This window comes from Sphaerodactylus townsendi, linkage group LG13 (genome assembly GCF_021028975.2).
Source record: "Sphaerodactylus townsendi isolate TG3544 linkage group LG13, MPM_Stown_v2.3, whole genome shotgun sequence".
NCBI classification, from domain to species: Eukaryota; Metazoa; Chordata; class Lepidosauria; order Squamata; family Sphaerodactylidae; genus Sphaerodactylus; species Sphaerodactylus townsendi.
The window spans coordinates 36,054,466-36,126,554 of NC_059437.1; the positions used below are offsets into that span (position 1 = coordinate 36,054,466).

At 45.1% G+C, this 72,089-nt stretch overlaps 1 long non-coding RNA gene across 1 annotated transcript; it reads right to left on the minus strand.

Annotated features, from left to right (window-relative positions):
- Nucleotides 1-18,104: 18,104 nt before the first annotated feature.
- LOC125443159 lies at nt 18,105-36,591 on the minus strand. The gene is made up of 3 exons (XR_007246076.1): nt 36,364-36,591; nt 19,322-19,413; nt 18,105-18,150 (listed from the first exon to the last, which is right to left on the minus strand). It is a non-coding gene; the product is annotated as an uncharacterized LOC125443159 (long non-coding RNA).
- Between the last annotated feature and the right edge of the window lie 35,498 nt (nt 36,592-72,089).

Genomic DNA, 72,089 nt, shown 5'->3' on the forward strand with positions numbered 1-72,089 from the left:
GGCCTTTTCACTGATGTTGCTTCAAATATAATACATTTATCTAGTGCTAATTTTATCTTTTCAGTGCCAGACTGAAATTGTCCTATTGCCCGGAACCTTGGATGGCAAATATTGCAGACAAGCGTATTGTTTTAACTGCTTCTTACAGTAGTAAATAGTAGATCTTCTGTATTATTTTTAAAATTGGGTTTATTGCTTTAATACAGTGTTTATGTATGCTTTGTTGGAAATTAAACTTGTATGAGTCTTGGTGGAAAGATGGAAGAGACAGATCAATAAATAAGCTCTATCTAGAGAAGCTAGTCCCTACCTATCCATTCTGGTATCTCAACATATTTTAGTGGCCAAAACCCAGAACTGAGCATGGAGGGTATGCAGGTTTGAGTCCCAATGGTGGAATCACCAGAAATCAGGAGCAGGATTAATTCCTCATCTAAAGTAACCCCTTTACTTTCCCCCATGGTAGTGAATGGTTGATACTCACAACTTCTTGCCTGATGCTGGATGGTTCTTGCGGTAGGCATAGATCCTGCAGGGGGTGCCTAGTCCTGTACACATGTTATAAAGAATGCATCTACATCCAGCTTGTACATGTGTACATCTGTTTATTTGAAAAAAGCTAATATGTGTACACTTTACAAATGAAACCAGGAACCAGTATCTGGATAAATGTGGGGTTTTGTTCCATATGATTACCCATACATGTGTTGAAAGTAATATAAGAATTACTCAATGCATGCACAAAAATAATTGAAACCCTGTTCACATAGGATAAATGCATGCACAATCTGCCGATATGTGTTTGCATCTGTCTAAAGAGAGAACTAATGAACATTCACTTTACAAATTAAATCAAACGTGGGATTTAACTCACACCTTCACCTGCACATGTGCTGAATGTAGGTTTTTAAACAGAGGCTGGATAGCCATCTGGAGTGCTTTGATTGTATATTCATGCATGGCAAGGGACTGGACTTGATGTTCCTTGTGGTCTTTTCCAACTCTTTGATTCTATATAACATGAGAATTATCTGAACATATGATAAAAATCAAGGGTACACCATACACAGATTGAACGTGTGTTCACTGCAACTTGTGAACAGGGTTACTGTGTCTTGGAGCTGAGATGCATATAAGCCAGGGGTCTGCAACCTGCGGCTCTCCAGATGTGCATGGACTACAAATAGGAATTGTAGTCCATTGATAGGAATTGTAGTCCATGAACATCTGGAGAGCTGCAGGTTGCAGATCCCTGATATAGGCGCATGGCGGGTCTTTGCTGTAGACAGGCTCTCCTTGCCTAATCTTTGTACCTGTAAAAGTGGCAGCTTTTATATTAGCTACAATAACTATTATTATGCAAATTCTATAATGTAGCTAGATTCCTCTTGAACTTTCCAAACTTTCACATCGTTGTTTGGAACAGCAGCCCATATAGCAGATGCTTCAGGACACATCGAAAAAATGCCAAATCTCAGAACCTCTCAGTTATTAATTGAAAAACTCCATTGTCTTTCTAACAAGGGCTGTTCTGCATGCACTGTTTCTACAATAATGGATCCAACCCACTGGGGGGTTCAGAGATGATTGTGCTTAATTACCATCTGCAAATTCAAAATCATTATTTGCTGCTTCCTTGCATAAACACAAAAGGGCACAGTCTTCTTTTCTAGTGATGGGTAAAAAAAAGACAAAACTATTGTGCCTTCCACAGCATGATCCAAGCCTGCTACCCAAAACAGGCAGATTGGAGATTCACCAAGTAAGGATCCCATCCAGCTCCACTGGCTCAGAACATGACTTTGAATGCGAATGAGAGATGTAGCCCACAGCTCCAAGGAAGAGGGTTTTTTTTTTTAAAAAAAATATTGAAGTGACAACAGGCAGTTCTTCCTGGTCTTGATTCAACGTCTTGTCAACAATTGCAGACTGTGATCAGGGTTATTGTAAGTGCTCCATGCTAAAAGTAAACAAAATCAGCAGTTTATCCTGACCCAATTCAAATTCTGCATCAAGAACACTGATTTCTGCAAGCTACCGACATTATGGAAATCAAGCAATTTCCATGTTTTCTCTTATTTACATGATTCATACTGCAGTTTTAAAATACTTTGTATAATTGACATGCAGCAGGGGGATCAGTTATTGGGATGGTATATGGGGTTCTCAACCTCCAGGTGGGGCCTGGAATTCTGGTATTATAACTGGTTTTCCTGGAGACAAAGGCAGATTGGGAAGGTGAAGTAGATGGCATTATACCCAGCTGAGGTCTCTCCCCTCCCTGAACTTCATCCTCCTAGGCATAAAAATTCTGGTTCTTACCTTTAAAGCCCTTAATGATTTATGGAGGAGAAGTCAATCTATGGCTACCAATCTTGATCCTCCTTGATCTCAGATTGCAAATGCCTTAGCAGACTAGGTGCTCAGGAGCAGCAGCAGCAGCAGCAGCAGAAGGCCATTGCTTTCACATCCTGCATGTCAGCTCCCAAAGGCACCTGGCGGGCCACTGCGAGTAGCAGAGTGCTGGACTAGATGGACTCTGGTCTGATCCAGCAGGCTAGTTCTTATGTTCTTAATGGGTAAGGGCCCAGGGACTGTCTCTTTTTTATACTATCCAGCCCATCAGTTAAGGTTTGCTTCTCTGTGCCCTTCCTTCAGAGGTTAGGTGGGGGGTCCTTAGAGACAGGGCATTTTCTGTGGTAGCACTTTGCCTTTGGAACTCCCTCCCCCTTGAAGCTTTCATGGCACACACTTTGCTTTCTTTTTACCCTAGCTTTTAATTAGAAGTTTTAGCTTACCAACTTTTTAATTTTCTGCTCCTGTTTTGTAAATAGCTTTTATGCTATCCAAATGGCTGGTTTTTATTATGTAATGTTTTATTAATTACTAGCAGGGCCCGGCCATGCATTGCTGTGGCTTATTGTGGTGAAATGGGAAAGGAACAGTAGCAGCAGATCAATTGCAGAGGCCAGCAGTATGTTCTCATGCAAACACACAGCCTGATACTGTGCGATGCCATTGATGTGTGTGCCCACATTCCTTGCGGGGGGTGGGGGTGGGGGTGGAAAGGCATCCCTCCCACACATCTAGGCTGGCTGGTCATGATCCTTTACCTGGGAGCAAGTTTGGTTGGTGGCAATGGGTGTCTCTTCTGAGGAAACCCTCTGAGGGGCGTGATGCAGCCATTCAAAGTATGTCACGGTTGCTGTACCGAGCTTACTCCTGAGTAATGCGTGCCTGGTTTTCTTAACTGTAACCACAGTATTCAGGGAATCTAGGGTGCCTGGCCCCTCCCTCCCGTCCCTTGCATGTCGCCCCTCACTCTCTTCCCTCCCTCCCTCCCCTTTCCCTCTGCTAGATTGGGTGGGTCATATCAAGATGCTGGGCCCCCTGCCTCCCCTCCCTTGCATGCCACCCCTTCCCCTCCCTCCCTTCCCTTTCCCTCCGCTAGGGTAGGTGGGTCATATCAAGATGCTGGGCCCCCTGCCTCCCCTCCCTTGCATGCCACCCCTCACTCTCTCCCACTTCTCTTCCCTTGCATGCCTCCCCCTCCCCCTCCCCCTCCCCCCCCCCTCGTGTGTATATGTGTGTATGTGTTTCACTTCCACTCGAATTACTGCCTATGTACTGTTTCCACTGCTCACATCTGGCCATCTGAGCGAACATTCTGAGGGCACGAACATTCTAAGGGTGACAGTTACACACAGGCAGCTGCATGTCCTTAACCATGGAGAACCAGGAAAAAAGGCGTTTTACCTGGGCCAGGTGTGAAATTTCAGGTATGTGAACATCTAAAAGCCTGGCTGACTATAGTGGCTGGGAATTTTCAGAGGAATTGGCCCAGCAGTTACTGAGGTATACTGTCATCAACAAAAACACTGTTAGTTTTATCTCTCTCTCTCTCTCTCTCTCTCTCTCTCTCTCTAGATAGATAGATAGATAGATAGATAGATAGATAGATAGATAGATAGATAGATAGATAGATAGATAGATAGATAGATAGATAGATAGATAGATAGATAGATAGATAGATAGATAAGGGCTCTGAAGAGGCAGCCTGGAAGTAGCCTAAATAATTACTGTAGCTGGTTGTGCATATTTCGTGACTGCCCCAATGAATCTGTACCAGTCATTCAAAATGTACTTCCCCAAGTCTTACCCCAGAACAGTGCTGCTCATGGGCAAATGTGATGCTCTGTGTCTCTATTCAAAACGGTGTAAGTGTATTTAGACTTGTAGCCTGACAGGTATCTACCAGACAAGCTGCCCCATGGAGAAAATAAAGAAGGAAAACTGTTAGGAGTTCTTCTTTAGCAGAAGAATCTATTTGAGCTTCAAAAACTGGTTGACAGCTGACACCTCTGCGGCAGGGCAAGAGGTCACGACCACGTCTTGCTTTGCAGCAGTGCAGAGATGTACACAGTCTTCTTGCTTGTCTCAACATTATTTTGGCTTTCTTCAAAATATTTCAGGCGTTTTTGTCTTATATAGATCTGTATCGAGTATCAGCTTGTCATACTGCAATATAAAGTTCATCTATTGCAGAGAAGGTTGTGGTTTTACATAAACTGCATTTATCTTTAGGTCAGTGCAAAGAACTTGCTCGATTGGGATCTTGGAACCTAAAATCACTAGGTTGGCCCAAAGCCTGTAAAGTGACATCAACTGAACAGTTATTATTACACATTCACACAACCTATGAGGTAAAAAAATTGTGTAATTTGAGAAGCTGGAATGTGGTGGTATTGTGAGATATGAGGGATTCTAATTGCTGCTTGAGGGAAGTAACTAAAGGCCTCTTTGCCATTCCTGGAATAAATGAAAGTACACACACTTTTTGTGTGGGAAAAAGTTGGCCATCTCTGGCAAATGGGGAGGTTGTAGGCCAGGCCCAGCCTTATAAAGGCTGCCTAGGCCCACCTCCCCACCAACATCAGGGCGCCCAGCGTTACTGCTTGCTGCCCTAGGGCCCGGAAAAAACCTTGCGAGCACTTGGAAGCTCGCAAGGCCACCAGGGAAGGTGGCAGCCACCAAGGAGGCTGTCCCTTCCCCATCAGCAATGGCGGCCGTGGTAAATCACGGCCGCTTCTTTGCTGTGTCTCCTCTCAGAGGTACAATCCACCACATGAAGCATATCCAGCTTTATCTACAGAATCTCAAATCTTTGTAGATTCTTCTGTAGAGAAAGCAACAGGTTAGGCTACATGTTAATGCTCACAAAATTGTGCTTTATTGAGACAAGCTGTTGGTCTATCAAGGTCAGCTATTGCCTATTCTGATTGGGGGCAGTTTTCTGGGTACTCAGGCAGATGTCTGTCACATCACCTGATGCACTTTTTAATTGAAGCCAGGACCTTCTACATGCAAAGTACAGCGTGGCCTTTTTTCCTTACAAATTCGCTAATTTATGAGGCAGAAGCATAGGTAATTAGGGTGCTATAAACCCTAAGCTGTAAAAATGTGCCCCTATTGTCTTTTTTACAGTTTTGTTCAAGAGATACCCTCCAGATTCACCAGATTCCAGATTTGATTTCAGCCTAGGGAACTGTGACCCATTTCCCCACAAGAAACTTTGCTAGTTTCCCCAAAACAACAACAACAACAACAACAACAACAACAACAACAACAACAACAACAACAACAACAACAACAACAACAACAACAACAACAGTAATCCCACTAGTAGTCGGTGCTCTAGGAGGAATCCCAAGAAATCTTGAAAAACATCTGGAAAGCCTATACTTGGACAGAACATCAGTCCACATGTGCAGAAAGCAGAACTTCTAGGAACTGCACATATTCTACGCAAATACCTCTAATATCCTAGGTCCTTGGGAAGAACTCGATATTCAGAGATGAATTCCAGACTCGATATTCAGAGATGAATTCCAGATGTGTATAATAATAATAATAATAATAATAATAATAATAATAATAATAATAATAATAATAATAATAACAATAACAACAACAACAACAACAATAACAATAACAATAACAATAATAATAATAATAATAATAATAATAATAATAACAACAACAGCAACAACGTAACCCAGCAAGCAACAACAACAGCAACAACAACAGCAACAACAACAACTGTAAGCAATAACAATAGCAATAACAATAACAATAACAATAACAATAACAATAATAATAACAATAATAATAACAATAATAATAATAATAATAATAATAATAATAATAATAATAATAATGTAACAATAGCAACCAACAGCAGCATAGCAATACTTAATGGCTTGTACTAATAATGTAATAATAATATGTGTAATAATAATAATGTATGTATGTGTAATATGTAATAATAATAATAATAATAATTCTCTAAAATTTTTGTAGATGTTTCACTTGAGCAGGAACCATTACATTTGCCTGAAAATATCCATCAGTTTGATGGCAATTGGCCTAAGTGTGACCAATGACACCATCAGCATTTTCAGAGCAGTGCACACTCTCAAAACAGATATAAGGAGCATCTTTTTCACTTCAGAGTTATTAAGACTTGGAAATTTTCAACTGATGCAGCTTTTCTCACCATGGTTGATAAGCAACATCAGAGATTTCCTGTTATACAGCTGCTAAAAGTGCCAGCCTTATTTGTATCTGATCTTTCTAAAGACAACTGAGGAAATACAGAAATGAAGAAGTGTTGAAGAAGAGTTGGTTTTTATACCTTGCTTTTCTCTGCCTTTTTAAGGAGTCTCAAAGTGGCTAACAATTGCCTTCCCTTTTCCTCCCCACAACAGACACCTTGTGAAGTCGGTTGGTGTGAGAGAGTTCTCAGAGAACTGTGACTAACTCAAGGACCCCAGCAGGCTTCATAAGTAGGAGTGTGGAAGCAAACTCCGTTCACCAGATCAGGATCTGTTACTCTTAACCACTACACCATACTGTGTACAATAAATGAACCACTCAAAAGCCAATCCTATTTTGTTGGTTGGGGTCAAGGATAGTTTCTGGATACGAAAAAGATAGAAGGTTGCAGATTTGGAAGATAATTTGCAGAGTCTGGTCCCTCTAGACTCTGGAGTTGTTACCAGACCTTTTAGAAGTGGCCACTATCGGCATGGTTTCCCTGTGCTTAACTTCTGACGGATTCTGGAGAATTTTCTGAATTTCACAGTGGGAGAATCATTGATTCTAGGCAAGGTAATAATAGCCAACCAATCAGCCCCTGTGCAAAAACTATGCAATTGTCCCCTGGACCGGCTGGGAAAAACAGGATACGCTACTGAATTCAATTTGAAATGCGTAGATTGGACTGAAAGGTTCTGTTTGTTTCCGTTCAAGTGAACGCATCTGTTTCCTAACCTCACAATGGAGAAGGGTGTACAGACAAGCCCTCTTTTATCTGTCTGGCTCACTTAATGGAGAGGACTTATTTGCAGCCCCATTATCTTTGTGCTTGGTGCAATTGCTGATAATTGACACGAAGATCCATTCTGCATCTCCTGGTTCTGCCAGGGATGGTGCAAGCACGACTTCATCGCTTTAATTAGTTTTCGCTCTCGGTACTTAACGTGGGGCCTGCTTCCCTGGTGCTCTGCGTATTCTCATTGTGCAGTCTGCTCGCACCAGCTCCACACTACAAAAAGCAGGCAGCAGGCAGGCTTGGAGCTTCCACGTAGGAGGAACCTGTTTGACAGAAGAAAGGGAAGCTTGTAGCAATGAAATTCTAACACCGCAATTCCTAGGGGTGCACCGTTCAGTTTTTATTCTGCGAAACCATTCTGATTGGCAAAGAAACTTCCTGGGAATTTCCTAGGGCATGCCAACTCCCTTCCCCTGGGCCAATGGTTGCCAGATCCAGAATGAGAAAATAAGCAGCACTTAATTTGCCTGTTCTGGAAGTGCACTTTGCATATATATTTAAATGCCATCCATGTGGTCTTTGCTCAGAACTGATCTTTCTCCCTAAATGTTTTTGTGTGTGCATTTTTAATCTCTCCATATGCTAACCCCTCAGAAGACACAGATGGAGAAAATGAAACCTTTTAAGTATACCAGGAACTTGTGAGAGTCTATGCAACAGGATGTGGTGATAGACACTGGTTTTCATGGCTTTAAAAGTGATTTGGATAAATGCATGCAGGATAGTTACTGAATGACAGGTCTGTTAGCACTGATCAAATGAAATGTTGCTGTCCAGCAGACTTTTGAATAGAAGGCACTAGGCATTATCAACCAGGGAGGGCTGTTGCCTTCATGCCCTCCTTAAGAGCTTCCTGGGTTTCCTGGCTGGCAAAAAGGATACTGGTCTAGGTGGATCTTGATCTACTCCAATGAGGTTCTTGGGTGTTAAAGTCCTTTTAATTGGACACAAGCTAAGCTCTTTTCCAGCCGTGCTTTCCGGAAGGGATGAAAGCATGCTGTTGTGTTCCAACTGTAGAAACATCACTCCTTGCATATTCCTGGTTAGCTTTAGCAAGGTTGCTGCTCCCTGTCCACTCCAGACAGAGGACTGAACCCAACCCACTGTGACCACTGGATGTGTCCCATTCTCCCCCTTTTCACAGCTTCTGTTCCAGTTGGCTTTCGTCCATGCAGGTGCCAAGACCCTCAGCATAGGTTGTCAAAGAGGACCCCCTTCCTCCCTTTCTGGCCAACAGAAAAGCTGATCAGATCCAAACCATTGTTTTTCTTTATCTGAACTATTTGAAGCATTAGTGGAAATTCTGTCTGGTTTGAAATTTTTGTTCATATTAATTGAGTTGAATTGCGCTCTGCAATTTTGAATTTGTTTGTATTTTGTACTTGTTGTAAATTGCCTTGTAAACAGTTTTCTGGTCAGTAAGTATGGGTAGTAAATAAAGGAACAAGGCCCCTCTACTAGGTGGTTCTAGGAGGTTGTCTAGGATGCCAGAGATGGGTGAGTGCTAACCAGCCATGTGTCTCGGTCCTGAGGAATGTGCTCCAGTGTTGGGTAGACTCTCCACCTGCTCCAGAAGGAATCCAAATTAATTTCCTACACATTCTTGAGGCAGTGGAGACAACTGGGGAAGGCCCAGTTCACTGTCTGGAGATCACAGACTTCACCAAAGTACTGGAGACAGCAATTGCATACATAGTGTGTTCAAGAACGCAAATCAAATTTGACCATAAATCCACCGGACTGCTCACAATTGCAGTTATCAACTTGAGGTGTGGAAGTTCCTGGAGAACTGAGGGTGAAGCCTGGGGAGGGTGGGGCTTGGTGGGGGATGGGGGTCAGTGCCACAGAGTCCACCTGCCAAATCAGCCATCTTCTCTAGAGGAACTGATCTCTGTCCTCAGGAGAGCAGTTGTAATCCTGGGAGATCTTTAGCTCCCACCTGGGGGTTGGCAACCTATTTACATTTCAAAATTCAACTGCTCAGTCTTGACATCAAAGTTTGACATCAGAATCTGAGATTTGCCTCCTTTGACTGTCAGGCAGCAGAATCCTAAACTGAGCTACCCTCTTCTAACACCGCCATTGATTTATTTAGAAGGGCATAACTCTGCTTAGTATTGCTCTGTAAATGAACAAATGAAGCACATATAATACTAACTTTTATTGTAAAAAAAAGCTGCCAGGAGTTAAACACTGATTGCCCCTGGATGTCAGCTATCAAGTACAGTTAAATGTTAATTGCTGCACATCAGATACTGTCCAATGTTGACAACTCCTGCAGATCAGCTGCCAAATACTGATTTTAACACGTCAAATACCATCATCTACTAGCTGCCTCTGCACGTTAGTTTAGAAATATTGCCGACTTCTGCCCATCGCATTTCAGATACCATTGCATTTTAACCGCTACTGCAAAAATCTTCAGATGTCAAATGATGATGCCCGATAGCAAATATCCACTCCGTACATCTGGAGAATTACTTGCGATCAAAATTTGTGGAAGAGATTTTTTGAACCAAGGAAGCAGATAAACCCAGCGAGTGGTTCTTTTGACAGTCAGCCCTGCACATTGTTCCATGCATTATGCTAGGAAAGAGAGCGTATTGGTCCAGATAACAAATTCTGTCAGGTAGCATTTTCAGAGGGCTGCTGATCCAAAAATGCTACCTGTCTGATCTCTTCCCATTTCTGAGCCAGGAAAGTTCTTAGTGTTTAAATGGAGGATTGTTATATTATGGGAAGCTTCAAATCTTGAGTACTACAGTTTGTCTAATGTTGTGCTACTCTGGACAAAATGTGCAAGTACAGGAATATCTAGTACACAAGAATCTGCAGTATACTTCAGGATGTAAAGATATCCTTACTGCCACTCCCATAACCTCCCAGGAGCACATTTTGACTTTTTAAGGCTCTTTGTAGACAGTGTCTTTTCAGACACTTGGACATGGTGCTATCAATGGCCATGATGTTCATCTCCCCCCATATCCTCTTATGGTCTCTGGCAAACTGGTTTTGCCAGATTTCATCACCTTTCAAAATGTACTTTGTGGGGGTGGAGAGATAAAACAAGAACACAGAAACACAATCAATGTGGTTGTAGTAGGCTGCTGAAGGCACCTATTGGAAAGTGCCTATTAGGAGCAACATACACACTCTCCTTCCCATACCAGGAATGGTTTTGGAAGTGCTCTGAACTGGGATTAGACAGCATCTTCTCCAGGCAGATAGCCTTGAACATGGACAGTCTTGCCTTTTGCATGGGCTAATAACAAAGCCTGCTGTGTCCTTTGAAGGATGAGGCAGCCGCACTTGCGCATGAACTCCCTTCACCCATAAATTAGTCTCTGACCCCTGACATGGTTAGTTATAATGTGGGGAGATTGTATGCTAAGCACATTAGTTACTTGGCATTATTTTTATATAGGGTAATTGAATTACTTTTTAAAATAGTAATTACTATGTAAATCAATTATCTGAATCCTGGAAACAGCCCCACGTTGTTCAATTACAAGTATTAGCTGTGAATTACTGCAGACTCTTTAGAGAGCAGAGTGTATCATTACCGTCTCTCTGCAATTACCACATTTCAGTTTAGCCACCGTCTTTCAAAATAAGGTAGAGGGCAATTAACACACACACGCACGCGCAACAAAAATGCAAATGAATGAAGGAATGACCACCACCCCTATCTAGGAATAAAACCTCTGAAAACTTGTGGAAGGCAATGATTGCATAAAAATGACATCTAATTCCGTTTGGAACTGCCATGCTCCAGGAAGAGCCTGTTTTTGTTATTTCAGGGCCTGTCAGGGGAAAGACCTTATGCAGGGAGGAAATTAGGGATCCAGACTTTGACCCACTAGCTAAAATTTCAGTTCAGAGGTCAACTGAGGTCAATTCCACAAGTTACAAAAAGAGAAATGGGCAGTGTAACTGGCTGGAAGAAGGAAACTAAAATGGTTAAGAGTTCATTTTCCATTTGCCATCTTCAGCCCTGCATTCACCCACACTTATCATGCTCATGTTTATTTATGTTCTAGAGTACAGCTTTTCTAAAAGTACCTTAGCAAGGTAAAGTTAACAACTGAGAAGTGTGAAACCTTTGTTAATCTTTATCCTCTGTGCCAGGGAACGAGTGGATTTTAGTGGTGGGTGGATTCTGATCAGCATGATTTGGGAAGGTGCTTGCCAGGTATGAATTATTTTCCCAGCAGTGGAAAATAATTTACAACTACATTGGGGTGGGGTGGGGAAACGGTGGTATCTCAGTTAGCATGTTGTGATGGTAAGATTTTATGAGCAGTGCCTGAACTTCAGTGGAGTTTGCATATGGTTCGTAAAAAGTCCAGGCTGCAAACTCCTCCCTACCAACAAACCTGAATTTTGGCATTATTGTTACTGTTGCTGACATATCATTTGGACTGTCAGTTACATGCAACACCACATAATACCTATATTCTTCCTTTAATGCAGTCTAAAGACCTAACAAACAAGGATGACATCCATCATTTCTTGTTGAATGACCACATTCCTGAGATTACTGCTGTGGTAGCCAAGTTTCTCGCAGAAATAGCTGAAGTCAGAAAGTAGTTCATAGTATAGTGCTGTGAATTTTATTTAATGTGTATAATTCAAATTACAGTGAAGGATAAAGAAAACCAACATTCTGCCTTCAGTAAACCTTTATAGCAGATCTTTGAGTACTCTTCTTCAGGAGAGATATTGTTTGTGTAATGCCAGGGTTCCTGAATTTTTATTTCACATTATTTCACAACTATACTTAGTTAAGCAATTCTATAATTAGTCCTCTCTTACATAAAATGTCAGGGTTATCCAGATGAGCAGCTGGTTTTAAATCTCTTATTTAAGTGGAATTTCTGTACTACCCATCAAGCTGGCAGGTATTGCCTATGAGATCTATGGATTGGTTGTGAATGATCATGAATAATTTTATCTTTATTGATTCATTAGCATGCTTTCCAATGTACATATTTGTATTAACTTGTTATTGTTGTTATTAGAAGCAGTACACCAGTAGCTGCAGCCGCAGCAGAAGTATTATCTTCTCTGGTGACCCTCCTCTGAGATACAGGCATGAGTCATATTTGACTCTTGAAAATTCTACTCTTAAGTTACTGGAGAATCATGGACAGCCATGGTTTGACTTCTTCACCATTTCTTCCCAACACTCTGCTGTCAGGAAGAGTTTCTCATAAAGATGACCTAGAGAGGAGTCCTCTAGCCAGCCCTTGATGGATCCCACCTCTTGGTCAACATAAGCACATCTGCTTAAGGTGATAGCATCCTAATTCTAAACATCCTAGGTGGTCCATTGGTCTTTCAAGGTCACAGACTGCAAAACATGGGCTAAGAGCCAAATGTCTAGATGCCTTTGGCTTGTGTGTCCAAGGCTTAGATCTCTGGCCACTGTCCAGGCTTGATGTATCTGCAAAAGGAGAGAACAAAAGCTCAGCCTGGATCTTGCATAGCTAGCAGTCACCCCACAATTCCTCCCCCTTTCTATTTGGTGATTTCTGTACCCTGAGCCTGGTTTGGGGAGGGGAGGGATCTCAGTGGGAGTCTAATGCCATACAACCAAACAGCCCACTTTCCAAAGCAGCCATTTTCTCCAAGGAAACTGATCTCTGTAGTCTGCAAATCAGTTGTAATTCTAAGAGATTACCAGGCCTCACCTGGTGGTTGGCCCATTACGCATAGTTCTATAGTCCTCCTCCAGTAGTGGTCATCTGTTAGGTTGACCAAGGCTGCTTCCTTGTCAAAACAACATGGAAACTAGACTGAAAACAGTTTACATCATCCACATATTCCCAAGGCTCTTTACAGTTGGACACCACCATAAACAATCTTCCCTGATGTGTGAAGGGGGAAGAGAAAAAAATGTTTTTCATTCCTGTTTTTGTTCCTACTGATTCCCATGTCTCTGAACATCATTAGCCTGCATTTGGCATAAGTGCTAGGAACTGTGGGAAATTGTATCTTTTGAACTTGGCTCTGGAAAACCTTGGCTCGAGTTTCATCTTTAGCCTGGACAATCCTTGTGTCTGCTCATTTCTTTGTGTATTTTTTCCTTCAGATAGGAATTATGCCAAGAACCTCCCCCTGCTTTGGCAAGCTCTAGCACTATTGATCAGTGTGACAAGCTGCTTCCAACTTCCCAGCTGCAAGGTGACTCTGCCACAGTGCCACTGAGTATAATGAGCCAAAATAATGAGCGACGCTAAGTCCAGCCCAACCAGAGCTGTTTTCATGACAGACAGGGCCTTAGAAGATGTGTCGTCTTGCTCTCTTGTTGCTGTGTCCTGTGGGTACAGGTACTGTTTAGTCTTTTGCATTAATGAACTGGGAATGTTGCAGCAAAAAACGAAGCAAAGCAAAAATAAAAACAGTCAAAAACCAAACCAAACCACGAACAGTTGGGGGGGGGGGAGGAGGAGGAGGAGGAGGAGGAGGAGATACTGGGACTTTGTGCTTTGTGAAATAACTGAATTCTCATTTATGCTTAGATTTTTACCTCAGAGCTTCCCATCCCTTGTCGGCACCTTGAATTAGTGCTTTGCCACCAGATCGCAGAGTAATCCCTGCTGCTGCTGCAGCCACCATTCATAATGCCACAACAATGGAGGGAAAAAATAAACAATTAAAACACAAATGCTACTTAGCTAAAAGCAGCAAAGGAGATGCATGGAAACTCAGACTGGTGCTGGGTTGGAGACTGCAGGTAACTTTTCTAATTAGGAATTATGATGGTTTTCTTTGAGGGCCGGCTCATTCTGCTCCTCTCATTGTCCCTAGCAATAGTGCAAATGCCCCCATGGTCTTGTCTGATGGGAGCTTCCAGGGGAATGAAGAAGCCCAGAGCACTTGGAGATCTGATTGAGCTGAAGATTGTGGGCCTTAGCCTCTTGGAACCATTATGTCCACATTATCCTCCTCTGGGGGGAATGCCAGAGCATTGCATTCAGTTTGGACTTTAAGCCAGTTTGGAATCTGTGGGAACCCTAAAGCAGAAACCAATTCAGTCAGATCTACAGAGGCCCGTCAGAACATCTACACCTGCAATCTGGCACAAAGCAGTTGTTGGAGAAATCCTGATACACTCGCAAGTAACCCCAGGGGCAAAGAGCCCAGCACTTGCTTACTGCCAGTAGCTTCAGGGAGGCAATCAGCGCCGAGCAGAAGCGGCTCCTTCCCTTTATTCTCTCGCTCTCTGGGGGTATTTGAAACAACCGCGCCAAGCCTGCCTGTGTACCACCAATGTGATCGATGTTTCCTGTATTGTTATAAAGTGATTATTTTTACATTGTAGATCTTCCCAAATGCTTCCTGAATTTATGATTGCTTTGTTACTGTTGCTACGGGCAACGGCCTTGTTAAAATCCCTAGCAACGTATAGAATGCAACATACATAGAAATTAGGCGTGTGCTTATCAATCTTACAGCTGTAAAAAAAGGCCCCATTTATTAGCTATATGGTGAAAGTGACACTTTAACAGCCAATGGATGTAGAATGACACGAGGGGCAATGTTCATTTGCATGTCTTGGGGGGGGGGGAGGGGGGTGTTTGGCCTGCTGCTGCCAACTCTAAAACTGAACTTTTATTGCCAACATCAAATTAAGATATATTGTAGAGAGCATTCTTGGGGATAGTTGAAATGGATTGAATTTAAACAGTGCTTTCAGAATACAGATTCCCCGGGTCTTGGAAGGCCCCCTGTATGGCCTCAGGTGTCAAGCTAAAGAGGACACCCAGGAGGTCAATCATTGGAACGTCCTTCTCCTAAAGGCCTGAGAAATCCTTTTGCAAGGACAGGTCTTCTGCGTCTTCTGTTGGTGCTTAAAAGAGGGCACTGTTTACAAGGATCATTCCTGTGATACAGTTATCTATCCGGAAAGCATTCCATGACCAAACTTTCTATTGGAGCTGTGTGGACAGCTAGTTTTTGTATTTAAATATTGTTTTTAAAGGAGTGGCGGCTGCATGTACTGCAGGTACACTTTAATTGCACTTGCGGGAATGCAAACCCCTGCTGTTAGAACAGCTGCTAAAATGAAGTATCTCTGAAAGTCTGAAGACAAAAAAATTTGGATAAGACAATACAACCATTGCAAAAAACATTTTAAAAATTTAGGACAGTCATAGTATTTTGACCATTTGTGGAGAAGGGGCAGCAAATGTCATGCATTTTCCTTTTTTAAAAAATGGCATTGAAACACCATTTGTATTCATACAGGCACACATTTTAAGGGCAATATTTCTGTTCAACTTTATTAAGGATGACTGCTGTTGCATCCCAAATGTGGAGAAACCAACAAAGGTGAATTTTTGAACTTAACCAGAGTTTTTACAAAATCCTGTAATACCCAGTGGTGGGATTCAGCAGGTTTGCACCAACCGGCAGAACCGGTTGTTAAAATGGTGCTTGTAAAGAAACAGTTGTTAAATTATTTGAATCCCACCACTGGTAACACCCTTATTTAAAATGTTCCTCTGACATAAATTTAGGGGTCATTTAGATTACTTACTCATTACTTACAATGATGCGGCTGGCCTCCATCCGGGCCAGAGCCTTTACAGCTCTGGCCCCTGCCTGGTGGAACGCTCTACCTCCAGCTATGCGGGCCCTGCGGGATCTTACTGAATTTTGCAGGGCCTGCAAGACGGAGCTGTTCCACCGGGCCTTTGGGGAGCCCGGCCGCTGATGCCCCCCCTTTTTCTAACACCTGTGGACCCTGCCGTTCCCCCCCTCCCTCTTCCTCCCCCTTTCTTAGGGGACCATGAGTAGGACGCCATCGGTAATTCTGATATTAAGATGCTGCATTTTAATTGGGGGTTGATTTTAACATATAGATCCATATTTAATGATTATTTATAACTTGTTTTTATTGTGCTCTATCTATTTGTTTGTTCACCGCCCTGAGCCCTCTGGGGGAGGGCGGTTTATAAATACAATAAATAATAATAATAATAATAATAATAATAATGATGATGATGATGATGATGATGATGATAATAATAATAATAATAATAATAATAATAATAATAATAATAATAATAATAATAATAAGTCTGGTTTAACAAAAGACTGGAGCATTTCCCTTGTTTTGGTTGTCCCTCTGAACCCCCATGTAGCTAGAAAGGGCAGTAGAAATGAGGGATGTGAGTCTCATCAATGCTGGCTATTTTGTTATCCTGCTTCATAGAAAAAGGGCTTTTCCTGCCCTGGCCCCAGTCTGTTGGAACGCTCTGTCCAATGAGCACAGAGCCCTGCAGGCAGTTCTGCAGGGCTTGCAAGACTGAGCTGTTCCACCAGGTGTACCTTTGAGGCAGATATGATACCTTCTGGCCTCCTTCTTCCTCTCCTTACCTCCCCCTTTTCATTGTTTCGCCATCATTAATCCTCATGGGGTTGAATGTCTGGAATTTGCCATTACTTATTGCTGCTGGTTATTTTAAAGGTTTACATTATTTTGAGACATTTAGATTGTTTTATCATGATGTCAGCCACCTTGAGCCCAAAAGGGGAGTGTAGAAATCCAAGAACAACAACAATAAATGGGCTGATGGTTACAGCATAAATGGGTACTCACAGAAGTGATATGAAAGCCATGCAAACAATACGTAAACTCCTTTTTTTCCAGTGGCCCAACATAATCTTAGTGCTAATCCAAAGTCAAATCTGCAAATTACTTAAAAGAGCCACTAAGCCTCATTTTGGTATAATTTGACACAAAACATATACCAGCATAACACCCTGCTGGCACTTCATGGGCATAATCCTTGTGTGCTAGTGTAGGTACTGAAAATTAATGGGATCAGCGGTGTGCCAGGGAGCAATGGGGCTTACTTGGCACCCTAAATTACCTCACCCTAAATTATCTCTATGGTCTGGCAAAAAAAATGCTGACCAAAGAAGATAGTCAACCAATGAACTCAATGAAAGTGAAAAGCAAGTATCTCCCACCTACCTCTGTCCACACTGACCACAACCATAGTGCAATTTAGGATAATTACCAAGCCTATAATTAATTACAGCTCTCCTAAATGTTATACAAACCACAGCCATGGCACCTATATCTTAGATGACAGGGTGTGCAGCATGAGGCTACATCTGTTTGGCCTCATGCCATGCCCACTTAGCATATACACACAAACACACACATACTTGGGGTGAGGGTGCTTTGGTGATGAGAACACAAGAGAAAAAAAAGGCACTTTGCACAAACATCCAGGCATGAGAACAAACACTGTTTCAGTGTAATTCCTATGATGTTAGCTCCTTGGACTTTCTGAAAACATCTTTTCTCTGCTGGGAGAACATATGATAACAAAGCCTGGTTGGAATTGACCTCCAGAGCTCCTTGCTGTTTCACAGAGATAGCAGAACTGGAATAAATTTAGAATTAAAAAGAGGAAATGATATGAAGTTTCTCAATTTGCATAATTCCCAGCAAGACATGGGGGTTGGAGGGTTGCGGTAAGAAAAGTGGTACCTGGATTCAAATCCCCGTTGAATTTTGAACCTTGTTGGTTGACCTTTGGCAAGTCATTGCTGCTCCGCTTACTCTCCTTCATAGGGTTGTTGACAGTGATGGGATTCAAATAATTTAACAACTGGTTGTTTACAAGCACCATTTTAACAACCGGTTCTGCCTAAGTGATGCAAACCTGCTGAATCCCACCACTGGTTGTTGAGATGTTAAAATGGAGGAGAATCATATGCACCACGCTTAGATTCTGGGGAAAAAAAAGGTGGGATAAAAATGTATTTGATAAATGCAGGTCACAGCAAATCCTTCTTCTAATTCATTGCACACATTATGGATCAATTAAACAGAAAAGCAAAATTGCCTGATCCAAAGGTATAGTTAGGGGTCCAAAAAAATTGGTTTGAAAAAACTGGTTGGGTTGCCTTTTTAAAAGAGGGTGCACACTGTTGCCATATGTGATGTGTGTCAAGGTCACAGACCTCTGTGTGGGGAAATAGCCCTTTCATACAGAAAGAGCTTTAAAGCTCTGCTTCCTACTGTGTGAGATTTAGGCTGACTCATACAGACACTTTACCCTTAATGGTTTTCTCTGGTACCTTCCCATCCCCCGAGACCTCACTATTTCCCATTCTCAGCAAGCTGGATGCTCCAGGGCTATGCTCTTGAATGCAGAAGGATTTCTGAAACCCCAAAGGCTCCTGCCTGCTCATCTTCTACAGATATGCTAGCAGCCACATGGCAAAGCCAACTTACTGGCACTCTGTAATCCCATTGCTTTCCTCTCAGTTGGAAGGCCTAGCATCCACATCAAGAGTGTGAGGATTTTGTAATTTGCACAAGCCAAGAAAGCAACTGAACATTTAGGGCCAGGAAGAGAGACATTTAATGAGCCTGCTGCCTTAGAGACCCCTTGGCGTTCTGATTGGGGTTGGCTTCACTACCCCTCCCTTGTGTGCACAAAAAATCTGATGGACCCCACAAATCCTTCCCAGAGGCATCATGCAGTCAAGCTGGTGGAGGTCACAGAGATTTCCAGAACAGCAGAGAAGGACTGATCCAACATAATAAAAAGAGCAAGGTGGCATATTGCCCCCCCCCCCCCAACCAACTTTGCTATTGATAATCTTGCAGGACTTATTATGTTGCGGTAAATCCTTCATTAGAGAAGATCGATGTTGCTGATTGTGAGGATATTTGAAGAGGATTTGTTGAAATCCACCTCACCTCCTGCACATAATGTCAGTATATAGGGAAAGTGTGTTCCAAAAAGGGAAAAACCTTATGCACGCCGAAGGGAATTTGAGGAAGATAGTCTAAGAACTTTGTCTGACCGATTTGTCTCTTGACTAAAGACCCAGCTATTATCTGATTTTCCGCATCTGGATTTTTACTTGCCAGATTATCTGTCCGTTGCCCACCTTGTTCACCTCTTGCATTGGTTGTCTTTGGGGTCTCAGCCTCCCGTCAAATCCCAGGGGGCTCGAACCCCCAGCCATCCCAAAGTTTGTGCCTATGAATGACACAATACAATACTACTTCATTACCTCATACTTGACATTGAGAATTAGAAACTTGGGTTTTAAATACAAATTTAGCTTTGAAGATGGTCCAGCTGTTCCAGCATCCTGTTTCACACAGTGACCAACCAGTTGCCTTGGAGTGCCAACAAGACTAGGGCATAGTAGCCCTTCCCTTTATGTTGCCTCCTAGACTAGGGCAACACGACCTTCGTGTGTGTGTCTCCCACCCCCGTGTTAAGATTTTCCACAGACATCTGTGATCTGAGGACCTTACCTGCCTCATAATATTACCACCTGAGCATAGTTGACAGATCATTACACCCCTGCTGAGAATTCCACCCTAGAAAAGTCAGCAATTTGGGCAGAAATGCTCCTTGCATATTGAACACATATTAGTTGAATGTGCAAATAGAGGCCCTAATAAATAGAACCACATCAGCTTCCAAAAATGATGAGGAGTGGCATATGGAACTCAAATAATCACTTTGGAACAGAATGTCTAATCAGTTCAGTGCATAATGAGGGAGTGGGGCGGGAGGGCAGGCGTGGGTCCTGGCCAAGCTGGATAGCACTGGCCCTACTTAGTGCTTTACTGTATGCACTGATGCAAAGTGACAGTCAGTCATTTTCAAAACAGTCTCGTAGAAAACATACCAGGAGGCAAACCTGTGTTATTAGCTTGTGCTGCTGGAGTTCTGTGACTGGGGCTATGTAATTTTGCCCTCAAAAGCAGCTGTGAAAGGGGGTGTGATGATTCAGGAAAAGGGGGATTTAACACTATTCCAAAGCCTTCTGTCCCCACCTCCTGGCTGGTTTAATAAGGAATAATTACAAGCACAATGTGAATACCTGTCTACTTTTTTGAATACTTGAAGCAGTCTAAGAAGACCATTTTGATCTTCAGAGATAGGCAGGTGGCAACCGAAGACACAGATTTTTAAGTGATGGGGTTTTGATTGAGTGACAAGCTTGGTAGACAAAGGGAGTGATGTGGATGGAGCATAGCTTGATTTTAGTAAAGTCTTTGACAAGGTCCCCCATGACATTCCTGCAAGCAATCTAGTAAAATGTGGGCTAGATAATGCTATTGTTAGATGGATTTGTAATTGGTTGACTGACCAAACCGAAAGCGTGCTCACCAGTGGTTCATTTTCATCCTGGAGAGAAGCGACTAGTGGGATGCCACAGGGCTCTGTCCTGGGTGCAGTGCTAGTCAATATTTTTATCAATGACTTGGATGATGGAACACAGGGCATGCTAATCAAATTTGCAGATAACATCAAATTAGGAGGGGTAGCTAATGCTCCAGAGGACAGGGTCAGAATTCAAAATGACCTTGACGGATAAGAATGCTGGGTCAAAACTGACAAAATGAATTTCAACAGATAAATGTAAGATACTACACTTATTAGGCAGAAAAAATGACATGCACAAACATAAAATGGGTGACACTTGGCTTGACAACAGTACATGTGAAAAGGATTTGGGAGTTTTAATAGACAAAAACTGAACATACGTCAGCAGTGTGATGTGGAAGCCAAGAAAGCCAATACAATTCTGGGCTGCATCAATAAGAGTATAGTGTCTAGACTGAGGGATGTAATAGTACCTCTCGATTCTGCATTGGTCAGACCTCACCCAGAATACTTTGGCCAGTTTTGGGCGCCGCAATTCAATATGGATAATAACAAGCTGAAATGGGTCCAGAGGAAGGTAACCAAAATGGTGAAAGGTCTGGATTCCATGTCCTATGAGGAGCAGTTTAGGGAATTAGGTATGTTAAGTCTGGAGAAAAGAAGGTTAAGGGGTGACATGATAGCCAGGTATAAATATTTGAAGGAATGTCATGTCAAAGATGGAGCGAGCTTGTTCTTCTGCTGCTCCAGAAACCAGGACAAGGAGTAATGGATTCAAGGTACAGGAAAAGAAATTTCACCTAAACATTAGATAGAACTTCTTGATGGAGGTTTTTTAACCTGAGGCTGGATGGCCATCTGTCAGGAGTACTTTGATTGGGAATTCCTGCATGGCAGGGGGCTAGACTTTGTAGTCGACCCACGCGGTCAGCGTAAGAACGAGACGAGACGCGGAGATAACATCTGGTGGAGATCGCCAGCAGCGGGAGACCGGAGGTCCGTGTTCCTAGCGAGTCTCCCGTCTGCCGGTTCCTGGCACCTTTTATTGTTATCCTATTGGGGGCGTGTAGGAGGGAGGACCGGGGGGAGTTCCGGGAGAGCGGGAGGTCGGGAGATCATCATGTGATGCATGATCTCATCTGGCTACGTGCGGAGAGGAGCGTACGCGTCTGAGCCTAATCCTCACCTGGGGGCAAGACCATTGTCCCTGCGCCCGGTGATTGAGCCAGACAGTTCATGACCCGTGGACTCATGGGGGATGAGGAGTGGGAGTGCGATCACGACCCGGCAAAGGCCGCAGGTCCGTTGGCGTCCCAACGTTCTACTACGGCACTGCTGGGTCGGCAGTGCACTACTACATCTCCTCCTTTTTTTACATTTTAGAAAGCGGGGGGCCGAAACGCTAAGGCGATTTAAAGGGCCGCTTGTCTCCTCCGCCCGCTTGGTCAAGTTGACCAAGCTGCTTGTGTAACATTAGAATTTGGATTTGCGGGGTAAGGGAAATTCAAAGGGGCTTCTTACACACGTTACAGGCAATATTAGACACGCATTGAACGAAACAAGATCCGATAATAAGGCACACAATTAAACCAATGCAGAGCTGTACAATAGCACTCAACCATCCTCCCGGCAGCCAGCTCCAGAGGGCTGACCACCAATGGGGCAAAACATCATACTTCAGATTAGATACAACTTCTTGCAGCTCACGCACTTTCATGTGAATCAACTGGGAATTATCAGAAAGATTAAAACAACACATATTATGTACATTCTCACAACCTTGGTGGTGTAACAACAACAAGTAATCAATAGCGGCACGATTGTCTAGGGTCGCTTGACGAAGTTCCTGCTGCTCGGAGGCCAGGGCATCCAGAGCGGTGGAGGTAGAGTTGATGGACTTCGCAAGGGCACAGGCCAGCCGGCCAATAGTCTTAGCATTGTAGGAAGCGAGTCCGGGGACTCCCACTAGGGAAGTTGCGAGGGAGACGAACTCCGCTTCGGAGAGGGCGACCGCTGTAGTAGTGCACTGCCGACCCGGCAGTGCCGTAGTAGAACGTTGGCACGCCAACGGACCTGCGGCCTTGCCGGTTGCATCGCACCCCCACTCCTCATCCCCCCATGAGTCACAGGTCGTGAACTGTCTGGCTCAATCACCGGGCGCAGGGACAATGATCTTGCCCCCAGGTGAGGATTAGGCTCAGACGCGTACGCTCTTCTCCGCACGTAGCCAGATGAGATCATGCATCACCTGATGATCTCCCGACCTCCCGCTCTCCCGGAACTCCCCCCAGTCCTCCCTCCTACACGCCCCCGATAGAGTAACAATAAAAGGTGCCAGGAACCGGGCAGGCGAGAGGTCGCTAGGAACACGGACCTCCGGTCTCCGCTGCTGGCGATCTCCACCAGATGTTATCTCCGGCTGCCTCGTCTCCGTTCTTATACGCTGACCGCGTGGAGTGGAGCTACAAGCTGGTGCGAAACCGGAATCCTCGAACCTCCACCCTGCTCACCGTCGCCTGGGAAGGGCAGCGATACCGAAGTCCTCTGGATCGAGCATCCAGGGGACCCCGTTTGGTATCGCCTCGTCCTCTGGATCGGGCGATCCAGAGACACGGCCCTAGGACACTTCTCTCGTCCGGACGGAACACCGGTGAGTATGGGAGCTTGCAAAAGCAGGGCTTATGACAAGCACGCTGGCGAGCTGAAGGCGCACGAAATGCGGCAGGGTCCCCGTGAAGAGTAAAGGAAGCTGGCGCGAAATTGGTTGGAGGAGATTGAAGCCCAGTGTCCATGGTACCCAGAGAGGGGGGGACACTGGAATCTTAAGGACTGGGAAAACATCGGGCACTCTTCAAGCACAGAGCCTCGCCGACATGTCGCTGCTACTGACGTGGAGACAATGTTTTGTCGCCATCAGCCTGCAGACCCTCGGCTCCCTTGCTGTAGGTCAGCCTCCTTCGATCTTTCACCTTCAATTTCAACCCGAATTTTCTCTATCCACTAAATTGGACGCCTGTCCTCCTTCTGCCCCCCTCGCTCCTTCACCCAATTCAAACTTCCCTGCTGCTCAGCCAGCCCCTTGCTCCTCACTTTCATTTTCCTGAAGCCACTGTATTCCTCCGTCAGCCATCGCACGGCGCTGGTTTCAAAACGCAACCAGAGCTGCATTAGCCACGATCTGCAGAAGAAGGAAAACCCTGACGGAAGACGATGCCGATATTCTTAGATTGTGCCCCATCCACTTCACAGATACCGAAGAGGATGGCATAGTTCGCTGGTTGTCGGCACTCTGAGCTTCATAATATCCTTACCGAAATTCGCGAAAGCAATAATGCGGACGGAGTCACTAGCCCCCACGCGGAGAGGGCATGCTGGAAGCCATCGCAAGGGAACCACCTAATGGTTCCAGATGACTGGAAAACCACCTTCGTGATGCTCCTGGAGCCCCGCGCACTTGTGGTCTGGGGAAAGTGAGTTCCGCCAGCAATGCTTTCAACAGAGTCGCTAATTCTGGCGGCGCCACACCGCCGCCTCAGCTTTACGGCTTCATGCTTTTGCCAACCCCAACGATCAGATTGTCCTGCCTGAGGCCACCCTACGGGGTCGCCTTCTGAGTGCGCTTCTATAAGGCATTTATCAAAGTCCCCAATGCCGCCAGCCAACTCAGAGTTTCTCCTCCATCGGCAGAAACCCCAAGAGCATTCTATGCTGAATTTGTGAACAGGCTCCAGGAAGCCACAGGCAAGGTAGATAGCGCAGGGAGGCTCAAAGCGAAGCTCCTCATGCGCCGCAAAGGAGAGAACGCTTCCATGGAGTGTCAGGGCAATCACGGGCCTAGGTAAAACTGGCCGACATGCTTAAAGCTTGCGGGACATTGACCTCCTCCGCCCACCAAGCTAGCCTCCTCGCCGCATCACTCTCCACCGGGCGGGAGACGGTCTCAGGATGACTGCTTTAACTGCGGCAGACCCGACACTTCCGGCGGAGTGTAGGCAGCCCGGGGCTCTACAACCCCCATGGGAGGAGGGTCCTCCCCCAGGAGAGAAGGCCACCAAAACCCGGTGCCCACGCACAGAAGGGCTTCCACTGGAGAGACGCACTGCCCGCCGGGAAACTCCCCGGGCCCGGCTGCCTCCCCAGCCCAGGACCAAGGAGGAGAGTACTAGAGCAAACTCAAATGCCAAGGCCCCTGCCAAAACCACCCCCTCTCGTGGCATCTCTGTCCCGTACGCTCAGCCCGGCTCCTTTAAGTTCCCCCACGAGGTTCTTGTCGCCCCAACCCAGTATGATTTGTTCATCCCTACCGGGACGAATTGGGTTAAAAAAGGTTAAGGCCTCTGCAGCTGAGCAGGGACTGTTCATCGTCTCCCGGAGGATCGACTCCATGCACCAAGGGACCCATCCACCTCCAGGTCTGGACAAACATCCCACAGGAGCTGCTCCGGCTGAGCCAGCTGCTCAGCCATTCTCTTCTTGCCCATACGCTGCTCCTCGCCGTCGGACCCAATAAAGGCTACACAGCCCCAGCAGCCAACATGGCGCATGCCTACGCCACCGGCCGCAGCGTGGAGACGCCTATCGGGAGCTCCCCGTCCATATCTGGAGCTCGCCATAGAAGGATGGGTAAGTTCAAGGGCCTGGTGGACACCGGCTGATGTTACCGCTATCAGAGCAGCCGGTGGGTTCACCAGTGGCCTAATCGGTGGCTTGCCCGCACATCTGGGGTGGAGACAAACCGCTACAGACGGAGCATCCGCCGGCCACGGTCAACAGCCCAGGACTCGAGCGCAGCTCACAGTCCGGCCCATCGCTCTAGACATCCATGTCAATCTCTGGGAAGAGACCTCATGAGTCAGTGGGTTAAACGACTCTGGTCTGGGATGGGTAAAGTCAGCCACGGATCATTGATTCCAATCGCCTTCGTTGCCTCCTCAATTTCCACAGGAAATCTGCTCTCCCTCCCCTTTTCCTTCTGTTTTTTTCGACCAGTAAAGGCGGAGGGCCAATTGGCTGACTGGCCCTCCCTGGATTAAAATCTGGGCCCATCCTGATACCGCAGCACTGTCAGGACAGGCCCTGTGCTAGGTGCTGCCGCACTACTCACCCATAAAACCGTTTGGGCACCCCAACAAGGTTGCTCTTCGTTTTCTGACTTATTCGCCCTTGGTCAGGCCTTTAAGGAAAGCGGTCTCGGGCGGCTGCACGTAGATAATTCGATCACAAAATTTAGCACCATCCAGCCTCCTGCATTTAGCCACCAAGGTCACGCAAGTGCAACTCCTTGCAAAGAAAACCCCTTCCTTTCCTTTGTGTGTACAAGGAATTTGCCTCTAATCGCCTGATTGCTTCCATTCCCCTCGGATGCACCCATCCTCCTCAAAGGTGCTTCCAAAGCCCCTTTGTGTTGCTGATTAAGCATGCATACCCACAATCCCCCCAGGACTCGGGCCGTTCCCTCCCCTCGAGGGCTCGACCTCAGCCTTGACGCACTCTTGATGACGCTTCTGAAGCTAATTTCACCAGGGCCTCACCTCCTGCCCTCCTGTCAAACAACTAAAGAGAGGAGTGTATGCCCCCCAGAGGGTTGCACTAAAGCAACCTTCACAGGCTGCAAAACAAGCCTTCTTCCTTCCCATACTAAATATAAACACTAACTCGACCCACCTCCCGCCATCCCACGAACTGAGCCTGGCGGGATTCGCCCCCCCTGCAACTCCTGGGAAAGGTATGTTTCAGTCCCTCTTTCCTACAGGTTCCCGTGGACTCCGATCACACGACATTCCACCCATGGAATGGCGCCAGGAGGAAACCAACCCCATCCCAGAGATGAACGCATTCTCTAGAGGATCCCGCTTCAGCGATCTCGACAGGAACGCCGCCAACGCTTCCAAAGACCCGGATGACCTGGGAGACGCTGAAGGCGACCACCATCCAGGCTCCTAGCTGCGGCGCCAGCAAGACCACCCCGACAACGAGAACCTCTGTGCAGCTCGCTTCGGCGATCATCACCACCAACTCAGCAACCACCATCCTTTGCCTGCTCTGCTGCCTCCTGCCGATGGCGCATCGGCCACCCCTGACGAAGCTTTCACCAGACCAACATCTGGGAGCAGTTTGCTGCAGCTGCCAACGCCTTCATCTTTCTGCCTGGGCCAGTACCTAGGAGTCGGGAGCCTGCTAAGCTCCTGCCTGCTCCTCGCCTGCTCGAGACTTCCTGGCGGAGTCTGGGCTGAGCCCCCTTCATGAATGCCTTCATCCATCAGGCAATTCTATGAGCGCTGACTGGGGACCCGTCGCCCAAACCCGGGCTGGCTTTCCTTGTCACCCAGACGGTCGCTAACCACGAGTCCAACACCTGCGCCGCATCGGGCGCAGCCGAACGGGGAACCAATTCGGGCCCGTTCGCCGCTCGCCAGTTGGAACTGCACACACATGGAGGACATTCCCCGTGTTGAACATCCTGCTCCCCAGGGGGCTGGTTCTGGACCCGCGGGAGAGGACGCGACTACATCCCCGGCCGACTCCCTGCCGGAACTCTTTGCCTCCTCAGTCGCCTCACCATTGTCCTACCCCAGGCTCCACCTCGGGAGCCCGGACGCCGGGCCAGCATCCGCCCTGCCTTCGACTCCTGTCGGAGCGACGCGGTCGCCTTCCTCTCCTCAAGCGGAGTTCGCCTCCTCGCAACTTCCCTAGTGGGGTCCCCGGACTCGCCTCTACAATGCTAAGACTATTGGCCGGCTGGCCTGTGCTCCCTGCGAAGTCCATCAACTCTACCTCCACCGCTCTGGATGCCCTGGCCTCCGAAGCAGCAGGAACTTTCTCTCACAAGCGACCCTGAACAATCGTGTCGGCTATTGATTATTTGTTGTTGTTGCATCACCAAGGTTGTGAGAATGTACATAATATGTGTTGTTTTAATCTTTCTGATAATTCCCAGTTGATTCACATGAAAGTCGTGAGCTGCAAGAAGTTGTATCTAATCTGAAGTATGATGTTTTGCCCCATTGGTGGTCAGCCCTCTGGAGCTGGCTGCCGGGAGGATGGTTGAGTGCTATTGTACAGCTCTGCATTGGTTTAATTGTATGCCTTGTTATCGGATCTTGTTTCGTTCAATGCGTGTCTAATATTGCCTGTAACGTGTAGGAAACCCTCGTGATTTCCCTTATCCCTCAAGCAACCAAGTTCTAATGTTGCACAAGCAGCTTGGTCAGCTTGACCATACGACGGAGGAGACGAAGCCGCCTTTAAATCGCCCTTAGCATTTCTCGCCCCTCGCTTTCTAAAATGCAAAAGGAGGAGATGTAGTAGTGCACTGCCGACCTCGCAGTGCCGTAGTAGAACGTTGGCACGCCAACGACTCCGGGCGGCTCCAGCCGTTGCATCGCACTCCCCACTCCTCATCCCCCATGAGTCACAGGTCGTGAACTGTCTGGCTCAATCACCGGGCTAGGGGACAATGATCTTGCCCCAGGTGAGGATGATTAGGCTCCAGAGCTGCAGCGTCGCTCTTCTCCGCCAAGACGTAGCCAGATGAGATCATGCATCACCTGATGATCTCCGACCTCCGCTCTCCGAACTCCCCCAGTCCTCCCTCCTAAGCGCCCCGATAGAGTAACAATAAAGGTGCCAGGAACCCGGCAGACGAGATTCGCTAGGAACACGGACCTCGGTCTCCCCGCTGCTGGCGATCTCCACCAGATGTTATCTCCGTCTGCGTCGCTCACTTACGCTGACCGCTGTGGAGTGGACTACAGACCGCGTCGCTCCGGCTGGTGAGGGGTCGAAGAGCAGAGCTGAGCGGGCGGCGGCGGGCGGCCCGCTCCCGGGTGGGAGCCTGGGGTAGGGACAGTGGTGAAGGCGACTGAGGCAGCAAAGAGTTCGGCAGGGAGTCGGGCGGGAATGTAGTTAAAGCGTCCTCTCCCGCAGGTCCAGAACCAGCCCTGGGGAGCAGGATGTTTCGAACACGGGAATGTCCTCCATGTGTGTGCAGTTCCAACTGGCGAGCCGACGAATGGGCCCGGTCGGTTCCCCGTTTGGTTGCGCCAGTGATGCGGGCGCAGGTGTTAGACTTCGTGGTTAGCTGACAGTCTTGGTGACAAGGGAGAGCCAGCCGGGAGGGTTTGGACGACGGGTCCCCAGTCGGCTCATAGAGCATCTGATGGATGAGGCATTCATGAAGGGGCTCAGCCCAGACTCCGCTTAGGAAGTCTCCCGGGTGCTTTGCAGACGGGGAGCAGGCAGGAGCTTAGCAGGCTCCGACTCCTGTGGGTACTGGCCCAGGCAGAAAGATGAAGACGCTGGCAGCGGCAGCAAATTGCTCCCAGATGTTGGTCTGCGAAAAGCTTCGCCAGGGGTGGGCCGCATCGCCATCGGCAGGAGGCAGCAGAGCAGGCAAAGGATGGTGGTTGCTGAGTTGGTGGTGATGATCGCAAAGAGAGCGGCACAGAGGTTCTCGGAGTGTCTCGGGTGGTCTTGCTTGGCAGCAGCAGCTGAGGCCTGGCTGGTGAGTCGCCTTGACGCCTCCCCAGGTCATTCGGGTCTTTGGGCGTTGGCGTGGCGTTCCTGTCTGGGATCGCTGGGCGGGATCCTCTAGAGAGATGCTCCATCTCTGGGTTGGGGTTGGTTTCCTCCTGAGGCCATTCCATGGGTTGGCCTGTCATGGCGTAATCGGAGTCCACGGGAACCTGTAGGAAGAGGGACTGAAACACACACCCCTTTCCCAGGTTACTGCTCGGTCCCGCCAGGCTCAGTTCTAGAGCGGATGGCGGGAGATTGGGATCGAAGTTAGTGTTTAGATTTAAATATGGAAGGGAAGAAGGCTTATTTTGCAGCCTGTGAAGGTTGCTTTTAATGCAATAACCCTCCTGGGGGCCGCCTACACTCCTCTTTCTTTAGTTGTTTGACAGGGAGGGCAGGAGGTAGGCGCCCCTGGTGGGAATTGGCTTCAGAGCCGTCATCAGGGTGCGCGTCAAGGCGAGGGTCCGAGCCTTGAGAGAGGAGGGAACAGGCGAGGTCCTGGGGATTGTGGGTATGCATGCTTAATCAGCAACACAAAGGGGGCTTTGGAAGCACCTTTTGGGGGGATGGGTGCATCCGGGGATGAAGCAATCCGGCAATTAGAGGCAAATTCCTCGCACACACAAAGGAAAAAAGGAAAGGGGGGGTTTCTTTGCAAGGGAGTTGCACTTTACCGTGACCTTGGTGGCTAATGCAGGAAGCTGGATGGTGCTAAATTTTGTGATCGAATTATCCCGAAGGGGTTGCCGCCCGCGAGACCGCTTCCTTAAGAGGCGGCCCGAGCGTGGCAAACACCACCCACCCAAATCTTGAGAGGATCTGTGTTTGCAGCAACCCCTTGTGGGTATTAGGGGCATAATGGCGGCAGCCCCTTTAAACTGGGGCCTGTCCTGACAGTGCTACGGTATCAGGACGGGCCCAGATTTTAATCCAGGGAGGGCCAGTCAGCCAATTGGCCCTCCCGCCTTTACTGGTCGAAAAACAGAAGGAAAAGAGGAGGGGAGAGGGAAACAGTTTTCCCGCGGAAATTGTAGAAAATAATTTCGAGGGCAAGATTGGGATCAATCGACCTGTGACGCTCTCTTACCCGGCCCCAAACCAGAGTCGCTTTGACCTGACTCATGAGGTCCCTTCCCCAGAGATTGACATGGATGTCCAGAATGATGGGCGGACTGTGAGCTGCCGCCGAAGTCCTGGGCTGTTGACCGTGAGCGGGCGGATGCTCTGGCTCAGCTGTTTGTCTCCCCACCCCCCAGATGTGCGGGCAAGCCTCGGTCGGCCACTGGGTCGGGCCACCGGCTGCTCTGATGACAGTAACATCAGCGCCCGGTGTCCACCAGGCCCTTGAACTTACATCCTTCTATGGCGAAAGCTCCAGATATGGACGGGAGCTCCCGATAGGCGTCTCCACCGCTCAAGCGACGGTGGTGTAGGCGCTGCGCCATGTTGGCTGCTGGGGCTGCGTAGCCTTTATTGGGTCGGCAGCTGGCAGCGCATGGGGCAAGAGAATCAGCTGAGCGCAGCTGGCTCCGGCGGGCAGCTCCTGTGGGATGTTTGTCCAGACCTGGAGGTGGATGGGTCCTTGGTGCGTGGAGTCGATCACTCCGGGGACGGCGATGAACAGTCCCTGTTCAGCGGCAGAGGCTCTTTGGCAGCACTAGCCCAATTGTCCCGTAGGGATGGGCTCGCCATCCTGGGTTGGGGTGACAAGAACCTCGTGGGGAACTTAAAGGAGATGGGCTGGGTGCATGCGCAGCCGCAGATGCCACGAGAGGGGTGGTTTTGGTAGGGGCCTTGGCGCTTGGGTCTGCTCTAGTACTCTCCTCCTTGGTCCTGGGCTGGGGAGACGCCTCGAGGCGGGAGTTTCCCGACGGGCAGTCGTTTCTCCAATGGAAGCCCCTTCTGGCAACGTGGGCACCGGTTTTAGGTGGCCTTCTCCTCCTGGGGAGGACCCTCCCTCCATCCCGGGTTGTAGGCCCCACCGGGCTGCCTACACTCCCTTCGAAGTGTCCGGTCTGCCGCGAAGTTAAAGCAGTCATCCTGAGACTGTCTCCCCACCGGTGGAGAGTGCTGCGGCGCAGGAGGCTAGCTTGGTGGGCGTGAGGACCCGATGTCCTGCGCAAGCCTTAAGCATGTCGGCCAGTTCAGGATTTTTGCCCAGGCCCGCGGATTGCTCTTGGCGGCACTGCGGGAAGCCGTTCTCTTTTAGGCATGAGGAGCTCGCTTTGGGCCTCCTCGCTATCTACCTGCCTCTTGGAGCTTCCTGGAGCCTGTTCACAAATTCGGCATAGGGCTCTTGGGTTTTGCCGGATGGAGGAGAAACTCTGGGTTGGCTGGCGGCATTGGGGACTTTGACAAATGCCTTATAGGCGACTCAGAGGCGACCGTAAGGGTGGCCTCAGGCAGGACAATCTGATCGTTGGGATTGGCAAAAGCATCGAAGCCGTAAAGCTGAGCTGGCGGTGTAAGCTCGCCAGAGGTGGCTGCTCTGTTGAAGCATTGCTGGCGGAACTCACTTTCCCAGACCACAAATTGCGCGGGGCTCAGGAGCATGCTAAAGGTGGTCTTCCAGTCATCTGGAACCATTAGGTGGTTCCTTGGCGATGGCTTCCAGCATGCCTCTCACGTAGGGGCTAGTGACTCCTCGTCCGCATTGCTTTGGCGGAGCTCGGTAAGGATATTATAGCTCAGGGGGCGGTACTTTCGACAACCCGCCGAACTATGCCATCCTCCTCGGTATCTGTGAAGTGGATGGGGCACAATGCAAGAATATCGGCGTCGTCTTCCGTCAGGGTTTCTTTCTTCTGCAGATCGTGGCTAATAATGCTCTGCGAGAGTTTTGAAACCAGCGCCATTAGCGCGGGCGCTGACGGAGGTGCAGTGGCTTCGAAAATGAAGGCGAAGCAGAGGGGCGGCCGAGCCGCTGAGAGTTTGAATTGGGTGAAGGAGCGAGGGGGGCAGAAGGAGGACAGGCGTCCAATTTAGTGGATAGAGAAAATTCCGGGGTTGAAATTGAAGGTGAAAGATCGAAGGAGGGCGGCCTACAGCAAGGGAGCCGTAGGTCTGCAGGCTGATGGCGACAAAACATTGTCTCCATCGCCAGTAGCAGCTTATTATCGGCGCTACAGGCTTCCAGCGAAGAGTGCGCCCGATGTTTTCCCAGTCCTTAAGATTCAATGTCCCCCCCCTCTGGGTACCATGGACACTGAGCTTCAATCTCCTCAACCAATTTAGCAGCTCCCTTCTCTTCTGGGGACCCTGCCGCATTTCGTTAACGCTTTCAGTTCGCCAACGTGCGTGGCATAAGCCCTCCGTTTGCAAGCTCCCATACGCACCGGTGTTCCGTCGGCCGAGAGAGTGTCCTAGGACGCGTGTCTCTGGATGCGCCGATCCAGGAGGACAGGCGATACCAAACGGTGGTCCCTGGATGCGCCGATCCAGCGGACTTCTGGTATCGCTGACCCTTCCCCAGGCGACGGTGAGCAGGGTGGAGGTTCGAGGATTCCCGGGTTTCGGCACCAGCTTGTAGTCGACCACGCCGGTCAGCGTAAGAACGCAGACGAAGACGCGGAGATAACATCTGGTGGAGATCGCCAGCAGCTGGAGACCGAGGTCCGTGTTCCTAAGCGAAGTCTCCGTCTGCCGGGTTCCTGGCACCTTTTATTGTTATCCTATTGGGGCGTAGGGAGGGAGGACCGGGGAGTTCCGGGAGAGCGGAGGTCGGGAGATCATCATGTGATGCATGATCTCATCTGGCTACGTGCGGAGAGGAGCGTACGCGTCTGAGCCTAATCCTCACCTGGGGGCAAGACCATTGTCCCTGCGCCCGGTGATTGAGCCAGACAGTTCATGACCCGTGACTCATGGGGGGATGAGGAGTGGGGGTGCGATGCGACCGGCAAGGCCGCAGGTCCGTTGGCGTCCCAACGTTCTACTACGGCACTGCTGGGTCGGCAGTGCACTACTACAAGACTTTATGGCCCTCATGGTCTCTTTCAGCTCTATGAACTATCCACAGAAATGCAGTCATTTCCCATAAACTTATTTTTGTAATTTTAAGAATAATTTGTTCTGAATGTCTTTGTCTTTAAGGTGGAGTTTTGAAGCAGCTAAGAAAGCAAGGTATATAAAATTCTGGGTGGCATAACTGTGAAGTTTTTGGGGATCGTGACTATAGGCACTGTTCTGAATTGCCTCAAAATGTGCTTGTACTCAAACGATACGAAGAGAGCTTCTATTCTGAACTCTGTACTGCCCCATCTCCATAGATAGTGGCAATGGAGGCCCCTCCTCTGGCCCATTCCTCCTTTCCCCGGGAACTTGGAAAGTGTCCACCCCTGATGTGAACTATCTCTGGGATTTCGTATAAGTAATACGGATGGACTGTCAGATAACAACTCACAAAAATGTGACCTGAATTATAAAACTAATCCATATGCAAAATCAAATGACATTCAGTAACAATAGATTATGTTTGGTCTTTATTCTGGCACCTTGCTAGGTGGTCTCATTTGCATGACTAGCAAGAGGGACAGCAAGAGAAGGCAGTGACTTAACAGATATAAGCATGATAGGGATGTTGTATAGCCGAAATAATTAGCAGATCTTCCCGCAGAAACAGGACTGTCCCAATCAGTGTTTCTGTGGCCAGTGTTTCTACCAATTACATCTGTGGTTCAGTGGTTTGAGGAAGGTTTTCATGGTATTGCATGAGGAAGGATGGGTCCCAGTCATCTGAGATAGTGGGTTATCTTGGGCTGCCCTTGCTTTGCTTGTACAGAATAAACAGGACCAGCCTCACTGATGGAATAGCAGCAAAAGCTTCCCTCTCCAATATGCAGGGCACCTCCCTTGCAGGGGCGGGGCCAGAGGCAAACATGTTGCGTGTGCCCTCTGGCAGGCAGGCAGGCAGGCAGGCAGGGAGGGAGGGAGGGATAGAGGTGGAGGCTCCTTTTAAACTTAGGCAGTTTGTCAATTTGGGAGAGGCACAGTTATACACAGAGACATGCTTTCCACTGAAACCATGGTGGAACTGCATGATAACACCAAATGAAGGAAGGATAAAGGAAATTATTGTAATGAACACAATAGCCCAAATTCAGGTCTTAAACTACATGATAATTAATAGTTAAATAGGTTTTAAGGGTGGCTGACTATAAGACCAACCTGAGCTACCTTGGGCGAAAATAAATTTTGCTGCCTTTACCCCACAATCTTCTCAATATTGGTATGTCAGGAATGGGTGGAATCCCCTCTGAGGAAGCTTTCATGATTGCAGACTCCTTCCTGTATGCTATTAAGTGAACTGTGCAAGGAAAATAGGTTGGTTTGGGAAATTTGTGTGAGAGCGTGCATGCGTGTTTGTAGAGTTATATTTGCATCTTGCCCCTGGACTACAAACATAGCATTTATACTACACAACAGTGCCCCTGCACCACCAAGTTTACATAGTGCCTCACCAGTCACATATGGCCCCACTCACCATATTGTGCCAGTGTAGTTTTACATACCAGCTCCTGGGGCAAACAACTGAGAAAGGCTGCCAATTTCACACCCTGCTTGTAAACACCCAGAAGCATCTGGCTGTGTGATGTTAGAAACAGGATGCTGACTTACATGAACATTTGACATGATCCATCAAGGCAATTTTTATGTCTTGATGCTTCATTTCAAATGCAGATGTTTCGCACAGAATGCAGTTTCTTGCTCTCAGCATGCGAAGCTGACTTACACTGTCAGATTATTGGTCTGTGTAGTCCACTGCCACCGATTCTGACTGGCAGCTTGCCCTCCAGGGCCTCAAACCGAGAGAAATCTTTTCCAGCTCTGCAATCGTTTTAATGGAAGACACATGCCGGGGATTGAATTGCATGCTTTCAGTATGCAAAATGTGAGCTCTGCTACTGAGCTATGGCCTCTCCCCATACTAAAATGTAGCGAGTGCAAACTAATCAAGAATGGTGAGGACAGTTGACCCCGTCAGCGTTAGAGCTGTGTGTTTGCAAATTTCATGGTAAAAATATTTGGGAGAAGAGACCAAGCAGGAGAGCATAGCTTGCTGATATTTTGAAACTAGGAAGCTGAAGAGGAGCCCAGAAAACATTGCGGCTGGCCTTGTCAAACTGTCTGTCTGAGAAGAAGTGCAGGAGTTGTGGCTTTGATCAACAGTGTGTTCAGGGACCTTGGATGCAGACTAGCTAAGAGAAAGCAAGATTAGAAAAGGAGATGGTATGTTTCGCTTCCAATATACATTGGCTTCATTAAATTCCTCTCCTAGCATACAAGATTCTTGCATCTGACTATATGCGGGCAGTTTTGAAATGGCTGGAAAATCCGATCTAAGGTAGAGTGGTACATCTTCCTGCTATTTTGGAGGAAACAGATTTTCCAGTCCCATTTCAAATTGGACTCAGATGTGGGTTTAGGACTGAAAGAGCCTTGGTTACTCTGGCTGACAAATGACTGAGGAATACACCCCTGCTTAGTCTGCTGGACTTCTCAGTGCCTTGTGATACCATTGTCCATTGAAGTCTTCCGGATAGGCTAGCAAAATTGATGGGGCAATGTCACCACGAGTTAGTGGTTCTGTTCTTACCTGTTACCATTTTCAAAAGGTGGTGTGTGTGTGTGTGGGGGGGGGGGCTGCTGTTCAGCCACACCATTATGGGGTTCTTTGGGGCTTTCTATTCTGCAATCCATGCTGCTTAACATATACATGAAACTGATGAGAGATTTGTTGAGGGGTTTGGAAGGAGGTATCACCAATGTATGGATGGCATCTAGTTCTGCTTCTCTCTAACAGCTAAGTCAAGTGGGCTCATGGAATAAATGCATACAGAAAGTCCTGGCATGGAAAACAACCAGTAGACTAAAGCTCAAACTAAACGAGATTGAGGAAAAGCCTTTAGGAAGATTGGATAGAGGATTGAAGAGTCTTGAGGGTGAAGAAGGAGGAGTTGGTGGATAGAGCCCAGACATAGGGAGCAAACAACAGAACAGCTTAAAGATACATAGCGCCCCCCCCCCATTGTCCAGAAGTCATTTATTCCAACAAGTATAACGCAGCTTTATGTGTGCGTGCTACTTGATGGAATGTAGTTTTGCTTATTGGCTGGTTAGCAACCCTACACAAAGCCTACCCACCTGACTCTGCTGGTTTTTCCTCCTTTCTCACCTATGCATCTCAAATGCATCTCAAATCCTCTATTGTATTACCACATTCTATTTTATCTTCCACTCATGAAATTGCATGGCCATTGTTCTCTACTAACCTTTTCACCCTCTTACCTAAAATAGTGGAGTTAGTCATGACTGATGAGATGTGTCAGAAGAGATGCACACTGGATGCTACTGCAACTGAACACCACCATGTGAAAGAAGCAGGATCCTTTTGGCGCCTCCAAAATCATGGCTTGCAAAAAATTTGGGAATTGCTGGATGAGATGGAACCCCTTCAAGGAGAGATGTGTGCAAAAAGTGCCATTGGATCTGGGGACTGGAGAACAGGCAACAATGCTTTTGGTGGAGAGACTGCCGTGACAACTGAGTATGATTACCAAGGAGAAGGAAAGGTGATTCATTCTCTAAGGAGCTTGCTGCTGTAGCTGCCTGGAGCAGTTCCCAAAAGTAATTATCATTGAGGAGCTACTGCTAATTAAAGGAATTGGTACCCACTGAAGCATTTGGCAGCAACAACATTGTTTGTCCAATTCCAAGCTCAGTATGAGGGAAAGACCTAATTGCTGAAGCTGCTGGACATCCGAAGTGGATCTAGTCCAGAAAGTCTGTGTATGGAAAAGATGTTCTTCTTTCTATTAAAGGTTCCCCATGGTCTCTTTCTCTGTCCTTCTTCAGTGTTTCTTCTCCTAAACCTGCTGATCTGGGATTTTCTGACAGCCGTGCTTCGCCACCAACTGGGTTAGAGTCGTGGTTTAATGGTAGAGCACATTCATTGCATGTAAAATGTCCCAGGTTCAGCCTCCAGCATCTCCAGTTAAGAGCAATGTGCAAGACCTAAGCCCCTGGGGACATGTTACAGTTACAGCAGACAATATTGATCTTGATAGACCATTGGTCTGACTAAAGTAGCCTCATGTGTTCGATAGGCCGTGGGGTGTAGTGATTAGAATGTGTGAGACAAAGGTTTGAATCCCCACTGTACCATGGAATGTTGCTGGGTGACCTTGGGTCAGTCACACTCCCATCTTAACCACCTAGCTTGTGATGATAACATGGAGGAGATGAGAATAATGTAAGCTACTTTGGCTCCCCACTGGGGAAAAATCCAGGGCATAAATGAAGCAATTCCCTTCACCTCTTTTTGTTGTTGTTGCAGATATATCATTTGCATCTGGACATGTACAAATGGCAGAGTTGCACAAGATCACGGGCAGTCTGTGTGACTGAATTATTTCAGATGAGGTTCTTTAATCCCAAACTTCACATATAGAGAGTTGGTGTGGTGTAGTGGTGAAGAGCAGTGGGCTCTGATCTGGGGAACTGGGTTTGACTCCACATCAGTGGTGGACTTTACTCTGTAAACCAGGTTTGTTTTCCCACTCTTCCACATAAAGCTTGCTGGGTGATCTTGGGCTAGTCACAGTTCTCTCAGAACTCTCTTGGCCTCACCTACCTTCCAAGGCATCTGTTGTGGGGAGAGGAAGGGAAGGAGTTTGTTAGCTGCTTTGAGACTCCTTACAGTTGAGAAAAGCGAGGTATAAATCCAAACTCTTCTTCTACATTGGTTTCATTCCAGCGGATGGACTGAAGCCATGGTGGGCAGTCCTCCTTTTCAATGCTTGGCACATTGGATTTTCATATTTTAACATCGACCACATTTATTTATTTGAGGCTCTTTTAATCTGGCTTCCTTTGATAACAGACTCAGGCTTCTTGTATGTCAATTCTTTGTTCTGCATTGTACTTTGCACAATTGGGAGCTGCAAATTGTGTTGCGAGTAATTGAGTATTTTTGCATACTTATATGGTAATGTGAACACTCAGGTGATCATTAACGCCCAAAGAAAGTGTGACTGGAAATGGGACTTTACTTGGAAACTCATTATGCTGTGTTTTCATACAAGTGTTGCCAATATATAATTAAGTTTGTGTTGTGTTTAAGTGGTATATTCGTTATAATCGGAGAGTCAGTTGTGCTTTCTCTTTTTTTGCTTTTCAACTTTTTCCTCCCTTTGCTTTTTGTTAGCTGTCAAAGAAGGACAAATGTTCACTGTTACATGTCAGCTTCTGTCAAACTCTGACTCCTGCTGGAAAGTCTTTGGATGCTGAGAGTGTTAATGCTGAAGAAGATATTTGCAGGATAGAAGTTACTCATGCCAAGAATATTCAGAGACTATCAAAATCAGAATTGAATTTTGAGCAGAATTTGCTGGAGCAACCTCTCAAGGCCTCTTTGGGGAAAAGTGGTATTTCTTCTGCTAGACTGGGACTTTGACCAGGTGTGTGTGTCTTTTCTCTCTCTCATCTTTTCTGCACAGCACAAATATAATGCCTTGAAGACATTATAAAAAGTGTTTTGGGGAGGAACTCTGCACAGCTCTCTCCGGCAAAATGTTTCCAGGTTGTTTTATTTCTCCCAACCCAGGTTTTTCAAAAATCACTAAGGCCCCTTCCGCACACGCAAAATAATGCGTTTTCAAACCACTTTCACAACTGTTTGCGAGTGGATTTTGCTATTCCGCACAGCTTCACAGAGAACTGAAAGCAGTTTGAAAGTGCATTATTCTGCATGTGCGGAATGAGCCTATACTAGTGTCTTTTTTTTCCTGCCCAGTAATTTTAAATCTCTGGCTGATTCCGCATGGGCCAAAAACAGCAGTGTGAAAACAGTGTGAAAATGGTGTAAAACGGTGTAAAACGGTTTATATTGTTTTCACACTGTTTTCACACCGCTGTTTTTGGCCCATGCGAAATCAGCCTCTTACTTTCATTTTCACCACTCACTCACAGCCGCCATTTTGTGCTGCTGCAGAAATTCTCACCGCCTATTTGGTGAAGGTTTCTCATGGAGGTTTTCTCTGTTGGAGTTTACTACACAGAGAAGCAGCCTATACACTGATTAAAAGAGTAAAAGGTAAATGTTTATTAGGAAGTACATGTAGGATAGGAAAGAGGGAACAATAGCATGCTGCTATCTTGCTAGCTAGGAAGAGTCTCTGCAACTAACTTCTGAAAAGAAGCAGGTATTGGAGCTGAGTATCAGTTTAAGGACAGACAAGAGGTGATACAAAAGGATGGAGGGGTCACTAATTTTACATCTGACCACTTGCCCACCCCTGCTGGGTCTTCTTAGTTCCTTTGCACATTAGACATTGCTACATCCAATATCCTCTCCTATATCCAACATCCTCATCTGCGTATGATTTCACAGTAAAAAGTACATGACTAAGGTTTGTTTGGCCTGACGATCCTGCAAATGTGTCATTTCTTCTTTTTCAATTATTTTGAGGGAGCTATCTGTGATTCTTATATCATGACATTGTAGCTTCACAGACAGCTCCCTCAAAACAAAAGGCTGATTCCGCACACGCAAAATAATGCACTTTCAAGCTGCTTTCACAACTGTTTTTGCCATTCCGCACAGCTTCAAAGAGCCCTGAAAGCAGCTTGAAAGTGCATTATTCTGCGTGTGCGGAATCAGCCAAACAAAAAGAAAAAACAACACATGCATGAGATCTCCCGGCAAAACAAACTTTCGACAATACATAAAACAAACTTTATTCATGTACTTTTAACAGTGAAATCGTGTGTGGATGAGCTGCTAGTAGACAGAAACTCCATGGGAAATCTTCACCAAATGGCCAGAGGGGCGGAGAATCCCTGCAGCAGCACAAAATGGTGGGCACAACAAAATGAAACTGACAAGCTTCAGTCAGCTAGTGGAGGGGAGGCAGGAAAAAGTCTTGCTTTCCCTGGCAACATTTTTTTTGGTCTGTGCAGATAAAAAAAGACAAAACTTTTTAAAACATTTGCAAGATGTTTATTTGTGCTGTGCAGAAAGTACCCCCTCCCAAAACACATAATCCTTTAACCTGTTCTGACTCAGGTCCTTTAATCTGTTCTAACTCAGGTCCACTGAGTCTAGTTGATCAGAGAAAGGCAGAAGTTCACAATTCTATGATTTATATTGGCCAATTTGGGCTTCATATTCCCTGCCAAGTGATTGTTTCTCTCCAAGTCTCCCCTGTTCCTTTTCCCGCAGGGAGAGAAGGTAAGTGTGGGGAAAGAAAATGGAGGTGCCTCCATGCGGAGGTTCCTCCGTGGACTGTGGGTGCTCTGGTACCACTCACACCTCAGTGTGCAAATGGCCCCAGGGTCCACCAGCATCATATATGGCGGTGGGAAGCTGCTGTAGGGGCCCGTGTGGAATCCGCCTGAGTTAATGCAGCCCATGGTGCCTTTGTGCCTGAGTTTTCGGTTACAGGGCTCCTGGTTCAAGCTTCATGGTATAGTGGTTAAGAGCAGTGGACTCTAATCTGGAGAACCAGGTGTGGTTATCCACTCATCCACATGAGTTGCAGATTCTTATCTGGTGAACTGGATTTGTTTCTCTGCTCCTACTCATGCTAGGTGACATTGGGCTAGTCACAGTTCTCACAGAACTCTCTCAGACCCACCTACCTCACAAGGTGTCTGTTGCAGGGAGAGGAAGTGAGAGGAGTTTGAAAGATGCCTTGAGCCAATTTACAGGAGAGAAAGCCAGGGCATAAATCCAAACTCTTCTTCTGCAGAATCCCTGGAGTTACATTTTCTTTGGCATTTCCATACCAGTAAAGATGCAAGCAGTGGAATGACACCGGAATGACATCTCTGCGATGCGGACAGTCATTTCAGTTCATCATGAGACAAGCTTCTGTTTACCTATCTCCAACAACAAGCACTTCAGAAGAAAGAACTACATCTTTAAACATCAAAGGAAATGAAGGTAACAAAGAAAGTACACCAAGGCCAGGAAATTCAGCATATACAAACTGTGAAGTTGTCTGGCAAAGCTTTCAACATCCACGCAGAGATGATTATTCTGATTGCTTATTGACTGCATGTATCTCATAAGCCAACTGTAGCCCTTTCCTGAAAATTTGGACCAGGCTACAGCTTTGACAATCAATCAGAAAATCAGCTGGGGCAGTTTTAGGCTTTGAGGGGAGTAGGGGAGTAGTGGAGTAAAAGTCAAAAAGCAAGGGTGTTTCTTCCCTCACCAGTTTTACCTTTCGCTATATACCTTAGGTAAACAGGCAGTGTTTGTGCTGAATTCAAACCCTTAATTTTGCTTTAGTCCTGACACATTCATAGGCGTTTACTTTTTGGGTCTTCATTGTAGCCCATTGTAGTCTTGGCCCATTGATTCAAAGGGCTCATTTCCCAGGCCCCATGTGGGTACCAGAATTTTGGTTTAACCAATGTTTGGATTTCCCATATGCCTTTGAGGTTGAATTACTATAATGTGTTTTGCTTGTATGTTTGGGCTGCTTTGGAAGGTGCCTTGCCAAATCAAATTGCATTCCAAACTTCTCCAATGTTCTTCTTTGCAAACATTGATATGCAATGATCTCCTGAAATTCCCTTAAACATTTGCTGAACATTCATAATATTTCATATTTAAGATCCTTGATTTCAATATTTATTGTTCATTAATTTATTTGGAAAATTTTGCGCTTCCTCTCCAGGAAACCTGCCTAAGGCACCTGACAAAATAAAACGCAATGATAGTAAATGTCATTAGTGTAAAATTGTCACAGTTTATACTGTAACCAGCAGCCTCCAATATGTGTGTTATGAGCAGTCAAGTTGTTTCCAACTTATGGTGACCCGTTCAATTAATGACCTCAAATATGTCCTATCACCATGGTGGCGAACCTTTGGCACTCCAGATGTTATGGACTACAATTCCCATCAGCCCCTGCCAGCATGGCCAATTGGCAGGGGCTTTTGGGAATTGTAGTCCATAACATCTGGAGTGCCAAAGGTTTGCCACCACTGTCCTATCATAATACTTTAAACAATGCTTTAAAATAGTATAGCCTGAAATACTTTTTTTTTTTAAAGTTCAGGTGTTTGGGAATGTTTGGAATCAGATCATAGGTCATTCTACAATGCTTTCCCACACATGTCCCTCTTCCAGCCCTGCCTGCTTAAAGATAAATATATAAACTTATAAACCAGTTGTCTGTTGATTAAGAATAAATTCTTCATAGTTGAGAACCTTTTTTGGGGTGTGTGTGTGTCTGTTTCTAGTTATTGAGCATCTGTGTAGCTCAGGCGTCTGCCACTTGCGGCTCTCCAGATGTTCATGGACTACAAATCCCATCAGCCCCTCCCAGCATGGCCAATTGGCTCTCCAGATGTTGATTCTGGAGAGCCGCAGGCTGCAGACCTCTGGTGTAGCTTGTCAATTTCATTTCGAATGCCCAACCTCATAGATGTGTTTCTATTCAAAGTAGGATGCTGAATGCTTTATCTGGCTGCTTCCATACCCCATATTTTCATGTATCTGCCATGGAAGCAATGATGGAGATCAAACTTGCCTCCTCTACAGCCTAAAAACGCCCCCTTTTCCTTTCCCAGGTGGGACATGTTCTACAGTTGAGACTACAGTATGTTCTAGAACTGTTAAAACTATTTATCCTCTTTCGCTTTGTAGAAAGTACTTCTGTTTTTGTTGTCTTTTTAACAGTCTCCTCTTAAATGTCCTTGGGTTTTCTGCAAAGTCCTGAACAAAAGAAGAGCTCTGCATGTCAGGCTAGTGGTCCATCTAGTTTAGCATACCGTTTCACACAATGGCTGGCCAGTGTCTCTAAAGAGCCAACAAATGGAGCTTAGAAGGGAAGGCATTCCCTGCCTCCTAGCACTGGTATCCAGAAGTATACTTTCTCTGGATGCAGAGATTCTTTAATAGATGTCATAGCTTATAGCTGTTGATGATGGGACTATGCTCCATGAATTTGCCAATATCTTCTTTTACAGCTGTGGAAAACAAAAGAGACGGGGGATCTGGAGGAATGTTGCCAACTGTGCAGGCACAAAAGGAGAATATACAGCCTAATTTAGGGGATTTCATGATGACCTGAAGCCCAGTCATCAAGTGGTTTTAACCTCCCAGAACAGCCACCGTATCAAATGCTGCTGCTGGGTTGATGCAAAACAGCTTGTTATGAATTGTGAGCAAGACTTGGATATGATCAGAAGGCATGACTCACTCAAAATGAGCATTTTGAACAAAGTAAGTTTGAAAGTTGATCGCTATTTCTATGGGGCTTTTTTTTTTTGCAAAGTTCTCAGCATCCCTGTGTGGCTCCATCACTCATAATGTGGCTGGAGACACCACTAAACTTCATAGCTTTAGAACTTTGGAAAGAGCTTTTGCCTGCTTGTTATCCTCCGACTATTATAAAGAGAGCTTTCATGTGCACAAAAATGTGCTCAGAGCTAAATGAGTCAGCTTCCTATTCCTCTTTGCTGTCTCCCTTTCTTAAATGTACTGGCTGCTGCTACTGGTAGAGGCAGGCGTTGGTTTGCAGTGGATGTGCCAACCAGCTGGGAAACAATGGCATATGAATGTGTTGGTCAGGAAGAGCGGGTAGAATTTCCCTGCCTCCTTCCCCTTGGACAATCTGTGAATGTAGGTCCTAGGATGCATGAGATTTGAATGTCAGCTGACTTAGGAACAACATCTCCCAGAAGGTTCTGGTGACGAAGGAGGAGGAAATAAACAGGTTGATGTATGAGAATTATAAACAATCAGAATAGGATTTGGGATAACCTGCGCCATTTCCAGTCTTTAGACATGGCATGCCCAATTGCCCACACATCAGCCGTTGAAAAGAACCAGTCCTTGCTTGGCAGTACTGGGATTTTCCAACACCAACACCATGCTCCATCATGCACATAAGATTTGGGCTAGGTGAATGTGGAATTAAACCCAAACTTGCTTTTTGGATGCTTGGCCAGAAGCAGAAAAGGGAAAAGAACTGACACGCTCCACTCTTTTGTGTATCTCGGAACATACACAGCCACAGACTCAAGTGGAAGCAGCTTATGATGTTTCCCTTCTAAGATGACCAACTGCTTGCAGGTGTTGCCCTCCTCTGTTAGTCACACTGAATTGTAAAATTTCTGTCCAGCTCTATAATCCTTTCAGGTCATGTACTAATGGGTTTTAAGGTGGGGTGGGGGCACAGTTGTTGTACAGAGAATGATAAATGACTGTATGGTGGGGCTAACGAAGGGGTGGATTATTGGGTTATAAATCAATTGAGTGAATCTGAAGAAATTGCAGACCCCAAGGCCTGAATACCAAGATGATGTTTGGGAATATTTTGACTGGGAGGGGGCAGTCAGCTTCTGCGGCTATTCACCAATGTCCATTACTATTTCTACATATAGAAACACTGAAAAATGTACATATTGAATTTTTTTAAAATTGTGCTATTTCTTTTTCCCTCTCTTTGATTATTTGGGGGTTCCAAATAAGGCATTCTTTTATGATTTGTAGCATAGAGGGGAAGGAATGAATTATGAGAATCTGGAAGCATTTTTTAGTAACTAAATCCTGCCCCCCCCCCCCCCCAGTACTTGTTTATTCTTCTCTACTTGCTCAGTGGTAATGCAGTGTATGATGGTTTGGAGGCAGAGGGGCAGGATTTGTGTTTATTTTTATGATCTTGGATTTTAGGTTTGGAGGCTGATGTAGAGTGGGCTTTATACTCCATAGCTCTATTCCAGGGCCATGGTGCCAACCAACACCTTTTTCTGGGGCCTGTCATATATTTTTGGGAAGTGGGTGGGGCCAGGTAGAGCTTTTGTCCAGCAAGGTTTCTGGTGGATTATTCGATTGATTGTGCTGATTTTGAGTGACTACTTGATTGGCTGTGCAGATTTTTGTAAATGTTCCTTTGGCAGTAGCTGCCACTGTAACCTCAGCTTGTGGGTTCTGTGGGGCAGTACTTGGAAGGAGTTGCAAAGAACCAATTTTTAAACAACAAAATGGTTTACTTTTCTTTACAATTAACACTTGTAAAACATCAACATTTAACGTTACAATTCAAGGTCCTGTTCAGGTTGCATTTCAAGTCCTTCTATTTACAGTCTACTGATATTGCCAAGTCCAAATTCTTCTTTGCTGGTGGTTGGTTTTGAAGACTCCAAGGGTTTGATGAACAGGTTGCAACATGATGAAGGTTTCCAGGAGAACTCTCACCCATTACAACCACACAAGAAAACCCTGAAACAATAAACTCCAACATTTACAACATAGCAAAACAACAACTACCTTCCCAGTAGTTCCCAACAATATTGAAATTACCTTAACAAGGTGTTAAGGGCTTATAGAAATCAAGGTCCAAGTCTGGTAGCCTTGCTTCTTCTGCAAAAGAGCTCTTGCAGCCTCTCTGCTGCTCCGAGTCTCCACCCCCTTACTGGGTCAACCCATTCTGGGCCAACCCATTCTGGGCATGGGGTTTACACCACCACAGCACAAGGATCTGTACTGTGTTACTGATGTTAAGCTGTGTCAATCATTTTGTGGCTGGCTTCGCCTCCCCCAGAGGCCATTTTATGGCAGCCACTTTGTTGCTGTGCCTCCCATGCTATGTCAGAATTCCAAACATGCCCACAGGCTCAAAACATTTGGGGACCCCGGAGCTACTCGTTCTTACCACTGGCTTGTGTGACAGCTGCTGCAATCTACCACATCCCTACGGTTGGCCATCATGGCTGTCTAGATACCATATCACTGAAGTTGTTACCAAGTAATAGGAGAACTCCTCCTCAGCTTGATTTAGAATCAGCTTGTCTAGTTTTCCAAAGTTTCTCCTACAACTCATAATGTTGACACATATTCCGCTGGAGCTGCACCATAAGTATTGCTGTAATGATCCCTAGATGTGGTAGTTTTTAATTCCCCATGCACACATCTTCAGACATTTATTCCCCCCAACACCCCAGGGCACTATCATAGTGGAGAGCCATTTGGAAATTCAGTCACCCTCCAAACAAGCAGAAGAGAGTTGCTTTGATTTGGGTGAAGGACACCAACACATCGAACATTTGCAAGTAACCATCAAGAAAAGTGATCCGACTACTTAACCAATCAAAAGACCACTTGGACAAGGAGCTTGGTCACATTGGTACCCCAGCACCCCAGAATTATGACATGAGACACTGATATTGGCTGAAAATAAGATACCGTGTTATTAAATGGCTAACCTACTGTTGAAGTGCTATGTAATCATCTGTGAAAGTGAACCCACAGTGAACATTGCTGTCAAGTCTCAAGGGAGAGTTCTGGTCAGCATCAAGAGATTGGTTCTGGTAATCACCTTTCATAATTCTGATGTGTCATGGTTCTTATGACTACTCTTTTCTTTCTTGCATGAATCTACATGGCTCCTGCCACAACATGGGGTTAGTTTAGCTTACATGTTCCTTACTCCACTTGCTAAACTAGTAATCCATGAAAATGATGCTATGTCACAGCTCCGCCCAGAATGTGATGCGACTTCCCTCTGTAGTAAAGTCAACACCCTCATACCTGCCTCTCAAACCTCATCTCCCAATCAATGTGTTTTGGAGTAGGGAGCTTTACATTGTGCAAGGCCATCAGCATAAATGTGTCTAGAGCATTCTTGTAGACAAGGGTGCCAGGTTGTCATTAAGGAAGATCAAACATAGACATCGGAACAAAGACATGCGGCTTTCTAAATACACTCTGGTTGATTTTATTCATAGGACATCATCCAGCAGTAGGAAATGAGGTAAATGGAAGCCATTTCTTACAAATATGCCACAGTATCAGAAAATCATGTACCACGGCTTTTCTTCTCAGATTGCAAAATATGTAGTACCCATTTTTGACATAACACCTGTTCACCTTAGGCAACCTTGCCAGCTTCTTGCCAGACTTCAAATCCTTATATCAAGCATTCCAGGATTCTAAAGAGCAGGTTTTCATGGACCAAAAGTCACTTTCAGTTTATGCCAACATAAGATCCTGTTAGCAACAGGCCAATTTTATCTCGTAAGATGTCTGGTGGATATGAAATACAATACATGCCCATTTGGTTTCCTCCTTTCTTTTCCTGCTCACTCAAGGAGCCCTCTAAATTGTATGATGAAATCCAACCAAAGGAACCTGCCCCAGGGAGCTGGGCCAATCATGTACATTGTCTTACATGGTGCCTAGATCATGTCCCAAACATGCCTTTTAAACCATGGCAGGTTCTATCCCTCCCTGCAATCTGAAATGGCAAAATGCAGACACAAGTATTTTTAACTCAGTGAGGGCCTTGCTATGTGGCAAGGGAGGATCCATTCATATTATATATGTCCACCTAATTGCTTCTAAAATGTGGCTTGGCTAGCCTGCTTTTAAAGAACAAAAACTGGAGGGTGAAGAGAAACCCTACCCCCTTCCTTACATTAAATAGCTTTCCCCTTGCTTTCAATAGCTTTCAGTACTTTTCTTCCACTCTGGCTCACTTCTGGTATTAGTGAAATGTGTTGAAAGCAACAGAGAGGAGTACAGTGAGAAAGGGAGGCATAGTTTCGTTTCTCTTGTCTGTTGCATTTTTATTAAAAGTGTACCTTACCTCTTTCTGCAGACATTATTTATTTCCTTCATTTATACCCCACCTTTCCCCCAAAGGGGACCTGAAATGGCTTACATCATTTTCCTGCCCTCATAACAACTCTGAAACAGAGGTAAGTAAAGATGAATGGCTGTGATTGGCCCAAGGACACCCAGTAAACTTCCAAAGGGTGACGGTGTCTATAAATACAGGACAGCCTGGAATCTTTCACTAGTCCCTGAAGTAAAATGGACTCCATCATACTTGCATTCAGAATGACCTGCCCCTCAAGTCAGCATCTATGCATGACATATTCCCACTCTCCCTTGTGGTCACATCCAGTTGGCTCTGAGAAGTGGGCCAATGTCGGCAGTGGGCAGCTACTGAAACGTGGATGATTAAGAAGCCCATCAGCTAATGCAGTGGTTCTCAACCTTCCTAATGCCCCGACACTTTAATACAGCTCCTCATGTTGTGGTGACCCCCAACCTTTATCCATTTTACAGATGGATAACACTGATGCAGAGAGTCTTAGGCGACCCCTGTGAAAGGATCGATCGACCCCCAAAGGGGTCCCGACCCCCAGGTTGAGAACCACTGAGCTAATGGCTGGTAGGACACCTGGTTCTCACATAGAACATTGTTTGGCCAAGTCAGAATTTGTGAAATGGTCAGTGAGGTGCTGTGAGGTCAGTCCAGAATTCCTTCAGAAAACTAGTCCATTTCCACCCCCCTCCATTGATTGTTTTCACATTGTGCCCTCCAAACAGGAAACCTGTCGTGCAAATAATGCAGTAACTCTCCAACCGCCCTCAAAATTGTCACATTTTATAAATTCTGATTTAAATGTTAATGGACAAAGAACCATCAGTGACCATTCTAAAACACACGGTTTTGTGTTTGGAACTCTGTACTGGGGTGGTGAGGGAGGGGGAGAAACTGGACACTACAAGACTCCTCTCCTTGCAGATCTCTGCAAGTTCTCTAGAAACTGCAGCAGTCACCTTCCGTTTCTAAATCAAAACAGAAATTGATAGTGGTGCAGACCTCCTTGCCAGCTGCCCACGATCCCTCCTGAAATAACTCTCCCTTCCACCCAGCTTCTGGAAGTACTGCAGAGAGAACTGAGTGGCTTTTCCCCCTCACCCTCCCCAATGCTCCAACATGCAATGGCACTCATTCATCTGTTCCAGACCACAGGCAAAGAGATCATTACAATTCAGGGAGCTGACCACCCCAAAATTAGGTTTCTCTCCGAGGTCATCTGCTTGCTTTCCCTTGCCTTTGATTTATGGAAGTGTACAGTGACTTTGGTAATATGGTGATGAGGCTGTGGGCATCCCATAATATATGGCTGTTTCTAACAAAAGCAGTACTATAATTGTATTTATGAATGGAATACTTATACAGGCCTTCGGGGGACTCAGAGAATAAAAACATTCATATAACAACATATAGGCAGCCAAGAGGCAAGCAATTAATTTCTTGGCCATAAGTAGTGTTCAGGGCTGTCTGCATCCTGGACAGTACATACATTAAAACCCGGACGTGCCTCTGAAGGAAACAGCCACCGTGGGGACTGGGAAATGAATTGGAGGGAGAGGGTTTTCATCTCCTAACTGCGCCTGTAAATGTTCCGTTTAAATAAAGCTGATCAAAGTTTCTGTGCGCCATTTCAGAAGCTGTAGCAATTTATCTCGTAGTCAACCCATTTGCCATGTTGTTCTCCTGGTTTTTAATTTCAGATCTGAATTTCTCCCCCCTCCCCTTGCCTCCCCAAATGCTGTTGCTGTATCAGCAAAATTACACATTGGTAGCCAAAATACTACAGATCTGTCCTTGGGGGCTGTTGTCTCTTTAAATATTCTTGTCTGGCCAGCCTGTTTGTCTTAAGCTTCTGATTGGTGCATCAGCATTCCTGAGTGGATCCTTTATCTAGTGGAAGGAAGCTCTCGTCTAGTTAGTTCTTTGTTCTCCTGTGCATCAGACACGATTGTTCATTAATTGCTGTAATTATTCTAACCACCATTATCATGCAATTTCAATATATTCAACAAAAAGCTTTTTAAAAAAGAAGAGTACAAGAGAATTGTAGCTATTAAAGTCTTCCCTATTCTATATCCCCTTCCCACTTGGAAGAGTGTGCTAATCAGGAATTCAGTAGGTATGCTTGGCTCTACTGAGATGATAGGAAGTAACTAATCAAGTACTGGGGAGAATAACAAATTGTCTAAAACACCCACAAAACCAGAGATGAGGATTTAGAGGTGGTGGGGGAGAAAGTAGTAATTAATTAATTAAACAGGTCCTTTCCACACATGAAGAATAATGCACTTTCAGTCCACTTTCACAATTGTTTGCAAGTGGATTGTGCTATTCCGGATAGTAAAAGCCCAGTTGGGAAGGGCGGGGTATAAATATGAATATAAAAATAAATAAATAAAATAAAATCCAGCTGCAGAGTGCATTGAAAGTGGATTGAAATGGCATTATTCTACATGTGCAGAAGGGATCTGAAAAGTAGAAGCAGCTGAGAATGATTGTGGAGAGGTATTTGCATATCAGGGCTGACTCAAGTAAACATCATTGTAGGATCTTGGCTTTTGGGATTGAACCTTACCAGATTGTTAAAGGGGAGGTATCTCTCTATCAGGTGGTGGAATTCTTGCTTTGTTCAGGTCCACTTACAGCTCAACCTGGAAAGGGAAGCCTACCATGGAACCATTCTCAGTGTGGAATTTCTAAGTTGAATGTCAGAGGATATTAAATGGGTGCTGAGGCTGCAGGGTTTAGTGATAGGACACCTGTAGGAAGAAGTGCCTGATGTTAACATGGATGGGAACATCCTCTTGCCATACACTTCTTAGTATTCTTTGGCTGCAGCTGCATCCACACATTGGTGGATATTGCACAGCTGTTTCACTGTGGCCATAATTCACGTCCTGGAATATCTTGTCCAGGCAATTGTGAAGGATCACTACAGCATATTATTCAACTGTGTGTGGATGCAGCTTTATATCTTCATAACATCTGAGACATACCCCTGGGAGGTAGGTTTGCTCAGTATTTGGTTGCTTTCCCCTCCCCACCCCAAGTCTCCTCCTGTTGGAGGCATGCAGAGAGAAAGGACGTTTTAAAATTGCATTGTGGTTTATGGCAGTTATATTTTGTTTTTATTGTCACTGACACCGTTTTATGGATTTCTTGCACACATTGGGTCTTATGAGAGTCAGGAAACGTCTGTGCGTATGCATGGAGCTCAAGGAATTCTCACCGCCATATCTTTTCAGAGAGTGATTGTAGTAAAGCACAGGTGTCAAACTAGCGGCCCTCCAGATGTTCCTGAACAACAATTCCCATCAGCCCTTGCCAGTATAGCCAGTGCTCATGTTGGGAGGGACTGATTGGAATTGTACTTCATGAACATCTGGAGGGCCACGAGTTTGACACCCCAGTGTAAGGTGTGAAAGGGTTGGACTATAGATGCCAGTCACAAGAGTTCAGATCACTACTTAGCTATGAAGCTCAATGGCTGATTGTGGGTTGATCACTTTTCCCTTGCATTTTTACAAGGGATGGACACAGAAATGTCATTATACTCTGTAGTATCTTGAATTCATTTTGTTCTTTATACCTGTTGGGCTGTTGTGAACCTCATGCCTTAAAATGTGATTGCTGCATTTGCCATTTCCCCCTGCAATGACTGTTTTGTATTAAGTCAAACACCCCGTTAAGATGTGCAGCAAATATGCTTGACAGAAGAAGAGACTGCGTTTGTACTGCCTTGATTACATGCCAGGTTTCTGGTCAGATTGCTCCAACATCGAGCACAATACCATGCCAAGCGGCTTTGCAGCTGCATGACAGCTACTTGTGTTGCAGGGCAAAGTAGTTGCAACATGGAGCTCTTTCTGCCCAATCCAAAAACCTAAAAAAATCTTATTTACAAGACAAGAGACAGTGTGGTGTAGTGGTTAAGGTGTCAGATTAGAATCTGGGGAACTCAGGTCCAAATCCCCAGGTCCAAACTTGCTGGGTGACCTTGGACCAGTCACACATTCTCAGCTTCAGCCCTGGCAAGTATTGAGATGAGAGATCTCTAAGGAATATCAGGAGGGTGACTCAGAGGCAGGCAATGGCAAGCCACCTTGGAACCTCTCTTGCCTTGAAAATCCTGCAGGGTCACCATAAGTCAGTTGAGTCTTGAGAGTACTAAAACTATGAATTTATATTATAAAGCACATTGCAGCTCACAGTGTGTCTTCTCTTTGTGCCTAAAACCTCTCTTTGTGCATAAAAAGGGTGGCCAACTTTTTGGGTTTGGGTTTAATAGATCCAGAAATTTTCACCCCCCCAATTTAGTCCCCCCCCCAGAAAATCTTTGGGTCATTACACCCAACCCCCCCAAATATGCCTGTCTCCAAATACCATGTTGAACTGCAGGCTTGGCCTGGCCAGATCCAGCTTGAAACTGTGGCCTCTGTCTCCAAAGTCCTCATTTTAAAGCTGGACTTGGCCAGGCTAAGCCCAGCATTGGCCTGCGGACTCAGCCTGGCCAGGTCCTGCTTTATACTGCTGGCTCCAGCTCTGAAGGTCTTGTTGACTTTGATGGCGGCACACGCTGTTCAACACTGAACCTGGACAGGCTGCAGGCAAGTGAGGGAGGGAAAGAGAGGGGTTTCCTTTTTTTTTTGACAAGGTGAACGGGGCCAAAAAATGTTGAAAAATTGACATTTTTCATGATCTGATTTTTGGCTCCCTTTTCTGGCTGCCTTTTTTTTCAGGAACACCCCCCTCCCTTGAAAAATTCTGAAAATTTCTGGGTTTTTTTTTCTGGTTTGGGTTTATCAAACAGCCACCCCAATACAGTCTTTCAATGGCTGAAATAAGGAGGGTTACATTGTCTCCTATTTTATCATATGCAGTCATGTACATGTATCTGAGAAGTGATTGCAGGAATGGATGTCATTATTGACTAGTTCACGGTCAGACACCTAAGGCACACAGAGTCACCGAAAGGAGTAAGTCTCCACTAAAAAATATAATTGCATTTTTTAATATAATGTGCCTTTTAAAATTGAAAGTAGTAGGAGATAGGCGGGGTATGGTAGCTGATGTGAGAAAGCCATCTTGTCTTGTAAGAAAACATTATAACCATGCTTCCACATCTAAATTTATTTGGACACATCCAAACAGTTTACCAAATTATTGGCTTCCTGCTCATGACTGGTGAGTAGTGAGTATTCAAGCATAGCTGTAACGCTTATGATTGGCTTGACAATTTGCTTGCAATTGAAAATGAACAGTATTTCAAATGGTTTTGCATTGGCAAAGTGGCAGCAGCATTCAGTGTGGCAGCTGGTCAGGTAGTCAGTTTGATGCATATTTAACATTAGCTTGGATTTCCTCTGCCTTGGGTTATTATGGGCAGGTCACACATCAATCAAAACCAACGGTGTCAGAGTATATGTACTGCTTTTGCACCTGGGCAGCTAGTGGCATTCATTATTTGGACAACATTCATCATATTGATGCATGCTTAGAATGCACAGGATCTAACTACACTTTCCTTGGGCAGCGTGGAAACGTTTAAATGTTTTCCAGATAATACAAATGAATACACTTGGCATCGGTAGTCAGACAAGCAAAATTAGGCAGGTTGAAATATTGAAGAGAAAAACCATTCAGCTCTCCTCCTGCAACTATGTGTATATCTGTGATTCAGATTCCTAATGAACCTCAAATTATGCAGTCAAAATGGACGTGGCTAGGATAGAGAGATAAACTGCTCTGCTTTCTTGCCTGCCCAAGTGGGATCAAACATCTAATTTTATTTTATTATTTTTGATACATACTGTAATAAAGGTAATGGATGAGGAAAAGGAAAAGACATAGTGAATGGGCATGAACAAAACAGTCCATTCACAGCTGATTAGAGTCACTATGAGCCTCAAACAAACGTTCCTTATGGGCCCCTATCACCTGACTCAGATCCAACCCAGCCTTTGAATGAAAACAAGTCACACAGCTTTCCCATCTTCTTGGACCCAGAGGGTGACTGCCCAAAATTTAGTACTGGAGGTCCTATTCTGGAGGGAAAAAAAGAATGTTTTTTCAAATGTTCAAGGGTGATGATAACAATTTATAAACAAATTATGATTTGAATAAAGGGAAGGTCAAACATTTCTGGTCCTTCCCCCATTGGTTATTCATTCCCAGTTCACTGAGGACATCTTTGTTTCTTAAAGGTAAAGGCGACCCTGTGTAAGCATTGAGTCATTACTGGTCCATGAGGTCATGTCATACCACGACAGTTACTAGGCAGACTTTGTTTATGGGATGGTTGGCCATTACCTTCCCCAGTCGTCTGCACTCTATCCCCAGCAAGCTGGGTACTCATTTTACTGACCTTGGAAGGACGGAAAGCTGAGTCAAGCTTGAGCTGCCCAGTTGGGATGAAATTCTCAGGGGCTACACCTCTCATCAAAGGAATACTCCAAGATTTCAGGCAGATCACATACCTGTTTGTAGTCCACTTTAATAATCTCACTTGCGCAGCAGTGTGGAGGTATGAATTGCCGGCTGGATGAATTTTTCAAATTCTTTCCTGGGGTTGCTCCAACATTAAAATTTTTGAGTCAATTTTTAATTAAAGGAGACAGCATGGGACCCCCCCCCCCCCCCAGTCATGTGTTTGGTTGATTTCAACATTTTTCTCCACTGTGATTGAGTTTTGCTATCACAGGCTGGCCAGGAGAAAAAAAAAATCTTTCCGGGACCTGAATAAAGCATGGCAGAGAACATGGTTTAGCTTCTCTCACCTGCGCAATCCAGTTTTAAATCAGAACCTCACCTTTGCTTCCTTTACATTTGAACAAGACTGGGCTTGTCTTTTCTTACTGCAAGAGCGATTAATAACTGGAGATTGTGGCATTTGTATCAGGAAAAAGCATGGATGCTTTTACATGAAATTAAAGACACTTGGGTATCTGAGATCTTGGATTACTGCTTTTCTGTCACAAAGAGGTGACCTGATTATCCTCATCACTGATTTGTTATGCATTGTCTGGATTCATGAGTGTGTATGTGCATTTACTGTTCAGGGGGAGGCAAAGTGCTAGCCTCTGCCTCTATTCCCCCCCCCCCCCCCAGCATGTGCAGTCATATTTATAAATCTGGTAAATGCTCCAATTCTGAACAAAAATATTTCTAACATTTGGGGACTGTCAGAAATACTGGGCTCTAGTTGTTGTACTGGTACTTTACTATCTGGTTGTATTTCTTTGGGCAATGGGAGGTAGGATAGGTAGTGAGTAAAACCTGTCAAGCAGGGTCAGAGCTGTGCTTATACTCACAAACAGGCAAACAGACAGGCATCTAGAGGAGAGGTGGTAGAGCAAGAGGCTATGGCTCCCCCTCAATAAATAGGCCACCAGCGATGGCATAATTTTAAGGATGAGTCTGGGATTGTTTGGTGCAGAAGAAAAACATGCTGTGAATCACAACTTCCATCCATAGGGGGTTCCAAGGAAGAGAAGAGCGGAGGTGGTTTGCCATAGTCTTCCTCCACATACCAGTCCCTTCCACTGCACACCTCCACATAGCAATCCCTTCCAATCGAAACCTGTGGTCAACCTGTCTTAGTATTGTTGAAGGCTTGCACAGCCGAAATCACTGGAGTGTTGTATGGTTTCCAGGCTGTGTGGCCATGTTCTAGTAGCATTTTCTCCTGATGTTTCACCTGCATCTGTGACTGGCATCCTCTGAAGATGCCAGCCACAGATGCAGGCGAAACATCAGGAGAAAATGCTACTAGAACACGGCCATACAGCCTGGAAATCACACAATACTCCAACCTGTTTTGGCTTCTAAACTTTGACAAGCTCAGGCTAAGACGGGCTATTTAGAAGAAGAAGAATTGGTATACCCAGCTTTTTCTGTCTTTAAGCAGTCTCAAAGCAGTTTACAGTTTCTTCCCCTCCCCTCCCCACAACAGACAGCTTGTGAGGTAGGTGGGGCTGAGAGAATTCCAAAGAACTGTGACTAGCCCAAGGTCACCCAACAGGTTTCATGTGTAGGAGTGGAGAAACAAACCTGGCCCACCCGATTAGAGTCCACCACTCTTAACATCTTCACCGTTTAGGCTGCTTAAATAGCAGGAGAAACATCCAAGGAATTGTTGTCTGCAAGAAAAGGGGAATATAAACGAAGTAAATAAATATGCATTCAACGTTAGCGGAAAGAGAGTTAGCTAGACTAGTGTTCACACATCCCTGTGTGCTAAGCACGTCGATGCATCTTGCCATCCCCCCAAGTGCCTGCCCCCAAAGTGACCACTAATTGCTGCTGATTAAAAATGGATGCCTGTTTCACAATAAAGCTGTTGCGTTTATCATCCTCTAGCAAGCCTGTAATTAAGAACGATGTGCTTGGAGACTGGGAATGCAGGGGAAGAAAGGGAGGAAAAGGAATAGCAACCTGACCAGAGTATTCCCAGCAGAACAATGTACCCTGAAATGACTCATGGCTACCCCTATTCGCTTGCACAAACCTATGTTTACAGTAAAATACACACAAACCAAACAGCCACAATATTTATAACAACTGCGACAACATTCTACCTCCTCAGTCTAACTCTGCTATGTTTCACATTTATGATTTTGATCACCTTTATAACCAGGCCTCTTGGGTAGGCTGACGGTTCCAAAAATACTAATATGTTGACCTTCAACGTGAAATGAGGCACACCAAATTTGATGGATTTCTCGCTTGAAAAACATGTGATATGATTTGAAGCAATGGATAGGAAGGAACTCCTTTTCTAATATGTTCCTCGTGTGAATCCCTGCTTAGACTTAATCCACCAGCCAAAATATTCCAGGTGGTGGCAAACGGCAGCAGCCTTCCCCAGTCATAGCATTTCTGCTGCTGACATCCCCGCCAGTTATTTGATAAGGCTGGTGAAGTGGGACCTTTGAAGAGCAGCTTCTTTATTGTCTGAAGGCCGGGGATGATTCAATCTGAGTTGAACGCCTCGTATGATTCCCTTTATGTTTTGCTCACAGCTCAAAATCAACAACATTCCAACTAGTCTTGAGTCTGCATGCGAGTGGCATTCAGTATAACAGTTGCCTGTTTTTCTACTGTTGTCATGTACTTATGATTGGGACTCATGAAGTAGATGAAATCAGCTGCATTAGAGCGCATATGATGCTTTCCCACTTGCAGAGTTGATGGTATTCACCAGTTTGGTGGCACTCATCATTCTGGCACATGCTCAGAACATACTAAATTCAATTACAGTTCACAAACAGCAGTGGGAGAATGCATAAATCCAATTAATGCAAACCTGGGCACACAAAGAAAGGCACCTGGCTTGGGAATCATGCCGCAAACCTAAAGGAGTTAGGCTGGAATAGTGGAAAGACTAGTCACTCAACTTTCCTCCATAACCAGAGGGATCAACGCGACCAAGAGTAGGTACTGATTTTTTTTATACATTGGTAAACAGATGAGGGAGAGGGACAACTGTGGCACAAAAATGCATGCATGTACCAGTACAAAAAGGCCTTGATCTGACCACTGAATCAGTGGGGCAAGGATAGAACAGAAAGAAACACATCTTACTGTGACATGCTCCTGAAGCTACCAGCCGTAGGTGAAACCTCAGGAGTGAAAACTACCAGACCACAGCTGCACAACCTGACAGAGTTTTTGAGACCAAGGAGACACAGTTCACCCTTCCACCAAGAACTGAAACATCTGTTTATTTTATTGATATAACACAAATAAGAAAAATGATATCAGAGTGCAAGAATTCAATCCATATGCAAAACATTTGTGACCCAGCTTTGAAAGTATGAAAAAAGTGGGTTTATAAATTTTTTTTGAGGGGTGCGGGTGGCAAACTGTAATCACTGGGGTGCTGTGTGGTTTCCGGGCTGTATGGCCTTGTTCTAGCAGCATTCGCTCCTGACATTTCACCTGCATCTGTGGCTGGCATCTTCAGAGGATGAAAATGCCAGCTACAGATGCAGGCATCCTCTGAAGATGCCAGCCACAGATGCAGGTGAAACGTCAGGAGCGAATGCTGCTAGAACAAGGCTATACAGCCTGGAAACCACACAGCACCCCAGTGATTCTGGCCGTGAAAGCCTTCGACAATAAACTGTAATCAATTTACAGTCCCAAAAGGGGATGGTCGCTGAGGACTGCCAACGTTTGTGTTCCTGTTGTTGTAGCATTTTGACTAAACTATATATATATTTTGCCTGTATAGAAATTCAAAAGCAAATAAATGAAAACGCACTGAGTACATCCCACACCATTTTCATGTCAGGTACCAAAATTCAAGGTTTAGAAGATGACATCTAGGTTTGACAATAAAGATAAGGTAGTTTTGCTGATATAATATCTGCTAAAAATTGCACAGATTTTATCATTTAATTTTGTAAAATAATTTTGGAACAGAAATCAGATTTCAATATATTGATTATGATTCTGTCAATTTTAATATTTGTCCTATTTCTTTCAGTAGTATTGATTTATGCTTGTACCTAGCTCTTCACTAAAATCTGTGGACTGATTATTTCCCTTTATGTCTGGATCATGCTTTTGATGCTTGGAACATTATTTGATACCCACAGATACTGTTTGTGATAATGAATTCCATGATAATATATGAAATCAAATTGAAATTTAACTGAATTCAGTTTGCATGTGCTGTTCCCCAGAAACACATACACAGAAACAGAATGAAAAAAAAATGTCCATACATCTTCAAGTTTCCTAATTTAAATTTTGATTTCTCAATTTAACCCAACACTTTACACTCTAACTTTGGAGATCAAATTTAGCGTCAACATTCTATTTTCTTCATGTCTCTAGGAAAGGGTGAATCATTTCTTTTTAGAGTTGTATTTTTTCAACTTTTACAGTTCTCTGCTTTTACTGTAATACATTTTTACATGCAGAGTATGTTATTCATATGTATCCTGCTGACTTTGATGCAGAAATAATATTGAAACATGCCTACATTTTACAGGAAAAAATTCAATGTGAAGAACATGAAATGGCATGAAAATAAAAAACACAAATTCAGGTTACACAAAAGGAGAAACAGAAATGGGGATTTCCAGATTTAAACAGCTGGGATGAGAAATTCAAAACATTCCCTAGACGTTTCCTGATTAATTAGATGTTTGAAGCTCATAGGAAAATTACTAGCTGTAATTGCAAGTACCTTGTCAGATGCTATGAAGTCAATATTGAGTGCTGCTGAAACATTATAGAATATCAAATGCTGATGGTGAATATAAAATACATGCCATCCATCAAAAAAATCAAGATTTCACGCAGAATATTTGCAGGCAAATTTATTTAATTTTAACCCTCTTGGCAGTATATATGTTCATTGCTGCTCTTAATGGAGTTGCACAAATAATACTTTCCCAGTTTTATTATAGGGTGGGGAGGTAGACCAAAGTAACAAGCTTCCACATTTTAAAAAATACTGAATTTTTATAATTTAGAAACTATGAGTGAAATGTTTTATAATATGTGATCAAAAACTGCTTGTGGGTATTCAGACTTCCCAACAATGCCCACACTGGGTAGCTCTTGTTGTGAAGCAGCTCCAGGTTTTCTTATGGCAACTTTCCAGCGAGTTCTTCATAAAGTGATGTTGTGAGAATGCATCAACCAAATGGAGAGAGGAAAAAATCAGTGCGTGCCATTCAAACCTCCATGGCCAAGGTCGTTTACTAAAATAATGAAGATGATGGGTCTTCAAGGTTATTTCCTAGGAGACAAGGCCTCCTTTTGGTTGCTCAAAACACTCATATACATTCCTAGAGCCTGTGGATTTATATGCTAATAAAATGGTAATAAATGCAAAATCCTCATCATTCCTCAGCAAAGTGCCTATGTCTTATGCAATAGTGGGGGAAGGAAGGTGGGAAGAGGGGCTGTCAGTTATTCATCTCTTTGTGGTCTATGGAAGTCTGTCTGAAGGCAATTATCAGTTACTCAGGGCTCAAATTCAAAAGGTGATAACACTGAAAGGCATTCATATTCCCTTCACCTTTCCCCTGAAATACAACAGTTCTCTATGAGGGGTCCAAAGGATATGTCCAAGTAGACAGTAGTGCCGTGCGGGGGAGGACAGCAAGCAGGGTTGCCAATTCTGGCTTGGGAAATTCCTGGAGATTTGGGGGGAAAGCCTGGGAAATTGCAGTATGGGGAGGACTGCAACAGGGCATAGTGCCATGATAGAGCTCCCCCTCCAGAGCAGCCATTTTATCTAGCGGAACTGATCTCTCTGTTGTCTGGAAATCAGCTGTAATTTCAGGAGATTTTCAGGTGCTACCTGGAGGTTGGCAAGCCTATCAGCAAGTCATGGGTGCATTTACAGAGGACCCAGGAGAGAATAACAAAAATTACATGCTTCTTACTTCGGCAGATGTCTTGGCACGAAATATTCACAGTGTTATGGGATAACTATTCCACCTTTATGCACCAGGTGTTCCAGTTCATTTGAAATCTCAGTCCAGCAGAATTGTTGGTAATGAGGATGAAAGCACATGACTGAAAAACAAACATGACTGTAGTTCAGGGTTGCCAACTCTGGTCTGTATAATTCCTGGAGATTTGTTAGTGGAGCCTAGGGAGGGCAGGGTTTGGAGAGACACCTCAGCAGGGTATGATATCATAGAGCATAGGTTGGGACCCAGAAATGCATCACAAAGCCATTGAAAGTGGGTCACAGGCCAGCCCTCCCTAATGGCTAGAGACACCAGCCAGCAGGTGAGACTTGGGGGTCCTCCAGAATTACAGAAAAATAAGAAAATAGACATATATGCCTTCATTATTAAATCTTCCTGCTTTTCCCCAGCAGACAAACAGTAGTTATAGTGTCTGGGAATGAAACTGAATTTTGACAGCTTGCTGAATCTCTTTGAATATCCCCATTTTTATTTTGCTTCTCCCTTGTTAGAAAACTCCCCTGGGAGTTTTAAATTTTGGCTCCAGTTTGTTTCATCCCAGTAAATATCTTCTGTAAGAACATACACATGTTGCATGGTTATGTGTGTTGATCAACTATCAATTGTGCATAAAATGCCATAAAAATGGCATAAAAGAAATCATAGATGACAACAGCTAAAATGAGATGGACCAAAACTGATGACAATGACATCCTGGGGAATGAAAAAGAAATGAAAATAATCCTATCAGCTCATCCACAGTGATGCCCAAATTCGGTCTGCTGTCAACAGCTGCTATTCTGTCTGAAGAGTCTGCGCTGTCATCTAGGGAACAGTCATGGCAGACATAAGAATAAAGTCTATTAAGCCATTAATGAAAAAGACAAAACAAGAGGTGGCAAATTATATTAAAACAGGATATGTGTTATAGGATGGAATGAATGAAACAGAAGTCAATATATGGGTCCTATGAATAAATCTTCAATACAGGTTTCCTCATAAGGAAAAAAATGTAGTGGTGGGGAGCTATTTTTGCAACAAAGGAAAGCAAAAGTACTCTGATCACTGAAAAGTGAACTGCGTCTAGTGGCCAAATAAGTTCCATGTGAGTTTATAAGTATTTTTTCTTTAAACAGCTTCCTTCCACCCATCCCCCCCATCCCCGATCAGAACTGTGGAATGGGAGGGGAGTGAAATGAAGCTGCTATTTGCCTTCTATTGGGCCCTCTATCAGGATCTCTGGCCCCTTCCGCACACGCAAAATAATGCGTTTTCAAACCACTTTCACAACTATTTGTAAGTGGATTTTGCCATTCTGCACCGCTTCAAAGAGAATTGAAAGCAGTTTGAAAGTGCATTGTTCTGCATGTGCGGAATGAGCTTCTGTGTTTACCACACTGAGGCAAAAGCAGCTTCGTAGAGTCAATGAATGAGCACATATCCCAATACAAATTAGGATTCCATTTACTATTTAAGAGCAACCACACTTGGGAAAGGGCTGTGGCTCAGTGGAAGAATCTCCGCTTTTCATGCAGGAAGTTACAGGTTCAACACCCAGCATCTTCAGTTAAAAGGATAAGGCAGGAGGTGCAGTGAAAGACTTTAGCTTGAGACCCTGGAGAGCTGCTGGCAGTCTGTGTAGACAACAGTAGACAGTCTGAGGAATCCTGACGGCCTGATTTAGTATCAGGCAACTTCATCTGTGTTCATGTGTGATCTCCATTCATGAACCTCTGAACATCTAATTAAGTTTTCACACTACACTGGAGTGACGCTTCCTTTCGAGATATATACATTTATACATGATGAATCACTATATACACTGAAGCATCGACAATAAGCAAGACTAAATTCTGTGCAATTATTTCACTATTAAAGGTTAAGCAAATATCTCCACTTACATATATGCAGGAGTTCAGAAAACAAGGGGGTTGAATGAATGAATACTCAGGCATTCATGCAATAACTAAGCCCTCGATCTGAGTCCTGCAGTGGCCAGAAGGGACCTCATGTGGCATCATAGTCTACTACCCTCACCCCATGTTTATACTAAATCCCTTGGTAAGCATACCTGCTGCCACTGTCCTTTTCCCCCCATTAAATTTCTGGTTCTTGAAAAGAGGTTGCAGTGTAGACTTTTTGATGAATGAGTCATTTCTGTCTTATGTAGTAAACATGCCTTGATCCAGGTGTGGTCATAGGGAGATCAGAGCCCTTCTGGAACACAAAAAGGACATGGAAAGGATTTCAAAAACCATAAGGCAGAGGAGACCTTCAGACAGTTCAAAGCACAAGCTGATTACTCTCCCGCTTATTTATTTAAAAACATTTTATGTTGCATTTCCACACAACGAGAGTCCACATAAAATCCTGACATAAAAACGTTTAAACAATTAAAAGTGAAGTGAAAAGCAAAAAATGAAATTAAACAACCCGAGAACCAGTAGACACTATTTAGTACTTAGTAAATATTTATCTCTTCTTGAAACGTTATGGTGAATCTAGAATCCATTTTGTTGGGTGTCCATCTGTCATTATGGACAGGCTTGAGCCAATGGACAACCTGGGCCCCATGCTGCCCTCCCTGAGTACCCACAGACCGACCCCTTGAAGGAGAGAGAAAAGGAAGAAGAAAAATAAGAGCAGACACTGGTTACTATTTCTGTCTGCCCTATCTGGGTTTGGGCAGCTGGCTTCCCGCAGCAACAGAAATCCCCACCCCCATCTTTCTAGGAGCAAGAATGAGGCTGCAGAATGGCTGCAGAATGAGGCTGCAGAATGAGGTCCCATCCTGGATTTTTGCCCAGGGATCCAGAGTCATTTAGACATTCACTGATTATGGGTCCAAGAATGTCCCCTCAAAATTCAGATTTTAATTGAAAAGACAGTTGTTTCATTTGTAAGGAGGGGAAGAGGACACGTAAATAAGCTGATAACAAATATATAAAAAGCCTGACTTGAATGGTATTAATTTGGAAGAAATACACCCATCTCTATCACATTTGCATCCACCTCTCCTGGGTAAACCTGAAACTTCAACCGACTTTGCAGCATGAAGCTGTATTCCCTGGCATTGTGAGCCTTTACAGGGCTTACATTGTATAGATCGGAATCTATGGATTAGTAGAAACGGTGCTAGACTGTATATTGCAAGCTTATAACTGCCAGTCTTACAAGGTTTCTTTAAAAAAAGAAAAATAAATTGCTGTACAGCCCATGCGTAGTGCAGAGATTTTCTGCTTCCATTTTAAAAGATCCCCTTAAGGATCAGACGATCTGTCTTGAGATATGATCAGTAACAGGTTCACTGACTGAACGATGCCCCTATAAATCCCCAAGCCATTCTTACAGCCGAATTCTTTCTAATCTATGCTGATGTGGAAATATTGTATGCCAGGCAGAACACTTGATGCTCTGGGTCTCTTTGACCAAATCTGAAAGCTGTGCTCAGTTAAAGGTGGTGATATGAGTTTTTCAGATACGACCAGGAAGCTGGAAGCAGTCGAAGGAAACAGAAAGAGAGATTTCTATCACCCTAATAAGTTCTTTGCTCATGCATTCATACAATAACTTGGGTGAAAATTGCAATGGTCCTTGGGCCACAGATAGCATACTATATTGATCTAGAAAATACTTTTGTTGGATTTCACACTTTTTATTGGCTAACGAAAGCGGATCTAGGAATGCAGGAACACCCACATTGTTCCACATACTGATTTTCAAAACTACGCTTGATTCTCGATAATCTAAAACTAATGTTCCATGAGCTATAGTTCTTTTAGAGGGGAGGCAGTTTGGTATATAACCCAATCTTGTCAGATCTCAGAAACAATGGCCCCTTCCGCACATGCAAAATAATGCGTTTTCAAACCACTTTTACAACTGTTTGCAAGTGGATTTTGCTATTCCGCACAGCTTCAAAGAACAGTGAAAGCAGTTTGAAAGTGCATTATTATGAGCCCAAGAAATGTCAGTTCTTGGGAGACCACCAAAGAAAGACTCTGCAGAGGAAGCCAATGACATACCACTGCTGATTAATTACTTGCCTTGAAAATCTCCAGCCAGGGTCACCATGTCAACTGTGCCTTGATTGCATCACACACACACACACACACACACACACACACACACACACACACACACACACACACACACACACACACACACACACACACACACACACACACAATTCTTTTATCACTTTTGACATTTCCTGAAGATGTGATACATACCCAAAGAGTGGGGAATAATTGACTCTAGATGACTGATCTTGAGTACGCAACCAACATCACACAAGACACTGTACAACAGAGTCAAAACATCTTTGCAGTTTAAATGTATAAATCCACAACAGTTATAGGTGAATATAATTAGTTCCTGTAATATAATTTCATTTTGGAGTTTACTTGGAATATATTTTTACAAGCATGTGTCGCCAAAGGATAATTCCCACCCATTCCCCAATTATACAGTACCACAAGTCTTAAAGAAACCAACAAATACGTAATCTGTTAAATGCAGTAAATATTAAAATCATGTTAGGTCTTCTTGACCCAGAATGCATGGGAAACGTTCACTTGTACCTACTTGTGGAGGGTAGAAGAGGAAGAAGATTTTGGATTTATACTCCACCTTTCTGTCCTGTAAGGAGACTCAAGGTGGCTTATCAGCTCCTTTCCCTTCCTCCCCCCACAACAGACACCTTGTGAGGTAGATGGGGCTTGTGACTAGCCCAAGGTTACCCAGCAGGAATGCAGGAGTGTGGAAACACATCTGGTTCACCAGATAAGCCTCTGTGTGGAGGAATGGGGGAATCAAACCTGGTTCTCCAGATTAAAATCAACTTGCTCTTAACCACTACAGTATGTCGGCTCTCGCAGGTACATGTTGTTGTCAACACAGAATTGCACACAGAAAGCATACCTGTGTTCAGGTCTTCCCTACTGTAATATACAATGAACACATGAAACTATGAAATCACACCTTTGGTCCATCAAGGTCAATCTTATCTGATCAGGGGCTCTCCAGGGTCTTAGGCAGGGGTCTCTCACATCATCTGCTACCTGATCCTTTTAAATCACAGGTGTCAAACTTGCAGCCCTCCAGATGTTATGGACTACAGTTCCCATCATCCCCTGCCAGATGGGAACTGTAGTCCATAACATCTGGAAGGCCGTGAGCTTGACACCTATGTTTTAAATGGACATGCCAGGACTGAACCAAGGACCTTCTCCATGCAAAGCAGATAGATCCTCTACTACTGAGTTACAGCTCCTTCCCATAATGAGACTTACCTTGTATCCTGATGCTATAATTAGTTTAAGCATGAGAGTAATCATGCTATTGATATTGCTGTGTCTCAATTTTTAAGGTTATTTTAAAAGAAATTGCATCCAGTGACTCCATTTTTATTCCACCTTTACTGCCAGGGGCTCAGGATGGCATATGAAGTTCTTCTTTTTGCTTTTTGTCCTCACACCAACCAGGTGTGGCAGATGAACCTGAGAGAGTCACTGACCCCAAATCATAGCACTTTCTGACACCAATGCACACTATCCCCTGTTGGCATGAGCTCTTAATTGCAGGCAATTTGCAGCCTGGGTCTTCTTGCAAGTTACCCTGAACAGCTGGTGCAAAGGCAACGGTTAACACAGCCAAATAAACACGAATACAAATAGCAATTGTTTAAAAAAGCATGAAAAAGTAAGTGCTTAGTCGTCTGCATCCAAGTGCCAGCTGCAAAATCACAGGCTTTTGTCATTTGGTCTATTGAGATAAGCTCATAAGCTTGAGTGAACTATTCCAGCGGCTTTGCCTATGGAAGAAGCTGGATGCTCTGCGGCTTCTAATTTGGTTTGGTGCTTTGGTGCCTGTCTGGTTTTGACATGATAATGTACCTGCTGAACATGAACAGAGCTTCAGCAATGTGGTGAGACACATCTAAAGTACCCACATGAGTTTAGTTGACACTCTTATCAGTTAAAAGCCCATATTTCCAATTATCTCTGGACAGTTTGTCTCTTTGGGTAATTGGCTTCCCATAGCTGTTGAGAAAAGATGTCAGGGGAGTCTTTTCTTTCCTGGAGGAGCGAGAGATTGTGCATTGGACAAGCCCAGGACCATCAGGGTAACGGCAGCGTTCAAGAAAGATGACAGCCTGCGGAAAAGGCAATTAGGTGCCATCTCCTGGGATGCTGTGCAGCAAACGTAGCCCGGGAGAGCCGAGGAAGTGCTTGTGGCAGTTACTTTGCCACAGTGTGGCATTTATGGCCATATTCTCAACAGAAGTAATGTTTTGTAGCCTCACCAGCATGAGGAAGAGGGCGAAGCCAAAGCTGCTTAGTTTGTAATGATTTTTTTCAGCAGTCAAAGCAGGTACCCTGAATCTTTCAGTACTCCATACAGTTTATTTCCCTCCCATTCTTCTTCTTTCCCACTAAAGTGATTTCACTTGCCCTCAGTGATGTTATCATGCAGCCCATTCTAATTTGGTTGCATAGAAAGTAGAGAATATTTGACACAGCCTCTATGAAGAACATATACATTATTATTATTATTAGGTAGGTAGGAATCAGGGCCCAACCAAGATGGAAAGCAGGCAGCCTCAGTCTCAGTGGGGGGTGGTATGGCTAGCATGCAGGTGTTCTGTACTTAAAAGCGTGATTCAAAATTGTGCAGTGACAAACCCTGCTTGCTCAACCATCTTCTTGCAATCTTAACAGCTACAGTTACAGTTACATCTATTTACAAAGGAAACATTCTCCAGAAAATGTCCAATTCCATACTGTCCAATTCCAAACTATCTTGGGCTCTGCAGGTTCCTGCTTTAGGCCCTGGAATCTCGCAGACAATAGTCTAAGCAGAAGAACTGCGCAGATAGGCTGTACCAGAAAAGGTGAAAGCAAGACATAGCAAAAGGTGCACAGAGAATCTTCAAATAAGTAAACAGTATTTATTTGATGATCCCGACATGTTTCAGGACAAAAAGTTTTCTCAGGGGATCAAACTTTGCTTTCAACAATAGTTCAAAAAGTTTCTCAAACTGCAGTTTGGGAAACTTTTTGAGCTGTTGTTGAAAACTTCTGAAAAAGCATTTTGATGAGAAACATGTTGGGATCATTGTTGGCAGAGCAGAACAGAAGAGACAGATTCTCAGCTGCTTTTTATATATGTGTTTACTATCTATAAAGGGAGGGTTACATGGAGATAAAATAAGAAATCCTTTCTTTCCTGTTACACATCTATATTACTGTATGTTTGTATACATCTTGGTACCTGTCTGCTGGCTCACATGATGCCATCTACCTCATGTTTCCTCTCTGGTGGCGTGTCTGCTCAAACAAAGAAACAGAGTTAACTTTATAACTTCAGATGTACGTGCTCACTCACATGTAAGAAATGGCTATCTGACTGATCAGTCGCTGAATCCTATGGGGGAGAGTGGCATATATGTTTGACGAAACAAACAAACAAACAAACAAACAAACAAACAAACAAACAAACAAACAAACAAACAAACAAACAAACAAACAAACAAACAAACAAACAAACAATAGATCAGGTCATAAACAGTGACTGCAGCAAAACAGTTAACGCTTTTACAACTGAGTTGTGACAGACACTTGCAAAACCCCAACAATCATTGAATAAACACTGTTTACATATCTGAAGATTCTCTGCAGAGCCAGATGGCACAAAAGACTTGACTTGGTAAAAAGCAGATACTTCATGTTGTGAGCTGCCCTGAATCCTGTGGGAGATTGACGGGATATAAGTGTAATAAACGAACGAACGAACGAACGAACGAACGAACGAACGAACGTGTTTGGTGGAACTGTAGCAAGCAGCCAGCTCTAACTGTGGGTGTCCAACTGGGCAAATTTTGTGTGGGCCTCCCTGCATGACAACATGATCAATGGAAAAAACACTGTTTCTGGGACCAGTCAGGACAAAGAGTGCTAGAGGAGGCCTCCATTGTGTTGGAAGCAGGGATGGTAGCCTCCAAGTGGGACCTGAGGATCTCCTGGAATTACAGCTCGTCTCCAAACCACACAGACCAGTTCCCCTGAAGAATATGGATGCTTCAGGGGGCAGACTCTATGGCATTTTTCTTATTGTACCCATCTGAGATGCCTGTTCTCCCCAAGTTCCACCCACAAATCTTCAGGAGTTTCCCAGCCTAGATCTGGCAATCCTATATCCCATCACCTGTTGGTGGAGGGGGCAGCTGACAAACCCTAGTTGATAGAGTGAAAACCCAGAGAGCAAGATCTTACTCTCTTTTCTTCGTATCAGCATGTGCTTACAGTAAGCTCTGAGTTTCTGGCTTCAGTCTTGAATTTATTAGGACAGCCAAATGGGAGCACATGATTATCCTGCTGTTGTCTGCTAATTATAGGGGAAGGGTGGCATGCAATTGTTGTTGTTATTATTATTGTTATTATTATTATGCCCTCCATATGCTGAAATGGCTGGTTAAACAATCTACGCTTTCTGTGAAGATTACGTTGCAGAAATTCTATCAGATAAGTGGCAAACAATCGGTACACACTGCACTGGCTGCAGAAATTACCTAATCCCTGCTTCCTCTGCAAGTGCCAAGGAAGTCCTTTTGGAAGGAGGATTTTTCTTATGGGCCTGGGGGACTGATCTGAGTGTCTGCAGATGAATACAGGAAAACTTTATTTCTGGCTGTGAGACAGCAGCAGAACAGCTCAGCTGGCAGGAGAATTAAATAGTTGCTCTGAGCAGGATTTACTGCCGCTGCCCACAAATGAGAGGAATTTAGCAGATGAACACTTTCTACGCTGTTGCCGGATTATCAGATTGGAATTCTTATCCCATTCCTAGAATCTCAAACTGTCAGGTTTTGCTTAGAATTCTCAGCGGGAGGAAGAGAAGAAACAGCCACAGGAACCTTCTCTGGCATCCACTATGATTTGTCTTCCAAGGTCACTGCTTCTCTGGAAAGTGCTGGAGGAACAGCAGAGAGGGCACAAACCTCCGTGATCTTTCCTTCTTACTTTCAGACCTGCAGCATACAAGCTGGCCCTCACAACCTCCTCTTGTGCTCTGCTGTCCTTTCCCCCAAACCATTGGCCTTTTCCATTTCTCTTAGTTATTACTTTCCTAACTTTTGGAAAAGAAAATGTTGTTAATCTAAAAGAAAAGGGGTGGGGGTGGGGGTGAAAACTGGCCAGGAGGCCTGGCTAGCAATAGTGGCAGAAGATAAAACAAACCTCCTTGAGGCTCAAAAATGCATCCAGCTTTTCAAGACCCCTCCCCCCATTCAGCAATAGTCAGCATTCCTCTTCTTACTTTTAGTGGAGATATCTACACAGCAAACCACACTTGGCTGGGGAGCAAACAATAGCTTTTCGGCAGAGAAACCTCACCCTCTCTCCAACCCACCAGGACTTCTATCTGTTGGCTGGCCCTCTTGTGGGCCACACTAGGAACTGCTCCCTGGTTCAGTGAGCAAGCCTCTCTTGTCAACTCTTCCTATACAAGAATGACATATGGCGACCTTGGGTTTTCATGCATGTATAGGAATACTCACACTGGTGACATCTCTGACCTCTTAATTGATGATCAGAATGTCAGCCAGCATTCTCCTCACAGACATACATATGTGTGAATGCATAATGAGTTATCCTCTCTACGGCTCAGCAGGCTTCCTATTGCTGGTATGTACATTATAGGTTGGTGGAAGTGGGGGAGGGCCGGGGTAAGATATTTAAATCCTCTTGCTTTTTACATGCCACTTCTTAGATTTTACTCTCTACCCATCCTAAGGGCTAGGCATATGCAGTCAAGCATGCCGAGAGGCAGAAAGCAACAATCTTATCAGGGACAGGTCTAGAATTGAGAAAGGAGGAAGGGGGGGGGTATACAGTGAAAAGGTCACAGAAACATAGAAGAGGATGTTCAGACCTGAGGTGGGTCCATGATAGGATGGACTATTGGCTGAGGAACCTGGCTGAAAGAGCCAGGGTTGCCAATTCTGGGTTGGGGAATTCCTACAGATTCGGAACTGGCCTTGAGTTACTGAGTTATTTACCAAACAGTCCATGTGGGCTGGTGCAGGGTGGGAGAGCCTTTGGCTTCAGCCAGCAAAAGGGTCCACTGGCTCCCAATTTCTTCTCCTCTGGGGTACCCATTTCCCTTTCACAATTACCAATCTCGCTGTGGGACCTGGAGTCCTCCCAGGATTACAACTGTCCTCCAGACTGTAGAGATCAGTTTCCCTGTAGAACATGGCAGGTTTGGAAGGTGAACTCTATGACATCACATCACTGCTGAGTCCCTTACCAAACTCTGTCCCTAAATCCCCAGAAACTTTCCAAGAGAGTAGGCAAACATTCCCTTTCTGATAAAGCCTCAAGATCTTCCCGATTTTTTAATCTACTTCCTAGCCCCACCCATTTTCTGCCCCAGGTTTACTGCTGTTAGTGAGAGGATTTCCTTTTCATTTGCACCCAGATGTGCGGAGATTCCATCTGGTAAATAACCACAGGACACGTCTTGGAATTAAAATGGGCCGCAGCCCTTTATTGAGACAGAGAAGCAAGCGCCAGCGGTTTTATGTGAGTAGAAGGTCAGCACCCATGTCTTAACCCCGGCACCAACCCCAATCCATATTGGGGAGGACAGAGAAGGTACAGGGCCACCTGGGCACCCGCCTGCTGTGGCCCCCTTCCTGCTGGGGTGACGGGCTCGACTGCAGAAGCCTCCGCGGCATGTGCCATGAGCCCACCCCACCCCATGCCTCTTATGGAGGCTCCCAACTGTGGGGAGGTCCGGCACGCAAGCTCGGCCTCCCCATAATGATGCGCTCCTCTGCCCAAACCGCCAAGGCTGTGACGATATGAGCAGCAAAAAACCTTGCCCAAATAGGGAGGGAGGGTGGGTCAGTTTGCTCGAGGCATTGAAGAAGGCCGGAGCAGCTGCATGCTGCCTAATATATAGGGAGCGTGCTCCACCCCTCTTGCTCATGCGTCACACACGATCAGGCCAGGTACAGCTCGGCCGCCCAGCCGGCCCAGGGCACGCATGCTCACTGCTCCAGAGCTCCCCATGTGCCCTGCCCCCTGTCGCAATTACAGCCCAGTTGATTCTAGTGCCGTTATTTAGAGGAAGCAGCTGAAAATAGTAACTGATAGCCTGCCTCTTCTGTAGCAGTGGGGCAGCCCTACTCAGCTCCCCTTTTATCCTTTTCCATTCTGAGCCTATTCAAGGCTCAGAATGACTTGGAAAGGCTTATGGGGTCTTCCTGCTCACCCATCACTTACTGTGGCTGCTGAAGTTGTGATAAGCTTGTTTCAGCTGACATTGGCTAGCCAACCAGTGGGCACTAGACTTGCCAATGGATCTGGAAAAAAAATTGGCCCTTAAACAGAGACTTGTGTGGAAAAAGGCAGCTGAAGCTTTTCATAGGATGAAAGTAAATAAAATCACTTGGCAAATAAAATGCCATTCAGCCCCTGTTAAAGGGACAGGTAATTTTTCTCTCTCTCCAGGCAGTTGGCAACCCTAGCTGGCAGGTGTGTGAGCAGAAAATCTCTTCACCACCCCTCCCCAGCATCTCAGTTAACATTTCCCAACATGCATTGCGATTCCGCAGCTTGGATACCACAGAAACAGCTTCTGAGGAGGAGCTGACAGAGGGACACCTACCTGACCAAATAGAGCTATTTCCAAAGCCTGGTGCTGCAGTAGCAGCAGCCGCCACAGTCAGTATGGTTGGCAGAGAGAAAAGTTCTTTTCTGGTTCAGACAACTTAGGCAAATTTAGGGGCCGTAATGCTCTCCTCGGTACTGGTAATGAAGTTGCTGAAGCTCATATTTCTAAGCATGGGGAATCTCTCGGTTTGGCATCTCTACTGTGGGCAATCAAACAGACTAGCAAGTGGAAAAGCTAAAATAAAATTTATTATATTTCAGATATT